General features: G+C 41.0%; 3 protein-coding genes across 11 annotated transcripts; all 3 read left to right on the plus strand.

Annotated features, from left to right (window-relative positions):
* Window positions 1-946: 946 nt before the first annotated feature.
* LOC133740419 (disease resistance protein RPV1-like) lies at window positions 947-10,219 on the plus strand. Its single transcript, XM_062168373.1, has 11 exons — window positions 947-1,609; window positions 1,912-3,016; window positions 3,119-3,409; window positions 3,500-4,384; window positions 4,465-5,071; window positions 5,267-5,929; window positions 6,082-6,636; window positions 7,348-7,507; window positions 8,657-8,827; window positions 8,918-9,058; window positions 9,416-10,219. Exons 1-6 carry the CDS (start codon window positions 1,113-1,115, stop codon window positions 5,464-5,466), a joined length of 3,585 nt encoding a protein of 1,194 aa, XP_062024357.1. The 5' UTR covers window positions 947-1,112; the 3' UTR covers window positions 5,467-5,929; window positions 6,082-6,636; window positions 7,348-7,507; window positions 8,657-8,827; window positions 8,918-9,058; window positions 9,416-10,219.
* A 1,410-nt stretch (window positions 10,220-11,629) lies between these two features.
* LOC133740418 (disease resistance protein RPV1-like) lies at window positions 11,630-18,118 on the plus strand. 5 transcript variants are annotated; one of them, XM_062168371.1, is made up of 12 exons: window positions 11,631-12,264; window positions 12,567-13,671; window positions 13,774-14,064; window positions 14,155-15,039; window positions 15,120-15,741; window positions 15,936-16,192; window positions 16,335-16,512; window positions 16,603-16,705; window positions 17,065-17,140; window positions 17,224-17,277; window positions 17,393-17,525; window positions 17,906-18,118. In XM_062168371.1, the coding sequence occupies exons 1-6, from the start codon at window positions 11,768-11,770 to the stop codon at window positions 16,133-16,135; spliced, it is 3,600 nt and encodes a 1,199-aa protein (XP_062024355.1). In that variant the 5' UTR covers window positions 11,631-11,767; the 3' UTR covers window positions 16,136-16,192; window positions 16,335-16,512; window positions 16,603-16,705; window positions 17,065-17,140; window positions 17,224-17,277; window positions 17,393-17,525; window positions 17,906-18,118. The 5 variants fall into 5 exon arrangements, with proteins under 5 accessions (XP_062024356.1, XP_062024355.1, XP_062024352.1 ...); XM_062168372.1 differs by lacking the exon at window positions 17,224-17,277 and having other exon boundaries at window positions 11,630-12,264; window positions 14,155-14,991; XM_062168368.1 differs by lacking the exon at window positions 17,224-17,277.
* A 9,361-nt stretch (window positions 18,119-27,479) lies between these two features.
* On the plus strand, window positions 27,480-33,863 carry LOC133740416 (disease resistance protein RUN1-like). Of its 5 annotated transcripts, none has more exons than XM_062168366.1 (11): window positions 27,480-28,080; window positions 28,339-29,437; window positions 29,533-29,838; window positions 29,963-30,844; window positions 30,919-31,543; window positions 31,695-32,284; window positions 32,375-32,517; window positions 32,876-32,951; window positions 33,035-33,088; window positions 33,204-33,336; window positions 33,717-33,863. In XM_062168366.1, exons 1-6 carry the CDS (start codon window positions 27,563-27,565, stop codon window positions 31,892-31,894), a joined length of 3,630 nt encoding a protein of 1,209 aa, XP_062024350.1. In that variant the 5' UTR covers window positions 27,480-27,562; the 3' UTR covers window positions 31,895-32,284; window positions 32,375-32,517; window positions 32,876-32,951; window positions 33,035-33,088; window positions 33,204-33,336; window positions 33,717-33,863. The 5 variants fall into 5 exon arrangements, with proteins under 5 accessions (XP_062024350.1, XP_062024351.1, XP_062024347.1 ...); XM_062168367.1 differs by lacking the exon at window positions 33,035-33,088 and having other exon boundaries at window positions 29,963-30,634; window positions 30,704-30,844; XM_062168363.1 differs by lacking the exon at window positions 33,035-33,088 and having other exon boundaries at window positions 31,695-32,309.
* The last annotated feature ends 24,270 nt before the right edge of the window (window positions 33,864-58,133 follow it).

A 58,133-nucleotide genomic window follows, 5' to 3' on the forward strand; every position in this document is an offset into this window, starting at 1 on the left:
GATTATGCAATTTGTCCTTGATGGTAGTGGTGGTCTCTACGGTGGTAGTGGTGATCTCTATGGGGGTGGCAGTTTCTATAGAGACGGCGGCGGTTTCCAAGAGGATGACGGCGACGGTGAAGTTGTTGGGGAGGCTAGGGATTCTCCTGAAGTGGCTTGCTGGGCTCTAGGGTTTACCCAAATTGGGCCTTGGATGTGGTTAATTTCGACAGGGTTATGGGTCCATTTTGGGTCGTCTCCTGATGCAAAGGATAATGTGGAAGGTGGTCTGACACCTTCTACGGCTCTTTTAATTTAATTTCTTTTTGGGTCGCAAAAATCAGTGCCTTAGTTGTTACCTTTTATGCCTGGAGGATGGTATGTCATCCTCTGCTTCAAGGTTTCTGGTTTTTGTTAGAATAATGGTGCGTGGACTTCCTAAAAGGTGGGTGTACTAGGGATTATATGGGGTGCTATTTGTTTAGAATAGGGTTTCTTATGGTTCTAAGGGACGATTGCTTTCTGTCGACCCCATAGGGGTGTTTCGTTCTTGTACTGCTTGCTGAATTTAATGAAATGGCTGACCTATTTTCGTCGTCAAAAAAAAAAAAAAGACTTGTTTTTCTCGATTATTTCATGACAGAAGATAACCAAGCAAGCGATACACCAAATATGAATTCATGAGAGATTATTCACCAGAAATGTTAAAATTTAACCATTGCAAACTCGAGTCCAGTCGTCAATTCAAGAATATCATTTTTCTGAATGGAAACTACATCGCATACTCTCCTTAACTGTTCGAGTCACTAACCAACCCCATATTGGGATCCAAGTGATCGATCACAGACACAATGGACGGAGCTGATCCTAATAGTCTTCGGTGTGAACGTAGACTTGACTTATATTTAGTCGTCGCATAAAAGAAAGCAACACTCCAAGTCTCCAACCCCACTGGCACGCCCATTAGTACTTGCTCTCATCTGCACAACCAACTTTTCTTTTGGATTTTGTTGGAACCAAGCAGTCAATTTCTTCCAAGAAATTGTTCTTAGCATTCTATTAATTTAAGAGCTGCTTGTGATTACTTGTATATATGCACAATCTTCTTTCCATTGAAGTTTGTCAGATCTAGGATGGCTCTTGCACTTGCAACAACTATCTCTCCGAATACTTGTCCAACTAGTTATCATGTGTTCTTGAGTTTCAGGGGTGATACTCGCAAGACTTTTACTGACCACCTCTACACAGCCTTTGTCAATTCAGGCTTTCGTACGTTTCGAGATGATGACGAACTTCCAAGGGGACATGATATCAAACCAGAACTGCGGAAAGCCATCGAGCAGTCACGAAGTTCTGTTATTGTGTTTTCAAAAGACTATGCGTCTTCCGGATGGTGCCTTGATGAGCTTGTGATGATCATGGAACGCAAGAAGACCCGTGATCACATAGTTTTACCTGTCTTCTACGACGTCGATCCATCCCAAGTAAGGAAGCAAACAGGAAGTCTTGCAAAAGCATTTGCTAGACACGAAAGAAATCATTCCTTGAAGGACAAGGTGAAGCGATGGAGGGCGGCACTCACAGAAGTTGCAGATCTAGCAGGAATGGTCTTGCAAAATGAAGCCGACGGGTATGTGTTTTCATTCAACCTAGCTACTCCATCCCAAAGTTTGATTCGATATCGTCTGATAGTCAACAACATTTTTTGAAAATGGATATTAGATCTTATCTTTCAGTTTAATACATTCCACATCCACAAACTAATTGTAGACTAATTAATAATTTTGTTATGATATTTTGCTTTCAACGTACATGCATCACATTGCTTGATGATTAATTAATTAACAACTTGGTTATGATATTTTCATGAGCGGTATTTGATGATCATAATACCTCTGACTTCTTTTTATTTATTTGCTATATATATTTTAGGCACGAGTCTAAGTTCATCAAGAAAATTGTAAGGGTAATGGAAGATAAACTAAGGCGCAATCCCCTAAGTGTTGAACCCCACCTAATTGGAATAGATTCTCAAACGGAAGACATCAATTTATGGTTACAAGATGGATCAGCTGATGTTGGCATACTTTTAATTCATGGGATGCGTGGGATAGGAAAATCAACCATAGCGAAATTTGTTTATAAATCAAACTTTCAAAAATTTGAGAGATGCAGTTTCCTTGAAAATGTCAGAGAAGTTTCAGAACAATCAAATGGCTTGCTTCGGCTACAAAAACAACTTCTTAATGATATTTTGGGTGCAAGTAAAGTGACAATTCACAATATTAGTGAAGGGATGGCTAAGATTGAAGACGCTATTAGCTGTGAAAGAGTTTTTCTTGTTCTCGATGACGTGGATCATGTGGACCAATTAGCCGCATTACTGAGGATGCAAAATAGGTTTCATCCAGGAAGCAAGATCATCATAACAAGTAGCTGTGCGGGATTGTTGGGAGCTCACTGCCAATTTGCTAAGGTGCATGAGGTTAGAATTCTGGGTGAGGATGATTCATTAGCGCTCTTTAGTTGGCATGCTTTTGGACAGGACCATCCCATTGTAAGTTATACTGATTACTCGAAAAGGGTAATAGATCATTGTGGAGGACTTCCACTAGCTCTTAAAGTTTTAGGTTCTTCTTTATCAGGAAAGAATCTAGTTGTCTGGGAAAGTGCATTGAACAAACTAGAAGCTATTCCAAATGGTGAAATAATGAAGAAACTCAAAATAAGCTACGACTCCTTACAAGATGATCATGACAGAAACTTATTCCTTCATATTGCATTCTTTTTCATCGGAATGGAGAAAGGTATCATTGTTACAATCTTAGATGACTGTGACTTCTTCACAGAGGTTGGCACTCAGAATCTCATTGATAGATGTTTGGTAACCACTGACAAAGATAATAAGCTGGTGCAAATGCATGACATGATTCGTGACATGGGAAGAGAAATTGTTCGTCTAGAATCCAAGGAGCCAGAACGACGTAGTCGAGTATGGCATCATAAGGATTCTTTCAAAATATTGTCCGAAAGTATTGTAAGAAACATGCTTATTTGATGTATTTTCTTTGCGTGTGTATTCATTATTCATTGACTTATCTGAAGTCCTTTTATTTTATTTTTTCACTTGTTTTATTAGGGCACCCAAACAATTGAAGGACTTGTTCTCAACATGCAAATGTACCCTTCGAGAAATTCAAGTAAGGTGGTATTGGAAACCAATGCATTTACAAGGATGCACAAACTAAGACTCCTCCAGCTCAGTCATGTGCAGCTCAGTGGACGCTACGAAGAATTTCCTGCAGGACTGAGATGGCTTTGTTGGATTAAATTTCCTTTAGCTTCCTTACCCACTGATTTTCCGTTGGAGAGCCTTGTTGCTCTTGAAATGTGTTATAGTAGTTTGAGACGACTTTGGAGGGGAACAAAGGTAATGCAAATCCATGCAAACTCTTTTCCTGTTTGGTAATTAATTATACATTTTGGACTTCTCATATCCTTCACCTTTATCTCTGTGCAGTATCTCCCATCACTAAAAATCTTAAATCTCAGCCACTCTCATGACTTTACAGAAATCTCTGATTTCTCATGTATCCCTAATCTAGAGAGACTCATTCTTGAAGATTGTGCGAGATTGGTAAGTGTTCATGAATCCATTGGAGTCCTGGAGAGAAGGCTTATTTATTTGAGTGTGAAAGATTGCAAAAATCTTAGGATGCTTCCGGAGAACATTTCTATCCTAACCTTCCTTGAAACACTTGTTATCTCTGGTTGTTCAAATCTTAGAGAGTTTCCGACAGAAATGAGGAAGCTACAATCGTTGAAAGTGTTTCAAGCAGATGGAGTTCCAATACATCGGTTACTAGTCACTACCACCAGGGAGGTCGAACTGTGCTCAAGTCCGATTCAAGAACTTTCTTGGGCTTCTTATCTTCCGCGGAATTTAGTAAACTTGAGTCTAAGAAACTGCAATCTTTTGGATGATGATTTTCCTAGTGATGTTGCTAATCTATTGTCGTTGCAAAAATTGGATCTCAGCGGGAACCCAATTTCTAGGCTACCGGATTGCATAAGAGGTGTTACTGGCCTCCAAGAACTCTCTTTCAACGATTGTACAAAGCTCAAATCACTTCTAGGGCCAGGAGAATCAGTTAGTTTCCATGTGGTCGGGTGCACATCATTGGAAAAAGTAACATTTCAACCTTTTTCTCGAAGAGGTTGTGGTCATTGGGGGTCCAACCATAACCTTGTTGAGTTACAGGGTGAGTTCAAGATGGAACCCATTGAAAGAGTTGATAAAGAAATGCTAAAACTTTTGAGTCTAGGCAACCTGGAAACCTTGGAAAACATTTTGATGGTCAGTAGTGGATTTCATTCTGCATGGGAGGGAACACATCCCGTCCAGGTCTCTCTCTCTCTCTCTCTCTCTCTCTCTCTCTAGGTGCCTCTCTCTCTCTCGACTAATATCTGATTTCCATGATATAGGGACTGTACGAAGATGGTATATTCAGCACATTCCTTCCTGGAGACGAAGTTCCAGGCCAGTTCAGCCATAGGAACAGAGGGTCCTCTGTATCTTTTACTGTGCCTTTACTTCCCAATCTCAATATACGAGGGCTGAATGTCCTCTCGGTCATAGCACAATCCAACAACAATGATTCTGATCCTTTGACCAATATTGTCAATATTGACGGTTCACGTTATCCGACAATTACCGTTGTGATTAATAAGAGCAAGGGGCTGAAGTGGATCCATGGTCCAAACTTCTCTGGCGTTCCGGGTGAAGGAAAAGATGTGATATGGTTAAGTCACTGGAAGTTTGGGAATCGACTTACATGTGGTGATGAGGTGACTATTTTAATATATACGAAATCTGATTTCAAGGTAAAGGAGTGTGGCATCCAGCTTGTTTACTACGATGAGAAAGATCATGTGGCTTCGACCACGGACGATCCTTGTTTTCTCCGAGCTGGAGTTCGGTCAACAATACCCTGTTATCGGGAGGAAGGAATAACCTTCCTATGCATACACGGAAAAGGATGTTTTATTGATGAAAATATTGGCCTCATTAGGGATATCAATGAAAAATCAGGTAGGCATGCCCTTAACTATCCTAATTTTTTAAATTACAGTGCTCAAAAGAAAAAAAGAAAAGAGAAAAAATAAATAAATGCACAAAAACGAATTAGCGTATCATAGGCAACTCCATGAAAGACTTCCCATTGGATCCAAATTCAGTTTATGTGGGAATTGATTTGCTAGTACTATTTTCATGTTTATTTTGCAGAGAAAGAAGAAGGGCAAGAGGGTGACCTCGTCCTCACTCTTGCAGCACAAAGTGGCAGCAATAGCAATAAACGAGGTTTGTTCAGCAGAGGTTGGAAGGGGATCATGATGGCCACCATCCTCATTCTTTCTCTTCCTCTGGTTACTCGCTCTCCTCTCTTCCAGCAGCGAAAGAAACAACAGTCCACAAGCCCTCCATGAATTTGTTGTATTAATTGGGCACAAGTCATATCGTAACTTCCTTCTCTTATTATTTCAAAAAGTATAATTTTGAATCACTGGATTTATACCTTCGGTTGGTTTTGTTGTCCATGTGATTCAAAATTAGTGTATAGAGGTTTTCTGCTTGATGGGTGGAACATTATACTATAATCTAAAGCCGAACGACCTTCACTGTTCATCCCTGTTTATTTAACTGTTCATAAGGGTACGAAATGACGGTACCCTCGGTTTTGTCTGAATTACCATGCTGCCATTTCCCCTCAATATATAAACAAAATCCCTAATTCTTTGTGTCTTCGGGAAGACCCTATCAAGATCGACATTCACTTTTTGCAGCATCAAACGCAGCCATCAACATCAACAACAGAATCGATATTTCTTTCTTTGTGTTTTGGATCTCTTGAAGAAACGCATGCCTAATTCTCAAAGCTCTCTATCAAGAGTAAATCCATGGCCCGGCGAGTGATGTTCAGCATTTTTTTTTTTCTTTTGTCTGTTTTTTTTTTTTATAGTGGATTCTTTAATTTATGAATCTCAGGATAATAATCTATTATTTAAGAGTTGGATTTTAAATGGGTATTTTTGCATTTACAGTATTGTGAAGGTTATCGATCTTCAAGAAGTTATTGATGAGGAGGAGGTGATTGTGCCTGAGATTTGCTGCTGCTACTTCTTACTGTATGCCTTTGTTCTTCACTTCTTCATGTTGATATCAGCTCATGTAACACAACTGTTGTACGAGATAGAAAGAGTCATGATCCTGAGAAACGCTAATAGTACTGCTAGACTTTGTATATTATCAAAAGCTAGATGAATGGTGAGTGGTTGAATTTCATTTCCATCTCAAACTCTGTTTTTGGTATTAGTCTCATTCAAAAGGTGCAGCACGTTCATTGTGTAGCAGAATGGGCCTGCTGCTTGCTTTCTTGAGGTACTTTCTTCTTCCTCAATATTTACTAATTCCAATACTAGGTTTTTCTTATAGATCAATTCTTCTTCTCAGAGAGGCGAAGGGGCTGGTGATGGTTTTTCTTTGAGAAATTGAGCAATTTTGAACAAATAGGAATATCCGATTGAGGTGGCACCCATTTGATCAAATTGGGGGGATTTGATTGAACAATCAGATATCTTTGAAGGATTGAGCTCCGGGTAAGCTACTTATGGTATTGGTTTTAAAATCAGATATCTTTGAAGGATTGAGCTCCGGGTAAGTTACTTATGGTATATATTGGTTTTAAATTTTGGTACATGCAGTTTTGGGTGGCTTTAATGAATATGGGGTGTTCAATTTTGTTTAGATGGTAAAACTCTATAATCCAAGAATACTATCAGCTTGCATAATATGATAACCATATTTCAAATGGCATTATTAAGTGAAAACCATCATCCTGTCCAGCTAAGTAGAGCTCTAACATAAGCTAAGGTCGGAACTTGATCGCGTTAACACAAATGTTTCAATTGGAATCATTCAGATCATTAAAACAAAAAGAATGTATTTGACTATTTTTGTGTTTCACTGTTATATTTGAACAACGAAATGAACGAATGGCATGACTTACACATTTCTTTCCATTTCACTTTAGACCTAACTAGAATATGTTGTGCATTCCTATTAACAATGAACAAAAGCGTGGCCTTCATAAAAAAACCTGTTGTGCATTCCAATTTCAATTGATAGTGCCATTCAGAGGTGATGAATGACAATAGCATGACTCTTTTTCTATGCTGGAATTGATTGTACTGACAAAAAAAAACTCAGACCAATCTTTGTTGAAAAGGTCAATCAAAATATTTCAATTGATTTAAATGTATTTGCAGATATTTAGCTTTAATGGTGCTCTTAATTCTTCATTGTTGCAGGTCAATGCCAGCAGATCAAATCGACAAGTTAAATTTTGTTTGGAGCCTCAGGACTATCACGGTGGTTACAGCGAAGGTTCAGTGTTTGGTCATGATTGTTTGTTGGGCTTGCACAGGGAGAGAGAGGGGGGTGGGCTGCTTTCTCCATGAAATTGTGAAGGTAAATTTTTTTCCCAAACTATTATTGAGGTAGGCTGTTGAGAAACGTTTCCAATTTCAATTTCAAGCTAATGGAGACTTGGGTATAGTTTATGTGCTTTATATAATAAGTTATCTTAATCAGTTCTCTTCACTAACCTCTATACTACAGAAATAGCTGTTTTGTGCATTAACTGCATCAACAAAAAAAATCAAAATCAGGTTGATTTTGGTGCTTAACTTTTCCCTTGAGTATGCATATAGAAAAGAAACAACTTAAGTGCAAGAATCAATCTGTTATGCATTTTATTCTAACTCCATCGATAATATTACTCAAATATTTGCCTAAACATGCAACAACTTGGCTGAAAAATTAAACATCTTCATTAGTTATCTCTAAAAGTAAAATACACTTGCTTACTTCATTCCAGCAAGTTTTGCCAATCTCAGATTTTGTTTGAACTTATTTTCAATTGAAAAATCATGACATTGATAAATCTTTATGGGCAAGGGTAATATCTACAACACTTATCCTCTTTTTCCAGCTATTTACTTTGATTCTCTTTTCTTTAATTTCAGTCGAGAATTTGGTGTGTTCACCCACATATAATCTGTATGGTACATAAAGGTATTAGTCTCTCCAAATGTCATGCAAGAAGTAGGGCAACTTATCAACTTGAGAAGTAAACTGCATGAAAAAGACTTGGTGTGGTCTATTGCTTATAGATTTCTGAGCAATGTTTAGATTTGGTTTTTTTTTTTCTTTTCTTAGTTGTGTGCATATGTCTGGGTTAATGTAGCTTTTGCAGATTATACCTCAGGCTGTTGAGAAGGCTTCACAGACTGATAAGCTGTTTGCGCTTCTCCAAACAACATTCATAATTTCCAAAAGTAGAACACTTAACTGTCATTTAAGATTCATAGCTTAACTGTCAGTAAGATTTAATTTCGACAATGCTTTGAACCAAGTCTGCATTTTATATTAGTAACCTTCTGTGCTTTTTTGAGAATAGCCAATTGTCTTTTTTTATTTCTCACTTTCATCAAGAATGAAGTCAATTTCAATTATGTTTTTCATGGTTGTTTGTTAGCAACAACAAATTCCGCGGCAAAGCGCGGGCGCCTTTGCTAGTTTACTATATACTAAAACCTAACAGTTCTGTTCATACAGCAGTGGAATGACGGTTTTGTCCCTGAGGTTTAGAAAAGGGTCGGTGGTGTTGTGTGTTCATCGATTCGATTGTAGTTGTCAAGCTCTGACATACAAGCATACCCATTTAAGCTGTCCGATACAACGGAGACGGAAGCATCGACCGGATCGATCAGGCTCTGACGTACAAAGGTTGGCCTGAAAACAAGTAGGACCGATTTGGTTTTGTAGGCTTATTTGCCAAATTTGAGATTTTCAGTTTTTGATTTGATGTCATCGTAGGTTGCTGGGGTGGGAAAGAGGAGAAGGGATTCAAGATTCAAGATTGTGGTGGGCTTCGGGTGAAGGGTTTGGGTTTGTTTTCGGAGTGGTGGATTCAAAAATTTTGATCGAGTTTGGGGGATAATTTTCTGCAGGAAAAAGGTAAGTGTTTGGTTTGGGTTTGTATGGGTCGTCTTGAAATTGTGTTTTGATTATGAAATCTATTTGTATTTGTTGTTTGCTTTACAATCTCACTATTTGTTTCTGCGATCAATTCATATTAGAGATCGATTTTTGTTTGAAACATGGGTTGAAAGTTAAAGGGATTCAAGCTAGGCTTTTCAATTTCATTGCGATGGTTGTACAGTTTGACTGTGCAGTTATCATGTGGGTGGGCTGGTTTGCCCTTTGATAATATATTAAGATAAGACTTTGAACCAAAGAAGACTGGTATAGTTTGCCTTTAGTCTGATTTATATTTGTTACCATTTACTAAAGTATGATTCTTTCCTATTGCAGGTTCTGTTGTGTGTCTTGGACTATTTGGTTTGGGTGTTTCTATTTGAACCCAGCAAATTTCTAAATAGACTCAGCAGATAAAAAATTGTGCCTAATTTTCCAATTTTGCCCTCATTATAATACACCCTACACAAACCCACAAGTGTAGCGGTTGCTATTGTTTACCGACGACAAGCCGGAACAAAAGAAACAACTGAGATCGAGGCGGTTCCTATTGCCCTCAAACTGAAAATGGCTTCCACCGAGATAAAGAAGACATAGAATTTTGCTACAAGCTCATCATATTGTTCTGCTGCATTGTTGGCACAGAACTCTGCAAGTTCAGGGATCGCAATTGTGGGTTCATCTGATTTTCATGAGATTGTACTTTGAGGAATCTGGGATTGTGATTGCTGCATGGACTGCATATACGGTGGGGGAGCTGCCCTTGCTGCAGAGAAGAAACAGGCTTCCTGTGTCTATTTGTATTAATAAAATTTATTATCTGCTTCTCGTATAAACCCAACTTCTCCTTCAAACCAGGTGATATATATTAGAACCACAGATTCTTTGCATATCTCTTCCTCAACTCAAGCCACAAACAAATCTCTTCCATTAATTGATTTGTCTCCAGCCTGATATTGCTACTGTCAAGGATATGCATGTTATGGCTAGAGTTTAGCATCTGTTACAAGGCTAGGATTGAGCAGTTTGATATTGTTGTAATTCCAATTGAATGCTGTCTGTAAATATAATCACGTATACTGCTATATATTGTATAGAGTGCAATTGCACAAATCAATGAAAATCAATTTCTTCATGGTATCAGCCTAGGTTTCTGGTTCTAACCTGTGTTATCTCGTCTTCTCTTCTTTCCTCTTCCTCAATGGCTACTTCCACCTCCTCCGACACCCCTGCCCCCACCCAAAACACTACTCAATTCATCAAACTTCATGAAACCAATTACTTCTCAATTCATCAAACTTCATGAAACCAATTACTTAGTGTGGCTACGACAGATCAAACCCTACCTCCGTGGTGCTAATCTCTGGGGGTATGTTGATGGGACCATTCCAGAGCCAGCGGTCACCATCACCACTCCTGCAACCACTGACACTCCTGCCAAAACTGTTTCAAATCCGGAGCATGACAAATGGGTTACAGTAGATCAACAAATTGTGAGCATCCTCAATACCTCCCTCACTGAAAATATCGCTCGCCTTACCATTGGGTTTGACACTTCTAAAAGCATCTGGGATTGCTTGTCGCGTCATTTTGCCCAAAAGTCTGCAGCCAGTGCTACCGCTCTCAAGCTGCAGCTCTTTGACCTCCAAAAGGGCACTCAATCTGTTGATGCGTATCTCCAACAAGCCAAATCCATCGCTGACTCTCTGGCCTCCATTAATCAACCAGTTTCTGATGCTGATCGTCGCAAACCTAACCCGCCTCCGCTGGTCTGAGAGTTGCCACCGTTTGTATGTCCGGCGGAGATCGGAGGATTGTGAAATCGGGATTTGATTTTGGGGAGAGAGAGAGAGAGAGAGGTGAGCGAAATCGGCTCCGGCTTCTCATCCTTTGCAGAGACAGTATACAGAGACAGAGAGAGATCGAAGGGAAAAGAAAGTGGCATAAAGTAGCTGTTTAATTAGATGGAGGACATAATTGTCATTTTATTTTAAATTGAGTTAGTGCGAATAAATATCTGTTGGTGGGGTAAGTGAGATAATTTTTGTTCATTTTGGTGCTTTGGGTCAAGAACCCTTTTTTTTTTTTTAAGTAAACTTAATTAGTAAAATGACCAATTTTATTAATCTGAATAGAGTAATATTCTTTTGAAAATTTTGAAAAGTACAAAGACTTGTTTTTCTCGATTATTTCATGACAGAAGATAACCAAGCAAGCGATACACCAAATATGAATTCATGAGAGATTATTCACCAGAAATGTTAAAATTTAACCACTGCAAACTCGAGTCCAGCCGTCAATTCAAGAATATCATTTTTCTGAATGGAAACTACATCGCATATTCTCCTTAATTGTTCGAGTCACTAACCAACCCCATAGTGGGATCCAAGTGATCGATCACAGACACAATGACGGAGCTGATCCTAGTAGTCTTCGGTGTGAACGTAGACTTGACTTATATTTAGTCGTCGCATAAAAGAAAGCAACACTCCAAGTCTCCAACCCCACTACCACGCCCATTAGTACTTGCTCTCATCTGCACAACCAACTTTCTTTTGGATTTTGTTGGAACCAAACAGTCAATTTCTTCCAAGAAATTGTTCTTAACATTCTATTAATTTACGAGCTGCTTGTGATTACTTGTATATATGCACAATCTTCTTTCCATTGAAGTTTGTCAGATCTAGGATGGCTCTTGCACTTGCAACAACTATCTCTCCGAATACTTGCCCAACTAGTTATCATGTGTTCTTGAGTTTCAGGGGTGATACTCGCAAGACTTTTACTGACCACCTCTACACAGCCTTTGTCAATTCAGGCTTTCGTACGTTTCGAGATGACGACGAACTTCCAAGGGGACATGATATCAAACCAGAACTGCGGAAAGCCATCGAGCAGTCACGAAGTTCTGTTATTGTGTTTTCAAAAGACTATGCGTCTTCCGGATGGTGCCTTGATGAGCTTGTGATGATCATGGAACGCAAGAGGACCCGCGATCACATAGTTTTACCTGTCTTCTACGATGTCGATCCATCCCAAGTAAGGAAGCAAACAGGAAGTCTTGCAAAAGCATTTGCTAGACACGAAAGAAATCATTCCTTGAAGGACAAGGTGAAGCGATGGAGGGCGGCACTCACAGAAGTTGCAGATCTAGCAGGAATGGTCTTGCAAAATGAAGCCGACGGGTATGTGTTTTCATTCAACCTAGCTACTCCATCCCAAAGTTTGATTCGATCTCTTCTGATAGTCAACAACATTTTTTGAAAATGGATATTAGATCTTATCTTTCAGTTTAATACATTCCACATCCACAAACTAATTGTAGACTAATTAATAATTTTGTTATGATATTTTGCTTTCAACGTACATGCATCACATTGCTTGATGATTAATTAATTAACAACTTGGTTATGATATTTTCATGAGCGGTATTTGATGATCATAATACCTCTGACTTCTTTTTATTTATTTGCTATATATATTTTAGGCACGAGTCTAAGTTCATCAAGAAAATTGTAAGGGTAATGGAAGATAAACTAAGGCGCAATCCCCTAAGTGTTGAACCCCACCTAATTGGAATAGATTCTCAAACGGAAGACATCAATTTATGGTTACAAGATGGATCAGCTGATGTTGGCATACTTTTAATTCATGGGATGCGTGGGATAGGAAAATCAACCATAGCGAAATTTGTTTATAAATCAAACTTTCAAAAATTTGAGAGATGCAGTTTCCTTGAAAATGTCAGAGAAGTTTCAGAACAATCAAATGGCTTGCTTCGGCTACAAAAACAACTTCTTAATGATATTTTGGGTGCAAGTAAAGTGACAATTCACAATATTAGTGAAGGGATGGCTAAGATTGAAGACGCTATTAGCTGTGAAAGAGTTTTTCTTGTTCTCGATGACGTGGATCATGTGGACCAATTAGCCGCATTACTGAGGATGCAAAATAGGTTTCATCCAGGAAGCAAGATCATCATAACAAGTAGCTGTGCGGGATTGTTGGGAGCTCACTGCCAATTTGCTAAGGTGCATGAGGTTAGAATTCTGGGTGAGGATGATTCATTAGCGCTCTTTAGTTGGCATGCTTTTGGACAGGACCATCCCATTGTAAGTTATACTGATTACTCGAAAAGGGTAATAGATCATTGTGGAGGACTTCCACTAGCTCTTAAAGTTTTAGGTTCTTCTTTATCAGGAAAGAATCTAGTTGTCTGGGAAAGTGCATTGAACAAACTAGAAGCTATTCCAAATGGTGAAATAATGAAGAAACTCAAAATAAGCTACGACTCCTTACAAGATGATCATGACAGAAACTTATTCCTTCATATTGCATTCTTTTTCATCGGAATGGAGAAAGGTATCATTGTTACAATCTTAGATGACTGTGACTTCTTCACAGAGGTTGGCACTCAGAATCTCATTGATAGATGTTTGGTAACCACTGACAAAGATAATAAGCTGGTGCAAATGCATGACATGATTCGTGACATGGGAAGAGAAATTGTTCGTCTAGAATCCAAGGAGCCAGAACGACGTAGTCGAGTATGGCATCATAAGGATTCTTTCAAAATATTGTCCGAAAGTATTGTAAGAAACATGCTTATTTGATGTATTTTCTTTGCGTGTGTATTCATTATTCATTGACTTATCTGAAGTCCTTTTATTTTATTTTTTCACTTGTTTTATTAGGGCACCCAAACAATTGAAGGACTTGTTCTCAACATGCAAATGTACCCTTCGAGAAATTCAAGTAAGGTGGTATTGGAAACCAATGCATTTACAAGGATGCACAAACTAAGACTCCTCCAGCTCAGTCATGTGCAGCTCAGTGGACGCTACGAAGAATTTCCTGCAGGACTGAGATGGCTTTGTTGGATTAAATTTCCTTTAGCTTCCTTACCCACTGATTTTCCGTTGGAGAGCCTTGTTGCTCTTGAAATGTGTTATAGTAGTTTGAGACGACTTTGGAGGGGAACAAAGGTAATGCAAATCCATGCAAACTCTTTTCCTGTTTGGTAATTAATTATACATTTTGGACTTCTCATATCCTTCACCTTTATCTCTGTGCAGTATCTCCCATCACTAAAAATCTTAAATCTCAGCCACTCTCATGACTTTACAGAAATCTCTGATTTCTCATGTATCCCTAATCTAGAGAGACTCATTCTTGAAGATTGTGCGAGATTGGTAAGTGTTCATGAATCCATTGGAGTCCTGGAGAGAAGGCTTATTTATTTGAGTGTGAAAGATTGCAAAAATCTTAGGATGCTTCCGGAGAACATTTCTATCCTAACCTTCCTTGAAACACTTGTTATCTCTGGTTGTTCAAATCTTAGAGAGTTTCCGACAGAAATGAGGAAGCTACAATCGTTGAAAGTGTTTCAAGCAGATGGAGTTCCAATACATCGGTTACTAGTCACTACCACCAGGGAGGTCGAACTGTGCTCAAGTCCGATTCAAGAACTTTCTTGGGCTTCTTATCTTCCGCGGAATTTAGTAAACTTGAGTCTAAGAAACTGCAATCTTTTGGATGATGATTTTCCTAGTGATGTTGCTAATCTATTGTCGTTGCAAAAATTGGATCTCAGCGGGAACCCAATTTCTAGGCTACCGGATTGCATAAGAGGTGTTACTGGCCTCCAAGAACTCTCTTTCAACGATTGTACAAAGCTCAAATCACTTCTAGGGCCAGGAGAATCAGTTAGTTTCCATGTGGTCGGGTGCACATCATTGGAAAAAGTAACATTTCAACCTTTTTCTCGAAGAGGTTGTGGTCATTGGGGGTCCAACCATAACCTTGTTGAGTTACAGGGTGAGTTCAAGATGGAACCCATTGAAAGAGTTGATAAAGAAATGCTAAAACTTTTGAGTCTAGGCAACCTGGAAACCTTGGAAAACATTTTGATGGTCAGTAGTGGATTTCATTCTGCATGGGAGGGAACACATCCCGTCCAGGTCTCTCTCTCTCTCTCTCTCTCTCTCTCTCTCTAGGTGCCTCTCTCTCTCTCGACTAATATCTGATTTCCATGATATAGGGACTGTACGAAGATGGTATATTCAGCACATTCCTTCCTGGAGACGAAGTTCCAGGCCAGTTCAGCCATAGGAACAGAGGGTCCTCTGTATCTTTTACTGTGCCTTTACTTCCCAATCTCAATATACGAGGGCTGAATGTCCTCTCGGTCATAGCACAATCCAACAACAATGATTCTGATCCTTTGACCAATATTGTCAATATTGACGGTTCACGTTATCCGACAATTACCGTTGTGATTAATAAGAGCAAGGGGCTGAAGTGGATCCATGGTCCAAACTTCTCTGGCGTTCCGGGTGAAGGAAAAGATGTGATATGGTTAAGTCACTGGAAGTTTGGGAATCGACTTACATGTGGTGATGAGGTGACTATTTTAATATATACGAAATCTGATTTCAAGGTAAAGGAGTGTGGCATCCAGCTTGTTTACTACGATGAGAAAGATCATGTGGCTTCGACCACGGACGATCCTTGTTTTCTCCGAGCTGGAGTTGAGTCAACAATACCCTCTCATCCGAGGGAGGGAGGAATAACCTTCTTATGCATGTCCGGAAAAGGAGGAATTAAAAGAAGTTTTATTAATGAAAATATTGACCTCATTAGGGATATCAATGAAAAATCAGGTATGCATGCCCTTAACTATCCTAATTTTTTAAATTACAGTGCTCAAAAGAAAAAAAGAAAAGAGAAAAAATAAATAAATGCACAAAAACGAATTAGTGTATCATAGGCAACTCCATGAAAGACTTCCCATTGGATCCAAATTCAGTTTATGTGGGAATTGATTTGCTGGTACTATTTCATGTTTATTTTGCAGAGAAAGAAGAAGGGCAAGAGGGTGACCTCGTCCTCACTCTTGCAGCACAAAGTGGCAGCAATAGCAATAAACGAGGTTTGATCAGCAGAGGTTGGAAGGGGATCATGATGGCCACCATCCTCATTCTTTCTCTTCCTCTGGTTACTCGCTCTCCTCTCTTCCAGCAGCGAAAGAAACAACAGTCCACAAGCTTTCCATGAATTTGTTGTATTGATTGGACACAGTCATATCGTAACTTCCCTCTCTTATTTCAAAAAGTATAATTTCGAATCACTGGATTTATATCTTCGGTTGGTTTTGTTGTCTATGTGATTCAAAATTAGTGTATAGAGTTTTTCTGCTTGATGGGTAGAACATTTACCCATATGACGGTTCATAAGCACTGTTCTGTTCATACAGCAGTGGAATGACGGTTTTGCCCCTGAGGTTTAGAAAAGGGTCGGTGGTGTTGTGTGTTCGGGAGACTTGCATCGATTGTAGTTATCAAGCTCTGACATACAGGGCATATGGGCTTAAGCTGTCCGATACAACGGAGACGGAAGCATCGACCGGATCGATCAGGCTCTGACGTACAAAGGTTGGCCTGAAAACGAGTAGGACAGGTTTGGTTTTGTAGGCTTATTTGCCAAATTTGAGATTTTCAGTTTTTGATTTGATGTCATCGTAGGTTGCTGGGGTGGGAAAGAGAAGAGAAGGGATTCAAGAATCAAGATTGTGGTGGATTCGAAAATTTTGATCGAGTTTGGGGGATAATTTTCAGCAGGAAAAAGGTGAGTGTTTGGTTTGGGTTTGTATGGGTTGTTTTGAAATTGTGTTTTGATTATGAAATCTATTTGTATTTGTTGTTTGCTTTACAATCTCACTATTTGTTTCTGCGATCAATTCATATTAGAGATCGATTTTTGTTTGAAACATGGGTTGAAATTTAAAGGGATTCAAGCGAGGCTTTTCAATTTCATAGCGATGGTTGTACAGTTTGACTGTGCAGTTATCATGTGGGTGGGCTGGTTTGCCCTTTGATAATATATTATGATAAGACTTTGAACCAAAGAAGACTCTGGTATAGTTTGCCTTTAGTCTGATTTGTATTTGTTACCGTTTACTAAAGTATGATTATTTTCTATTGCAGGTTCTGTTGTGTGTCTTGGACTATTTGGTTTTGGTTAAAGGAGTTTTGTGATAAGCAAATTATAATTTGAAAACAGGTGAGAACATTGTTCTATTTGTCATTTTTGTAGATCAATTCTAATCGTTAAGTAATTTTTTATTTCTTTTGATTGACTGATAGTATTAGGTAGGAACATGGATTTGCAGGGTCTTCAAAGTTTGTTAGCATAAATTGGTATTTAGCTTTTTGTCAGTTTTTGAGTTCAAGTTAGAATTTTTAACAATATGATATAATGGTTTGAGTTTCATAACGAAATTGTTTCATAATTCTTATTTGCCTATTTATGCAGGTCTGCTGTAGGAAATCAAATTGTCAAGAAAAATCGTTTTTGTAGCCTGAAGTATATTGTGGTGGTATTAAGAAGACTGAGGTGAAGATTGCCGATTCTGGATATATTGAATCAAATTCACTGTTCACTGCAGGTGAAATTTTTCAGAAGTTCATTTTTCTACTTATGGGGCTGTGATGGTTGATGGTTGCTACATATTCCTTTACTTCTCGATCTTTTGACTTTGGACTTGATTTGATTTATCTTTCTCTTCAAATCAGAACCATAGTCTTAAGCTTTTAATTGGTATACCATACTCTCGATTCGTTCCACCCATTGTATATGTCGCTATTAGCCTCTCGCATAAGCCAATTACATACAATCTGAAACCTTGCTTTTAAGTGATAATTTGTGATTCATTGGCTTATATGCTGGACCTTTATTTTAATGATCACCTTTATTTTAATTTTTAAAAGTTAAAGGCAGTAACATCTCCTTTTAGTTATCTCTGATTTTATTATGATTTTTATGTAGGTGTTGAAACATGGGAATGATATACTTTGCTCAACTTTGGAACTTGCTTCTATGAGTACTTTGACTTCCAATTTGTAATTTGTACCAGTACGAATTTCAACTTTTGAAAGTTATTTCAGTTTATAAAGAATGAACTTTATTGGTTCTTGGAATTCTGTAGAGATTGATTATCCTCTTGGTTGGAGTAGATCCTACTATGTAGATTAAGTTTGACTTGGGTTTGGACTACTATGCTCAAATGAGTACTTGGGACATTAAGTTTGACTGGGGTTTGGACTACTATGCTGAAATGAGTACATGGTGTTGTAGTAAAAGTATAAATGTCTACATCATGGAGTATGTTTGGTAAGCACTTGTTGTAGTAAATGTATAAATGTCTACATCATGGAGTATGTTCAGTAAGCACTTGAGAAGTGGAGAAGTTTGGTAACAAAATATGATATTGTTTGTAGGGTAATTCACACTACTTTGTATCCCTATATAAACCCTCCATTGTGAGAAGAATAAATCACTCATTCACTCTTCAATCTCTCCATCTACACTCTCTCCTTCTCTCTGTTTAGTTTTCGATTATTCTTAAACACGTTATCAGCACGATTGCTCTAGAATTAGAATCGAAAAAACAAGAATAGAGGAAGTTCATCATCCGATCAAAGTCATTTTTCCAAACCTACAAAAAACCCCCAAAACCTACCACATATCAAAGCCCTTGATCCAAGGAGCCCAGAACCGGTTTCAGAACCGCCAGAACCGGCCGGAAACAGCCTGAACCGGCCACCGAAAAAAATTGAACCGCTGCCGAACCGCTGTCGAAGCCCTGCCGAGCCCTGCCGAGTCCTGCCGAGATCTGCCGAGAAGCTGCCGAGCGAGCCCTGCCGAGTCCTACCGAAAGTTGTCGACAGCACCTGCCGAAAGCTGTCGACAGCACCTGCCGAAAGCTGCCGAGACCTGCCGAGCGCATCTGCCGAGCCCCTGCTGCACAGCTGCCGAACAGCTGCCGAAGCACCTGCCTAGCACCTGCCGAGCTGCTGCCTAGCATCTGCCGACAGATTCCGACAACTTTCCGGCGACTTTCGTAACACTTTTCCGGCGACTTTCGGGACACTTTTCCGACAACTTTCCGGGCACTTTTCCGGTGACTTTCCGACAATACTATTTCAAGGTATTCTTTACTAAAAGTTCCCGCTTTTGAGTTTTTACTCCTTTTTTTTTTTTTTTTCTTTTCTTGAAAACTTACAATTAAAAAGCGGAATTATAGAAATTCACGTTAAACGAACTAAGAGCGTTCGTAATCGATGAACTAAGAGTGTTCATAAGACTTCGGACTAAAGAGCGTCCGTAAGCATCGATTGTTTCGGTCTAATCCAAATATCTTGGAAATTGATTTCTTGGTAGCATAGCTCGGAAATCTTGTTATTTTAGTTTTCGTGGAAGTTTAAACTCCGAAACTAATATATCTTCTCCTTATTTTTCAAGGATGTCGAATGAACCTAGACTCGACTTTCCCATGCTCGACTCAACAGGCTCAGAATACCACAGTTGGGTTACCGATGTTGAGAACCACCTCACTTCACAAGGAATATTGCCTATAATCCAGGTACCTAACCCGGAACTTGTGTTCGCTCGAACACTAACAAAGCATGCTCATGCAGTTATATTGATGCGACGTTATATGGACAAAGCACTCAGGTTAGAGTATATGTCCATCAAGAATGCAAGAGAGCTCTGGGTAGCGCTAGATGAGCGTTTTGGCAATATCCAAGATACCCTCCTCCCTGACTTGAAGGTTCAGTGGAACAATATACGCTTCTCCGACTTCAAGTCTGTTTCTGAATACAATTCAGAAGCTCTTCGCCTCAAAGCCATGTTGAGGTTCTGTAACAAACCTATCACAGAAGAAGAGCTAATTGAGAAGACTCTCTCCACCTTCCTCGTCGATGCAATTGTACTGTCAAAGCAATATCGCACTGACTTCAATGCTGGACGAATTACGAGGTTTAATGAGCTTATAAATATTTTGTCGGTATCTGAGAAGCACGACAACATCCTCATAAAGAATTATAATTCAAGGCCCGTCGGAACCAAGAGCGTTCGTGAGGCGAATTATAGCGCACCCAAAAGAGGACGCAAGGAACGGTACCATAATAACAGGGGATATGAAGGACGAATGGGTCCATATAACCGCTCCAATAAGGAAGGAAACCGCAACTTTAGAGCGGGTACACGTGATGGTAACTCCACACGTGTGAGAAGTGGATATGGCAACACCATGGGCCGTGGAAGTAGCACCATGAGCCGTGGTGGCAACATGGGCCGTGGAGGTCGCATCATGAGACGTGGTAGTAGCAGCCGAAACCCTCCTAGGGAATATCCACAAAATGCACAACGTGCACCTCAATTAAAGGGAGGCAACCACAATGAATTGTGTTATCGATGTGGATCAACTGAGCATTGGTTCAAGCTATGCAAGGCAAGTGACCAACTAGTTGCAAAATACAGGGCATATAGGGACCTGAGAGAGCAAGAAGTTTACCTTGCAGAAGATGAAAATGGTGAAGATGTCAATCTCACCATTGAGGACTTCAAAGCTGTAGGTGAAGAGCACAAAGATGCTGCAGACTTTGATTAGAATAGTCCTTTCTATTTTCCAAGAACGGCAAATATGCCTTAGTCAATAAATGACAATTGTATTAACTTTTTCTCTACTGGCGCACCCAATGAAATATGATGTCTAGGAAAGTGATTGAGATCGGTGTATTTAAGTGAGCCTCGCTCCACCAACATCTCTCTACTTCCCTGGTCATATTTTATTGGAGTTACCAAACAGATTGAGTGACTACAATTTGTCTAGGTTTGATTTTATTTTTAGACTTTGGAAAAACCATGATGTAATCATTGGAAATTTTCCTTACTAATAAAGTATCACATTTTCATCATGTGTTAATATTCCGAACTTTATTATTTTTCAGTATGTTTTCCGGAGAATTGGAATGCCTTCTTGATAGTGGTACCACACATACTATATTGCGACATAGGCAATTATTTTTATGGATGACGCCTAGTCGATCCTCCGTAACAACGATGGCAGGACCATCACAATTGATTCATGGTCGAGGACCAGCTCAATTTCTGTTACCAAATGGCACAAATATTAATGTTGCCGAAGCTCTATATGCTCCAAGGGCCGAAAGAACCCTATTGAGTTTTAAAGATATAAGAGCCAATGATCTTCATGTGAAAACACATTGTGAGAATGGACAAGAGTTCCTTTGCATCACCTCTAATAACTACGGAAATACACGAGTATTAGAGAAACTTGTGTGTCGCTCTAGTGGATTGTATGCAACCACTATTAGAGTCATTGAATCCAACCATATCATGAATGAAAATTTATGGGATTCTGACACATACAGGCTTTAGCACGACCGTTTGGGACATCCAGGTCGTGATATGATGCTCCGTATATTAAAAACTTCACACGAACATCCATTCTTCAAAACGAAAAGAAGTACGAACCAAAGATTGGTCCAAAGAGTTACTTCTGAAACATATAATTTGTTTTGCAAAGCTTGCTCTTTAGCAAAGGTAGGATCGAGACCATCCTATGCAAAGAACACTAAAGACAATATACCATTCTTGCAAAGAATACAAGGTGATATTTGTGGACCTATCCAACCAACTTGCGGACCATTTAGATATTTTATGGTGTTGGTTGACGCATCGACACGTTGGTCACATGTCATGCTATTATCCACAAGAAATGCTGCATTTGCTAAACTCCTAGCACAAATCATTAAGTTAAGGGCTCACCACCCTGATCATCCTATTAAGTCAATTCGTCTTGACAATGCTGGAGAGTTTACATCAAAGACTTTTGATGATTATTGCATGTCCATTGGGATCGAGGTTGAACACACTGTCCCTCATGTACACACCCAAAATGGTCTCGCAGAAGCTGCCATTAAAAGACTTCAAATGGTTACTAGAGCATTGGTCATGCGCACCAATCTCCCTATCTCTGCTTGGGGTTATGCAATATTGCACGCAGCTATGCTTATTCGTCTGAGGCCCACTGTCACCCAACCCTTTTCTGCGTCTCAGATGGTGACTGGGTATGAGCCTGATGTCTCACACTTACGCATATTTGGGGGTGCAGTCTATGTGCCAATTGCGCCGCCACAGCGCACCAAAATGGGCCCTCAAAGACGATTAGGCCTTTATGTTGGATATGACTCTCCAACCATTATCCGCTACATAGAACCCTTGACAGGCGATCTATTTACCGCAAGATTTGCGGATTGTCACTTTGATGAGACGGTCTTCCCGTCGTTAGGGGGAGATATGAACACTAATGTTCAACAGAAATGACAGGATTTGTCGTGGTCTGTCCCCACTTTGTCTCATCTTGACCCCAAAACCGCACAGTCCGAAATTGAAGTGCGGAGAATTCTCGATCTTCAGAACGTGGCAGAATCAATGCCTGATGCGTTTTCTGATATCGCTAAAGTGACAAGATCACACATACCTGCTGCAAATGTGCCTGCAAGGATTGATATCCCTAAAACTAGAGGACATGACGCAATCTCAAAAATACATTATGAGAATAGCGCTAACATCCCCTATATGGGTGACGCAGTGGCTAGGACCACGACTCCTGCCAGGAAGCGTGGGAGGCCCAAAGGTTCGATGGATTCTCGCCCAAGAAAGAAAGCGAGTTTGGCACAAAATAATCCATTAATCATCGATACAAATAATCCATCTCATGAGAATATTCCGGATTATGGTTATGTCCAAGAGACATCATTGGAGGACGCTCCAATAACAGAACCAATTCCAGAGAATAGAGAGATCTCCATGAATTACAACAGTATACATGTGATGATGGATAGAAATTCTATGACTATTGATGATGCATTTGCATATCATATTGCAAAAGGAATTATAGAAAACGATGATATCGAACCGCGCTTCGTTGAAGAATGTCAACGAAGAGCAGATTGGCCTAAATGGAAAGATGCGATCCAGACTGAATTGAATTCACTAACAAAGAGACAAGTATTTGGGCCTATAACGCTGACACCCCCAAATATAAAGCCTGTTGGCCATAAATGGGTCTTTGTTAGAAAGCGTAATGAGAAAGATGAGGTTGTTAGATACAAAGCCCGCCTTGTGGCGCAAGGTTTCTCACAGCGCCCTGGAATCGATTACGAGGAGACATATTCTCCCGTAATGGACATTATAACGTTCCGCTACCTTGTCAGTTTGGTAGTTTCCGAAAAACTAGACATGCAGCTTATGGATGTGGTTACAGCATATCTCTATGGGGATCTAGATTTAGAGATATATATGAAGGTTCCAGATGGACTTCAATTACCCAAATCAAGTGGCTCTAAACCACGGAGCGCGTTTTCAATAAAATTAAGACGCTCACTATACAGATTGAAACAATCCGGACGGATGTGGTATAACCGTCTAAGTGACTACTTGATTGGAAAGGGATATGTTAACAATGAAATATGCCCATGCGTGTTCATTAAAAGAACAAGTTCCGGATTTGCAATTGTAGCAGTTTATGTCGATGACATGAACCTAATTGGAACTCTAGAAGAGTTAAAAGAAACTACTAAATATTTGAAATCCGAATTTGAGATGAAAGATCTTGGGAAAACACGGTTTTGTCTCGGAATAGAACTCGAGCACCGTAGAGATGGGATTATGATCCATCAGTCAGCGTATACTCAAAAATTACTAAGGCGCTTTAATGAAGATAAAGCAAAGCCTGTGAGTACTCCCATGATCGGCCGTAGTCTTGAGTCCAGAAAAGATCCATTTCGTCCAAAGGATGAGGACGAGGATTTATTAGAGGCTGAAATATCCTATCTAAGTGCAATAGGCGCATTATTCTATTTAGCTCAATGCACAAGACCGGATATCTCATTCGCAGTGAACTTGTTAGCTCGACATAGTTCTGCGCCAACACGCCGCCATTGGGTTGGTATAAAAACAATCTTTCGATACTTAAGAGGTACGATTGATATAGGCTTGTTTTATCCCTACAGAGAGAAAAGAAAAGACGGAAGCATGGGATCGGACCCCACAAGGCAAAAGGCCACCTTCCAAAATAAAGGCGCTGGCGACACCGTCCATGGTAGCCAACGTTCTTCTCCTCCCTTTCATCAAAATAATAATGATGTTTTGATGGGCTTTGCTGATGCAGGGTATCTCTCTGACCCTCACAAAGGTCGCTCCCAAACAGGTTATGTCTTTACCATGGGAAGCACCGCGATATCTTGGAGGTCTACAAAACAGACCCTTGTTGCTACTTCCTCAAATCATGCAGAGATTATCGCTCTACATGAAGCTGTGCGTGAATGCATATGGCTAAGGTCTATAATTAGACATATTCGAGGAAGTTGTGGCTTGAAGTCTGCCACGGATGAACCTACATGCATTTATGAAGATAATGCAGCTTGTATTGAACAAATGAAGTTAGGTTTCATTAAAGGCGACAACACCAAGCATATATCGCTAAGTTCTTTTATAATCAACAACAACAATCACTTCTAAATATTGAAGTAAATCAAATCCGATCAGAGGATAATATAGCAGACTTATTTACTAAGTCGTTACCAAAATCCACTTTCGAGAAACATGTGAAGAGCATCGGATTGAGAAAGTTATCTGAACTCCCATAATTGTAATTATCAGGGGGAGTTGAAATTTGGAGGAATATCCAGACCATCGTGTACTCTTTTGTCCTTCGTCCAAGGTTATTTTTCCCACTGGGTTTTTACTTGGCAAGGTTTTAATGAGGCACATCTTTAGTATGGTCGCCCCACTTATACTGCATCCCTCTCATAGACATATTACCTACTTATGATGCTGATAAAAAGACTCCACTTATCTCCGAAGATACTTTATTGCTACTCCACACTCATGCGCGTTGTGCTCTTTTTCTCCTTCGACCATGGTTGTTTTTTCCCACAGGGTTTTATTACTTGGCAAGGTTTTTAACGAGGCAACTTAGAAGCGCACCACCAAGACATTACTCTTAACATGAAATATCCAAGGGGGAGTGTTGTAGTAAAAGTATAAATGTCTACATCATGGAGTATGTTTGGTAAGCACTTGTTGTAGTAAATGTATAAATGTCTACATCATGGAGTATGTTCAGTAAGCACTTGAGAAGTGGAGAAGTTTGGTAACAAAATATGATATTGTTTGTAGGGTAATTCACACTACTTTGTATCCCTATATAAACCCTCCATTGTGAGAAGAATAAATCACTCATTCACTCTTCAATCTCTCCATCTACACTCTCTCCTTCTCTCTGTTTAGTTTTCGATTATTCTTAAACACATGGGACATTAAGTTTGGCTTTGAGTGCATATGTTAATAATAGTTTTTTATGATATTCCATGTTTTTACTGTGTTTTAAATAGATTATTGCCTATTTCTATAGACATACCAATGTCAGCGAGAAAAGTTAAAGCATCAAAGTTGTTAAATACACATCCCTAAATGTTCTGTGGTAGAGACCTATGTTTCAATTATTGAACTACATATTTCAAATTCAATTTAATTATACATTTGGACTGCTGCTTGACAGCTAAATTCTGTGAAATTCTAGGATAAGATCAGTTCTAGGTTCTTCTATGTGATGAGTACATGTAGAAGTTTGGTTCCTGCCTTTTGGTTCTCAGTTACATTTTTTCCAGAAAATTTTGTGGCTCATTAGGAGGGAAACATTGTAATACTCTTTGAATTAATCTTCAAGTTGTCCTAAGCTGTTCTCTTTTTATGAAAATTTAATTTTTATGAAAGAAGCGTTGCATTTTCTTTCAGACTTTTGTTTGATCATGTTAAGCATACCATAGTATACATTACATGAAAGGAAAAGGAAAAAAAAAAATGAAGGCTGTCTACTGTTGGCTGAAAGACTCTGGCTTTATTTATAATTGAACCAAGTTAATAACACCTCTAAAAGCCAGAAACTATGATTTCCATTTCGATCTATTTGTGCAGAGTGGACAGAGTTCTTGCAAAAACTTCTATTTTCTGAAAGAAACTCTGAAACTGATTGCCTATTGGCTATTGTTCACCAAAGTTTAGTTTGGCTACACATAGTTTTGGTGATTTGGGTGGTACACGGTGAATGAACACAATGCAAAGTATATTTTCAACACTTAGAGAACACAGTATTTAGGGAACCTATAACAAAGGTCTTTTCGCTGAAATGCTGAGTATTTAGGGATGTGTTAATTGTTCATGGCTTACTCGAGTGTGCTTATTCAGCTTTGCTTATCTTTGTTCTGCATTATTATGAGACCTAAAGAGCCCCTTGACTTGAATCCTTGAAGTTTGATTTGTTTTTGACCTGGGATTGCATCTTTTGCCGGTGAGACATCCTCATCATAAACTGAATATTTACTATTTTCAAGAAAGAATTAGATTCAAAACTAATTTAATTACTAAAATGCGTATTATTTTATGAAAGAGTCGTTTTGGTTTGAAAGTTGAGCAACCGAGAGCATCTCAACATTTCAACAATTGACGACTGATTTTGATGAAGACTACCGAGTGAGTGCACTGCTGCTTGGACAAGGTTAGAAATTTTCACTCTTTATTAGCCCCTCTGCAGTTTTTGTGTTTGTGATTTTCTAAACCGCAATGTATCCCCCAAGACACCGCCTATGAAGGTGTGTGTTTTTTGGTAGTCACTAACCCCAAATTGTTATTCATCTAATCCCATCACAGGCACTATGGGAAGAGCCCTTCTTAATTACTACTTAATAGCTGTTGTTCTTGGCTTTTTTACACTAATTGATCACAAAGAAGACAGTCATTAACCAAAGTTCTCATTTGGCTTACAAATCACAATCAGGCCCCTAGGCCAATTCAGCCTAAGCAGACTACACATTTGAATCAGGATCATTTCTAGCAAATACTGTGACATCCATCAGATTAGCCCCACACTAGTCGATTCCCAACGACTTTTCATCACATTCTGAGTATCTCAGTATCTGATCATTTAACACATTCAGTGACAAACATAGTTTTAACACAGAATCAGCAGAGAATTTAGGTCCTAGCTTTCATTGTACATACGTGCCTTCCCTATTAAATTTAGTTAGAGACGTGTAAACGCCTGTTAACCAAGTATGAATGTAGGCAATTTATTGACTGCACTGAGTGATAATGGAGGTAAATCTCTGTTTCTTTTATTTCCTCTAGCAAAAGACAATTGCAATATTTTACTTTCACCTGCTTGACTAAAAGGAACATTAAAAGCGCTTTCAACGAAAACTATTATTATTATTTTTTATTTAACTCACCCCACCCTTACATATGTCAATGAGAATTAAACCCAGAACCTTTAAAATATTAGAATTATAATCTACAATGTTAAACATGTGACCTTTAAAATGTACATTATTCTACTAAATTTTCAAGAAAATAACACCTTTGTCCTTTTCTTTTTAACTTCCAAGAGGGTAAACCAGTCAATGACGTTTTTGAAGAACATTACATTTCTGAAAAGAAGAGAAAAGGGGACCATGCTCCTTTTTTTAATTTCAACCATCGGTTGCCTTTAAGTTTATAGCCAATTCTCCTTTTGACTTTTGAGCCTCAGTTTATTTGTTCTGGAGATTGGATATGGCTCTTGTAAGATCAGCTCATCCAGAACCCTCCTCTTTCCCAAATGCTTCTCCTTCAATATCTAGTCATGATGTGTTCTTGAGTTTCCGAGGTGAAGACACTCGGAAGACTTTCACTGACCACCTCTATACAGCCTTAATGAATGCAGGCTTTCGTACGTTTCGAGATGACAATGATCTTCAAAGAGGAAAAAATATTAAGCCGGAACTGGAGAAAGCCATCGAGCAGTCCCGAAGTTCTGTGATTGTGTTCTCCAAAGACTATGCATCTTCTGGTTGGTGCCTTGACGAGCTTTTGATGATCATGAAACGGAGGAGGACAGCTGATCACATAGTTTTACCCGTCTTCTATGATGTCGATCCATCCCATGTGAGGAAGCAAACAGGAAGTCTTGCGAAAGCATTTGCTAGACACGAAAAAAATCAATCCTTGAAGGGCAAGGTGAAGCGATGGAGGGAAGCACTTACAGAAGCTGCAGATCTATCAGGAATGGTCTTGCAAAATGAAGCTGACGGGTATGTACTTTCATTCAAAGTAGCTAGTCCATATTTTGATGTTCACTTAGATTAGATCTCATTCAGAGTCAACATAAATGCTTAAAAGCTCTGTTTCACTCTTAACTACTCTTCTGACATGCATCTGATTGCTTGAAGATCGACTAATATCTTTGTCATGTTGTTTCCATGGGACATCAGACACCTCATATCTTACAATTTTACTATCTGAAGTCATGATTCTGACTTATTTACCTTAATTTTCACTGCTATTTATAGGCATGAGTCAAAGTTCATAAAGAAAGTTGTCAAAGTAATTGAAGATAGACTGAGGCGCACACCCTTGAGCGTTGACAGACACTTGGTTGGAATCAAGTCTCAAGTTGAAGAGATCAACTTGTGGTTAGAAGATGGATCAACTGATAATTTCATACTTCTAGTCTATGGAATGCGAGGAATTGGAAAGTCGACCATAGCAAAATATGTTTATAATCTGAACTATCACAGATTTGAGAGATGCAGTTTCCTTGAAGATATCAGAGAATTTTCCAAACAATCTAATGGCTTGGTTGATTTGCAGAAGCGACTTCTTTATGATATTCTGAGTGGAAAGAAAGTCAAAATACAGGGTATTAGTGAGGGGATAGCTAAGATTGAAGATGCTGTGAGCTCTAGAAGGGTTTTTCTTGTTCTCGATGATGTGGATCATGTGGACCACTTAGATGCATTACTTAGAATGCAAAACCGGTTCTATCCAGGAAGTAAAATTATCATAACAACTAGCTGTGCAGGACTGGTAGAAGCTCATCGACAATTTGTTAAGGTGCATGAAGTTAATACTTTGGAGTTCGATGAATCTTTGGAACTCTTTAGTTGGCATGCTTTTGGACAGAGCCATCCCATTGAAAGTTACATGGATCTTTCCCGAAGGATAGTTGATCACTGTGGACAACTTCCACTGGCTCTTAAAGTTTTAGGTTCTTCTTTATCAGGGAAGAGATTAGGTTTTTGGAAAAGTTATGTAAATAAATTGGAAGTAATTCCACATGGTGATATCTTGAAGACACTCAAAATAAGCTATGAATCCTTACAAGATGATCATGACAGAAACTTATTCCTTCATATTGCATGCTTTTTCATCGGAATGGAGAAAGATGTCATTGTTACAATTTTAGATGACTCCGATATCTTCCCGGAAGTTGGCATTCAAAATCTCATTGATAGATGTTTGGTAACAATTGAATACAACAAGGTGCAAATGCATAACTTGATTCGCGACATGGGAAGAGAAATTGCTCGTCTAGAATCAAAGGAGCCAAGAAAACGCAGAAGATTATGGCATCATAAGGATTCTATCAAAGTTCTGACAGAAAATAATGTACAAAACATTCTCCTTTGTTGTACATGTTTATGTTTCTTTTTGTGGATATGTGTGTATCTTAACCAACTGTTTTTCTTTCTTATTTTCCTTAGGGTACCGAAGAAATTGAAGGTATTGTTGTCAATATGCTACTGCACCCTACATATACTTCCCCTTCAAGAAATGCAAGTAAGGTAGTCTTGGAAACCAATGCATTTACAAGGATGCACAATCTAAGATTCCTCCAGCTTAGTCATGTACAACTCAATGGAAGCTATGAAGAATTTCCAGCAGGATTAAGATGGCTGTGCTGGACTAAATATCCTTTAGCTTCTTTACCCAATGAATTCCCATTAGAGAGCGTTGTTGCTCTTGAAATGTGTTACAGTAATTTGAGACAAGTTTGGAGGAGAACAAAGGTATGCCGCTCTACACATTATCCTTTCCTTTCTATTACTTTGGGTGTTTTTTTTTATCATTAATTATACCTTTAGGAGAATAAACTCTCTAATTATATGTTTTCCTTTTGTACTTATGCAACAGTATATGTATATCCCTTCGCTAAAGGTCCTAAATCTCAGCCACTCTCATGACTTAACTGAAACCCCTGACTTTTCGTCTATTCCCAATCTTGAGAGACTGAATCTTAGAGACTGCGTAAGCTTGATTGATGTCCATGAGTCTATTGGAAGCCTAGAGAGACTTGTTTATTGGAATGTAGAAGATTGCACAAGTATTAGGAGGCTTCCCAAGAACATTTCTTTTCTAGTTTCACTGGAAGTACTTATCATTTCTGGTTGTTCAAGTCTTGGTGAGTTTCCAGTGGACATGAGGAAGATGGAATCTCTCAAAGAATTTCAGGCAGATGGAGTTCCAATACATCGGTTACTAGTCACTACCACCAGGGAGGTCGAACTGTGCTCAAGTCCGATTCAAGAACTTTCTTGGGCTTCTTATCTTCCAAGGAATTTAGTAAACTTGAGTCTAAGAAACTGCAATCTTTTGGATGATGATTTTCCTAGTGATGTTGCTAATCTATTGTCATTGCAAAACTTGGATCTCAGCGGGAACCCAATTTCTAGGCTACCGGATTGTATAAGAGGTGTTACTGGCCTCCAAGAACTCTCTTTCCAAGATTGTACAAAGCTCAAATCACTTCTAAGGCTACCAGATTCACTTATTTTCATTATGGGCGGGTGCACATCATTGGAAAAAGTAACATTTCAATCTCTTTCTCGAACTGATTGTGATTGGTGGTCCAACCATAACCTTGTTGAGTTACAGGGTGACTTCAAGATGGAACCCATTGAAAGAGTTGATAAAGAAATGCTAAAACTTTTGAGTCTAGGCAACCTGGAAACCTTGGAAAACATTTTGATGGACAGTACATCCTTTTCTCGATGGAAGGGAACACATCCCGTCCAGGTCTCTCTCTCTCTCTCTCTCTCTCTCTCTCTCTCTCTCTCTCTCTCGACTAATATCTGATTTCCATGATATAGGGACTGTACGAAAATGGTATATTCAGCACATTCCTTCCTGGAGACGAAGTTCCAGGCCAGTTCAGCCATAGAAGCAGAGGGTCCTCTGTATCCTTTACTGTGCCTTTACTTCCCAATCTCAATATACGAGGGCTGAATGTCTTCTCGGTCATAGCACAATCCAACAACAATGATTCTGATCCTCTGACCAATAGTGTCAATATTGACGGTTTTTATCCGGCAATTACCGTCGCGATTAATAAGAGCAAGGGGCTGAAGTGGATCTATGGTCCACAATTCTATGGCGTTCCAGGTGAAGGAAAAGATGTGATATGGTTAAGTCACTGGAAGTTTGGGAATCGACTTACATGTGGTGATAAGGTGACTATTTTAATATATACAAAATCTGATTTCAAGGTGAAGGAGTGTGGCATCCAGCTTGTTTACTACGATGAGAAAGATCAAGAGAAGATAAGTGGTACCCAACTTGGGGCTTCCACCGTGGACGATCTTTGTTTCCTCCGAGCTGGAGTTCGGTCAACAATACCCTGTCATCCGCGCATTGGAATAACCTTCATGGGCCGCTTACTCTTCTACGAAGGAATAGAAGATAATGACCTCATTAGGGATATCAATGAAAAATCAGGTAATGCGTCCTTAACTATCCTAATTTTTTAATAGATACACAAAAACGAAATAGTATATCATAGGCAACTCCGTGAAAGACTTCCCAGTGGATCCAAATTCAGTTTATGTGGGAATTGATTTGCTAGTACTATTTCATGTTTATTTTGCAGAGAAAGAAGAAGGGCAAGAGGGTGACCTCGTCCTCACTTTTGCAGCACAAAGTGGCAGCAATAGCAATAAACGAGGTTTGATCAGCAGAGGTTGGAAGGGGATCATGATGGCCACCATCCTCATTCTTTCTCTTCCTCTGGTTACTCGCTCTTCTCTCTTCCAGCAGCGAAAGAAACAACAGTCCACAAGCCCTCCATGAATTTGTTGTATTGATTGGACACAAGTCATATCGTACTTCCTTCTCTTATTATTTCAAAAAGTATAATTTTGAATCACTGGATTTATACCTTCGGTTGGTTTTGTTGTCTATGTGATTCAAAATTAGTGTATGGTTTTCTGCTTGATGGGTAGAACATTTACTATATACGAAAACCTCCTATACTGTTCATAAGCACTGTTCTGTTCATACAGCAGTGGAATGATGGTTTTGCCCCTGAGGTTTAGAAAAGGGTCGGTGGTGTTGTGTGTTCGGGAGACTTCCATCGATTGTAGTCATCAAGCTCTGACATACAGGGCATATGGGCTTAAGCTGTCCGATACAACGGAGACGGAAGCATCGACCGGATCGATCAGGCTCTGACGTACAAAGGTTGGCCTGAAAACGAGTAGGACAGGTTTGGTTTTGTAGGCTTATTTGCCAAATTTGAGATTTTCAGTTATTGATTTGATGTCATCGTAGGTTGCTGGGGTGGGAAGGAGAAGAGAAGGGATTCAAGAATCAAGATTGTGGTGGGCTTCGGGGGAAGGGTTTGGGTTTGTTTTCGGAGTGGTGGATTCGAAAATTTTGATCGAGTTTGGGGGATAATTTTCAGCAGGAAAAAGGTAAGTGTTTGGTTTGGGTTTGTATGGGTTGTTTTGAAATTGTGTTTTGATTATGAAATCTATTTGTATTTGTTGTTTGCTTTACAATCTCACTATTTGTTTCTGCGATCAATTCATATTAGAGATCGATTTTTGTTTGAAACATGGGTTGAAATTTAAAGGGATTCAAGCTAGGCTTTTCAATTTCATTGCGATGGTTGTACAGTTTGACTGTGCAGTTATCATGTGGGTGGGCTGGTTTGCCCTTTGATAATATATTAAGATAAGACTTTGAACCAAAAAAGACTCTGGTATAGTTTGCCTTTAGTTGATTTATATTTGTTACCGTTTACTAAAGTATGATTCTTTTCTATTGCAGGTTCTGTTGTGTGTCTTGGACTATTTGGTTTTGGTTAAAGGAGTTTTGTGATAAGCAAATTATAATTTGAAAACAGGTGAGAACATTGTTCTATTTGTCATTTTTATAGATCAATTCTAATCGTTAAGTAATTTTTTATTTCTTTTGATTGACTGATAGTACTAGGTAGGAACATGGATTTGCAGGGTCTTCAAAGTTTGTTAGCATAAATTGGTATTTAGCTTTTTGTCAGTTTTTGAGTTCAAGTTAGAATTTTTAACAATATGATATAATGGTTTGAGTTTCATAACGAAATTGTTTCATAATTCTTATTTGCCTATTTATGCAGGTCTGCTGTAGGAAATCAAATTGTCAAGAAAAATCGTTTTTGTAGCCTGAAGTATATTGTGGTGGTATTAAGAAGACTGAGGTGAAGATTGCCGATTCTAGATAAATTGAATCAAATTCACTGTTCACTGCAGGTGAAATTTTTCAGAAGTTCATTTTTCTACTTATGGGGCTGTGATGGTTGATGGTTGCTACATATTCCTTTACTTCTCGATCTTTTGACTTTGGACTTGATTTGATTTATCTTTCTCTTCAAATCAGAACCATAGTCTTATGCTTTTAATTGGTATACCATACTCTCGATTCGTTCCACCCATTGTATATGTAGCTAGTAGCCTCTCGCATAAGCCAATTACATACAATCTGAAACCTTGCTTTTAATAATTTGTGATTCATTGGCATATATGCTGGACCTTTATTTTAATGATCACCTTAATTTATTTTAATTTTTAAAAGTTAAAGGCAGTAACATCTCCTTTTAGTTATCTCTGATTTTATTATGATTTTTATGTAGGTGTTGAAACATGGGAATGATATACATTGCTCAACTTTGGAACTTGCTTCTATGAGTACTTTGACTTCCAATTTGTAATTTGTACCAGTACAAAATTTAACTTTTGAAAGTTATTTCAGTTTATAAAGAATGAACTTTATTGGTTCTTGGGATTCTGTAGTGATTGATTATCCTCTTCGTTGGAGCAGATCCTACTATGTATATTAAGTTTGACTTGGGTTTGGACTACTGTTAACGTTAGTGACCGAGGGGTCTCTAGTTAGCTTTAGAGAGAGAGAGAGAGAGAGAACGACACAAGAAGTATAGTGGTTCATTTCTCGCCTTAGCGGGAAACTACGTGCACTTGAATGTTTAACTAGTGTGTTCGGGCCTTGCGGCCCAAAGGGATTACATGAGATGTAATGGGATGTTGAGTAAGTGGGAAGGAGTCTCCTTCTATAGGGGAAGGAGGCTCCCTCTTTTATATTTTCTTAGATGTGGGACTCAAAGTTACTATTCTAGTCTAGAAAAGCATATTGTGGAGGCAACTTGGCAAGGCCGGAAAGGTGGCTTCCCGGCGACGGATTTGCGTCTTCCGGATACCGTAGCGTAGCTTGAACATAGGACTACAAGATGCAAGTAGCGGTTGGGCCTCACCATGGCTTGTGGGTGTCCCAAAGAGGGTGTTAATTATGCTTGGTGAGATAGCAAACTAGTCATGCTAGTAGGTATCTACAACTACTATGCTGAAATGAGTACTTGGGACATTAAGTTTGGTTTTGAGTGCATATGTTAATAATAGGTTTTTTATGATATTCCAAGTTTTTACTGTGTTTTAAATAGATTAGTGCCTATTTCTATAGACATACCTGTTTGGCTCCAATTTTGCTGCAGCTGGTCAACAGTCTCTGGTGTGCGCGGGCGTGCCAGCACCGTTCGGGTGCGGTCGTCGGGGGTGTCCCTTGACCTGACTTCTATCAAGCGATTGTAGACGAGGAGAGCACCAACCTCGTCGTGGGATTCTTTCTGCCTCGTGGTGAGGACTTTGCTGAAGTTTCTTCTTGTTAACACAATCGATACTCAATGTTGTAGATCGAGCAGAGCGACATCACCGGGAAATGTTGAGATCTTGCTAAAGTGTGACTTTAGCTTGGCTGGGTTGCTAGGGCGTTACCCTTGCTTGGCTGGTTCTGTAACCGTTGTGGTCGCGGCACTACCGTCGGCTCCCGAGGAGACTAGGACCGAAGCACGTTGACAGAGGGTTTGGTGGCACTGAAAGTCGGCTTCTGAGAAGACTAGGACTAGGAGTGTGATCACCGCTAAGAGAAAGAGAAAGAGAGGGAGAGGAGTTGCTTTTAGAGAGGTTTGCTCTAGAGAGAACTTAGATCATCTTAGAGATGTTGTTGTTGAATGTGAATGTGTCAATTGTGTTTCAATGTAACCTCTATTTATAGGCTACCATGCCAACTACTTTGGCATTAAACAAATGAAAGTGGAGCACTAATTGGAGATAAGGGAGGTGGAGGTGTAGGTGGAGCACTAATAGGAATGATGAATTTGGGAGATAAGGGAGGTGGAGATGGAGGTGGAGCACTAATAGGAATGATGAATTTGGGAGATAAGGAAGCACTTTCGGCTCCTTTATTCCTTCATGTATATCTCCATCAGAAATTCAGATTCTGGCCATGATGTCTTCATAAAAAATGTTCCACTATGAATCTAGATCATGCTGACCAAATTTCAGAGCTTTCTTCCATGTGGTTGGGCCGAAAATGCTGCTGGACCTCTTACAGGTCCAGTTTTCCAGTTTTGCTTCTGTAGAAAATTGGGCTGATTGTTTGAAGGTCTTCCACTCAAAAAAAGCTCTTGCACTCTTCATAAGAAATGATCCTTGGGCTGTCTAGAATGGATCTGGAAAGTTTCAGCACATTTCAATTTCATTTGGTTAGTCTGCCACCCCTCCTTCCTTGTCTAGCTCGGTTTTTTCTAGCCGAAGTAGGAAAATATGCTAAAGTTGACTTGTCATACTTCCATAGTAGGCTTTATTTAGCCTCTAAATATATATTTCGAGCTTGTCGACAATATATAGCTTGAGCCACTGACATTGGCTCAATTTCTCCAACACATGCCTTGTCAGGCCAAAATGTTCATTTTGGGTCCAAACATTGCCCCCCAGACCTCGAAGTCAAAGGTCCTCGTCTTGACTAAAGAGGTCTTGAATCAGCACTCCTCTTATAATGTCGTTGCTCCAAAGCCACTTGTATTGGCTTGACTAAAATTACTTGAACAGTAGCCTCTCTCCCTCTTAATTATACATAGTGAGCATACATATATTAATCGCCAGTCTTCCTTCGTGAACCATCCTTTGCGAGGCCATGTAATTAAAACCACTTCGCTGCCAACAATTCGCAACCCAGCTTTCGCCACAATTATTGGCAAAAATATTGATTTGACCTCCTCCACTGCTAATACCATACTAGGCATATTAAATGCCTCTTGTATATGTGCCCAGACCAATACCAATGGCCTCATAAGTATATTAGCAAGTTCCAGCCACTATTAGGCAAGAACACAATTTTTTGCATCCTCCGCGACGCACAAATTTGAAACTCTTTTTGTATTTTTGTATTTTTTTTTTTTTTTTTAAATTTTAATAAGACATTGTGAATCAAGGTTAGACATGCGGCCCAAGTATAGTCGTCTAGACACAAATTTTCTTTCAAATCCTTTGGGCAACCTTACTGAAATGGCCAGGTGGGGGAGGGCGAACAAGAGAGGCAGAATCCATTTTGGCATGAGCTACTCCCACATAGTGGTTTAGGCCCATTTGCACGCACTTCTGGATTCAAGAACCTGTCATGAACGTTGTCCCCTTTCTAGACACCATTTCACATAGGCTATACTTACTAATATGAGAAAGGTCATAAGTGTGAAGACAGTTCAACAAGTGTTAATAAAAGCCGCCCTTAACCTTAAGGGACCTGAACTAGGCACCAATAAGGAGTTTAGGCCAATATTAACAAAAGAGACTTCACCTATTCCATTATGATTCACAAATGACGAAAATAAAAATGAAAACTGAAAATTGACAGGAAATTTAAAAACAAAGAAAGAAGTTAGCAGCACTATATTTGGCTAACCTCCAGAAGGCCATAGGGGAGGCCATCTATGCTTCACTCCAAGCTCCGATGTATCAAAATTTGTAGGGTAAAAATCCCTCCTATGAGAGCTTGTAGAAAAAGAACAAAGATACTTCTCGTTGAAGAATTTGGAGGAATTTGGCTCGTGAGAGGGGTATTCTTGCCCCCCAAGTATCTTTGTTGGTTGACGAGACATGATCTCCAATTGTAATTTGGAAGATGACGGTGTCCCAAGATCGGCTTTGTCGCCAACTGTCGCCAACTTCTCTTGATCAAAGGGATGATCATGGGTCATATCTTGCCCCCCATGCATCTGATCAGTAGCCACATATTTGGCTTGATTAGTGGAGACATCAGATATTTGTTCAGAGACAATTTTCTTGTCTGAAGAACAATCTTGTTGATGACGTTCTCCATAAGTAGCCTCTATGTAAGGCTGTGATTCACCAGTGAGGCCATTAGGTTGATTGCCACCTATAGGCAAATCAGCCTCATAAATGACCTCTTCTCGAGCGTTCTGCTCAATTTCTAGGTCCCAATCGCGAAACCTCTGCTTTGTTTTTGCGATCAAAATGGCCATGTCCCTGGCTTGCTTTTCTTTATTCCTCTCGATGTTGGCCATGATGATCGCGAGCTGTTCATCAATGCTTGCCCCCTCTGGGATGGAAATAGGCATAAACTCATCATTAATGGCGGTATCGCCAATGGTGGCAACATTGTCCATCAATTCACTTTAGGAATTTCTTTTGGTAAAGATTTTCCCCTGGCATCTCAATGATGACGAAAAAAGACTCTAGTATAGTCCCACTGGGCGTGCCAAAATGTTTGTTTTGAAGCCCGATGGTTGAATGTGCTTCAAGGGAAAAATTTCTGATGTGATCCCACCGGGCGTGCCAAAATGTTTGTTTTGAAGCCCGGTGGTTGAATGTGCTTCAAAAAAAAAACTTCTGACGTAGTCCCACTGGGCGTGCCAAAATGTTTGGCTCCAGTTTAACTGCAGCTGGTCAACAGTCTCTTTTCTTGCGCGGGCGTGCCAGCACCTTTCGGGTGCGGTCGTCGGGGGTGTCCATTGACCTGACTTCTTTCAAGCGATTGTAGACGAGGAGAGCACCAACCTCGTCGTGGGATTCTTTGTGCCTCGTGGTGAGGACTTTGCTGAAGTTTCTTCTTGTTAACACAATCGATACTCAATGTTGTAGATCGAGCAGAGCGACATCACCGGGAAATGTTGAGATCTTGCTAAAGCGTGACTTTAGCTTGGCTGGGTTGCTAGGGCGTTACCCTTGCTTGGCTGGTTCTGTAACCGTTGTGGTCGCGGCACTACCGTCGGCTCCCGAGGAGACTAGGACCGAAGCACGTTGACAGAGGGTTTGGTGGCACTGAAAGTCGGCTTCTGAGAAGACTAGGACTAGGAGTGTGATCACCGCTAAGAGAAAGAGAAAGAGAGGGAGAGGAGTTGCTTTTAGAGAGGTTTGCTCTAGAGAGAACTTAGATCATCTTAGAGATGTTGTTGTTGAATGTGAATGTGTCAATTGTGTTTCAATGTAACCTCTATTTATAGGCTACCATGCCAACTACTTTGGCATTAAACAAATGAAAGTGGAGCACTAATTGGAGATAAGGGAGGTGGAGGTGTAGGTGGAGCACTAATAGGAATGATGAATTTGGGAGATAAGGGAGGTGGAGATGGAGGTGGAGCACTAATAGGAATGATGAATTTGGGAGATAAGGAAGCACTTTCGGCTCCTTTATTTCTTCATGTATATCTCCATCAGAAATTCAGATTCTGGCCATGATGTCTTCATAAAAAATGTTCCACTATGAATCTAGATCATTCTGACCAAATTTCAGAGCTTTCTTCCATGTGGTTGGGCCGAAAATGCTGCTGGACCTCTTACAGGTCCAGTTTTCCAGTTTTGCTTCTGTAGAAAATTGGGCTGATTGTTTGAAGGTCTTCCACTCAAAAAAAGCTCTTGCACTCTTCATAAGAAATGATCCTTGGGCTGTCTAGAATGGATCTGGAAAGTTTCAGCACATTTCGATTTCATTTGGTTAGTCTGCCACCCCTCCTTCCTTGTCTAGCTCGGTTTTTTCTAGCCGAAGTAGGAAAATATGCTAAGTTGACTTGTCATACTTCCATAGTAGGCTTTATTTAGTCTCTAAATATATATTTCGAGCTTGTCGACAATATATAGCTTGAGCCACTGACATTGGCTCAATTTCTCCAACACATGCCTTGTCAGGCCAAAATGTTCATTTTGGGTCCAAACAATACCGATGTCAGCGAGAAAAATTAAAGCATCAAAGTTGTTAAATACACATCCCTAAATGTTCAGTGGTAGAGACCTATGTTTCAATTATTGAACTATATATTTCAAATTCAATTTAATTATACATTTGGACTGCTGCTTGACAGCTAAATTATGTGAAATTCTAGGATAAGATCAGTTCTAGGTTCTTCTATGTGATGAGTACGTGTAGAAGTTTGGTTCCTGCCTTTTGAATGTTAGATTTGAGCTGGACATTGAAGGTTTTGAAACTGGTTTGAGTTTTTGATCTACTTGTTGTTCATTGTGTGTTGCATAGTCTTCACAAACTGTTTTTTGGAAAAACTCTCTTTGATAGTTAATAACTTTGCTTGCTCATTACATTCATCTCATACATCATACTTGAGATCAGTGAGTTCCTGATACAAGCAACTGAGGGGTAGATCGATCGTATAAGGTCTATATTTATTCATCTAAGTGTGTAGTGTAGGTCTTTCAATTGTAAACAAGTTGGCATGAAGCTAGTAAAGTGATTGTGCTCAATATCACTACTTGTAATTGTATTCTCTTCCAAAATAGTGGATTTGATCTTCGTGTAGGCTACGTTACAAGCCTCGCAGTGAAGTTTCCTCAGTGGAGAGGTTTACACTACGTTAACAGTTCTTGTGTTGTTTGTTTCAATTATCTACCTAGTTCCATCAAGTGTTTTCAATTGGCATCAGAGCGGGTTCTAGAACTTTCTAGTAGGTCGCTGTGACGATGGAACACTCGCGTGATAGAGCTGCTGGTGGATCTGTCAACAGCCCCCCGTGGTTTGATTGAGGGTGTGAAAAGTGTTTGGACCCAAAATGAGCATTTTGGTTTGACAAAGCGTGTCTTGGAGAAATTGAGCCAATATCAGTGGCTCACATATATATTTTCGATAAGTTCAAAAATATATTATTAAGAGGCTAAATAAGGCCTACCAAACATGGAAATGAAAAATCAACTTTAGCACATTTTCCTACTTCGGCTAGGAGAAAGCGAGCTAGACAAGAAATGAAGGATGGCGGACTAACCATCCGAACTCCAAATGAGTTGAAACTTTCCAGATTAATTCTAGACATCCCATTGATCATTTCTTATGAAGAGTGCCAAAGCTCGTTCGGAGTGGAAAACCTTCAAACAAACAGTCCAATTTTCTGCAGAAGCAAAACTTGGAAACTGGACCTGTAAGAGGTCCAGCAGTGTTTTCGGCCCAACCACTATATGAAAAGCTCTGAAGATTTATCAGGGTGATCTAAACTCATAGTGGAACATTTCTTATGAAGACGTCATGATGAAAAACGGAGTGCTTGATGGAGATAAAATTGAAGGAATTTCCTTGTCTAGAAAGGCTTGGAAACTGGACCTGTAAGAGGTCCAGCAGCATTTTCGGCCCAACCACTATATGAAAAGCTCTGAAAATTTATCAGGGTGATCTACACTCATAGTGGAACATTTCCTATGAAGAAGTCATGGTCAAAATCTGAATGCTTGGTGGAGATATAGCTGCAGCAAAATTGGTGCAGTAAGTGCTTAAACCTAACATTCCATTAGTGTTTAAGTGCTTGAACCTAACAATTCCATAAACTCATAAGTGCTCCATAAACTCATAAGTGCTCCATCATGATCCCATTAAGTTCTCCATTATGATTTGTTTAAATGCCAAATAGTGTTGCTTGGAAGCCTATAAATAGAGGCTACAACATAGAACAATTCACTGATTCATACATCAAAACATCTCTAAGATGATCTAAGTTCTCTCTAGAGCAAACCTCTCTAAGAGCAACTCCTCTCCTTCTCTTTCTCTTATCGGTGATCACACTCCTAGTCCTAGTCTTCTCGGAAGCCGACTTTCAGTGCCACCAAACCCTCTGTCAACGTACTTCGGTCCTAGTATCCTCGGGAGCCGACGGTAGTGCCGCGACCACAACGGTTACAGAACCAGCCAAGCAAGGGTAACGCCCTAGCAACCCAGCCAAGCTAAAGTCACGCTTTAGCAAGTTCTCAATACTTCCCGGTGATGTCGCTCTGCTCAATCTACAATATTGAGTATCGATTGTGTTAACAAGAAGAAACTTCAGCAAAGTCCTCACCACGAGGCATAAAGAATCCCACGACGAGGTTGGTGCTCTCCTCGTCTACAATCGCTTGATAGAAGTCAGGTCAAGGGACACCCCCGACGACCGCACCCGAACGGTGCTGGCACGCCCACGCAAGAAAAGAGACTGTTGACCAGCTCAAGAAAAACTGGAGCCAAACATTTTGGCACGCCCAGTGGGACAATCTGGATAACACTAGAGTCTTTTTGTGTTCGCCATCATTGGGATGTCAGGGGAAAATCTTTACCAAAAGAAATTCCTAAAGTGACAAGATGGCCAATGTTGCCACCATTGGAAATATTGACATTGATGACGAGTTCGAACCACTCATCATTCCACCAGATGCTAGCCTGGATGAGAGGCTTCGCATCCTTACACTGCATAGTGAAAATTATGGGAAGCATCTGGCAGCTTCGATCGCGAAAAGGGAACAACGAATTCTCGAGTTGGAGCAGCGAATGAATCAGAATGCTCAGAAAGCTAAAGAGCAGTCACAAAAGCTTTTCTCGAGCAGAGACAAACAGACTGCCCAACCTGCCGCAAACATAACATCTGAGTTCACAACCTTGCGCAAGGAGGGTTCCATCTTGGCTACCCAAGTCGGTTCACAGCAAGGAGAATTGAAAAGTCAAGAATCTGCTCGCGAAGAGGTGGTTTCTGAGGTTGAATTGCTTACAGGTGGCGATAAACCTAAATGCTTTTCTGTTGAATCACAGCCTTACACAGAGGCTGTGCATGGAGAAGATGGTCAACAAAATTGTTCTTCTGACAATAAAATTGTCTCTGAACAAATACCTGATTTCTCCACTGACCCAGCCATATACGTGGCTACTGATCAGATACATGGGGGGCAAGATATTGCCCAGGTTCACCCCCTTGATAACCAAAAGCAGGTGCATAATCAATCTAATTATGATCTTGCTACTGGACGTCATGGCCATGCAAAGGGTCAAGAGCATGATCCACTTAATTATCAATCAAGGCATGGCCCACCTTACAATCATCAATTTTGCCTTGGCCATGCTGCTGGACGTCATGATGAAGGTGGCCACAATCATGGCCAACTTAATTATCAATTAAGTTTTGGTCTAGAGAAGCCAATCTGTGGCTTTATTCATCAATTCAACTTGAATTTCTTCATCAGTGTTTCAAGGCCAAGCAGTGGCTTTGATATACATGGAGGATACATCTGCAACCCACCTTGCAAGAATGGCCAGAATAATTATTCTAGTGGCCAATTTTTACTTCACGACTGCAAGTTTGAGTATCACCAGTACAAGTTAACTCTTGTTTACAATTATCAAGCTCCAAATTTCTTGCAAAAAGAATTTGTTTATGATACTATACAGCCCATAGAGGCGTCTCAATACGATGCCTGGAAAGTGGACAGAGGCAAACAAATACTTGATATGCCTATTTTTGAAGAAGAGATCAATTCACCACTCTTTGGTGACTCTAAGTATGATCTCAACATGGAGCCAATCTATGATGAATATGATGATAATTACAATTTGATTATTGGTTCCAAGAATCATATGCAGGAGTACAAGTTCTTTGAGGCTCTTGATCATGAGAATTTTTACCAACAAGTGGTTAAATATAATGGCCAATCTGTGGCTTATTCTGAAAACATCATGTCCTATGACATGGTAGTTGGCGACAAAGCTGATCTTGGGACATCCTTATCTCCAAAATTGCAATTGAAGATCATGCTTCGCCAACCAACAAGGATACTTGGGGGGCAAGATTACCCCTCTCACGAGCCAAATTCCTCCAAATTCTTCAACGCTAAGTATCTTTGTTCTTTTCCTACAAGCTCTCACAGGAGGGATTTTTACCCTACAAATTTTGATACATCGGAGCTTGGAGTGAAGCATAGATGGCCTCCCCCGTGATCTTGTAGAGGCGGCAAATGGTGGAAACACACCACTATTAAGAAGTTGAGGTTGGTAAGGGGTTGTGAATCATAACGGAATAGGTGAAGTCTCTTTTGTTAATATTGGCCTAAACTCCTTATTGGTGCCTAGTTCAGGTCCCTTAAGGTTAAGGGCGGCTTTTATTAACACTTGTTGAACTGTCTTCACACTTATGACCTTTCTCATCTTAGTAAGTATAGCCTATGTGAAATGGTGTCTAGAAAGGGGACAACGTTCATGACAGGTTTCTTGAATCCAGAAGTGCGTGCAAATGGGCCTAAACCACTAAGAGGGAGTAGCTCATGCCAAAATGGATTCTGCCTCTCTTGTTCGCCCTCCCCCACCTGGCCATTTCAGTAAGGTTGCCCAAAGGATTTGAAAGAAAATTTGTGTCTAGGCGACTATACTTGGGCCGCATGTCTAAACCTTGATTCACATTGTCTTATTGAATTCAGCTACTTATTTTTTTTTTTTTTTTTTAAAATAAAAAAAAATAAAAAATAAAAAATAAAAATAAAAAATAAAAAATAAAAAAAAATTAAAAAAAAAAAAATATATATATATATATAATTAGTGTGATCCAAAAAATTACGGAGGAGTCGTAGACAGTTTTCTTCGCATAAGACATGGGGGACAATTCTAGTGTTCCTACACTCGCAAAGCCCATTCATGAAGGCTTGTTTTTGAGGCCCATAATCATTTCTTCGCTACGCCTAGCAACACTAGGGGGGCAACACTACACTATACTAAGCCGAGTCAGCGGCTCCAGAAAATTTTTACAATACTAAGCCGAGTCAGCGGCTCCGGAAACTTTTTCCAGCTTTGCCCTCGCAGGAAAGGCTGAGCTCAAGGGAAGTGTGAGAGCCACCACCGTGACCGCCGCCTCCATCGGAAGTAGTCTTCATATTGCCAAAGTTGTCCTCACCATGCACAGGAAACAGTGAAAGGGTTTCAATTTCCTGGTGATCTTCTCCTCTTTGTTCCATGAAAGTTTGTTCTACATTCATGTCAAAGAAAGTAGAACTAGTTCCCCCTCCAGCTGAGATTGAACAATCCCTAGCACTCTTCTCCATGTTCAAGGATCCATAACCGCCATAGTTCCCCATCTGCCCGTTAAAAGCAATCATCACACCAGCAGAAGAAGCAGAAGCAGAAGCAGGTGCAGATGAATTGGTAACATTGTCATCACCAACAAGCCCTGAACTTTGCATGGGCACATGAACATCCGAAGTGGACCTCTTCTTCCGCTTCTCCCGAGCCCTTTGGTTCACGAACCAAAAATAGACGTTCTTGAACTCGAGATTGCCGTACCATTTCAGCTGGAGACAGATCCTCTGAATCTGCTCTATAGTTGGGGACCTAACTCCCTTATTGTAGAAAAGCTCCTTGAGGATTCTTATCTGATCTGTAGTGGGATTCCACCTGTTCCGCCCCCGCAGCATGTTAGCGCTACTCCCGGCTGCTTTGTTGCTTCCTCCATCCTCGGTTGGTTGCTGGGTTTGTGGTTCCATTGGTGATGGGTTGAGAGAATGCAAGAATTGAAGAGTGATGATGATGAGTAATTAAGAAAGATTGCTGTTAGAAATATTCGAGTTGATGAAATGATTTCGGGATTGGAAATTTGGGTTTATAATGTGGAGGAAGATATAGGCATGCAAATATCCACCCTTGGATGGACGGTCAAAGAGGAGTCAAATCGATGTCAGTAAATCGAGATTAGTGATTCCAAATCTCGGGAAAAAAGGGACTAGCTGTTTGGCTCCAATTTTGCTGCAGCTGGTCAACAGTCTCTTTTCTTGCGCGGGCGTGCCAGCACCGTTCGGGTGCGGTCGTCGGGGATGTCCCTTGACCTGACTTCTTTCAAGCAATTGTGGACGAGGAGAGCACCAACCTCGTCGTGGGATTCTTTGTGCCTCGTGGTGAGGACTTTTGCTGAGCTTCTTGAAAATCACCAAATCGATACTCGATGTTGTAGATCGAGCAGAGCGAGAACCACCGGGAAGTAAGGAGAACTTGCTAAAGCGTGACTTTAGCTTGGCTGGGTTGCTAGGGCGTTACCCTTGCTTGGCTGGTTCCGTAACCGTTGTGGTCGCGGCACTACCGTCGGCTCCCGAGGAGACTAGGACCGAAGTACGTTGACAGAGGGTTTGGTGGCACTGAAAGTCGGCTTCTGAGAAGACTAGGACTAGGAGTGTGATCACCGCTAAGAGAAAGAAAAGGAGAGGAGTTGCTCTTAGAGAGGTTTGCTCTAGAGAGAACTTAGATCATCTTAGAGATGTTGTTGTGTTGTGAATGTGTTAATTGTTCTATGTTGTAGCCTCTATTTATAGGCTTCCAAGCAACACTATTTGGCATTTAAACAAATCATAATGGAGCACTTAATGGGATCATGATGGAGCACTTATGAGTTTATGGAGCACTTATGAGTTTATGGAATTGTTAGGTTCAAGCACTTAAACACTAATGGAATGTTAGGTTTAAGCACTTACTGCACCAATTTTGCTGCAGCTATATCTCCACCAAGCATTCAGATTTTGACCATGACTTCTTCATACGAAATGTTCCACTATGAGTGTAGATCATCCTGTTAAAATTTCAGGGCTTTTGGTATAATGGTTGGGCCAGAAACGCTGCTGGACCTCTTACAGGTCCAGCTTTCCAGTTTTGCTCTTGCAGAAAATTGGACTGATTATTTGAAGGCCTTCCACTCAAAGCTAGCTCTGGCACTCTTCATAAGAAATGATTCTTGGGCTGTCTAGAATGGATCTGCAGAGTTTCAGCTCATTTCGAGTTCATTTGGTCAGTCTGCCACCCCTCCTTCCTTGTTTAGCTCGGTTTCTCCTAACCGAAGTAGGAAAATGTGCTATAGTTGACTTTTCATGCTTCCATAGTAGGCTTTATTTAGCCTCTAAATATATATTTCGAGCTTGTCGACAATATATAGCTTGAGCCACTGACATTGGCTCAATTTCTCCAAGACGTGCCTTGTCAGGCCAAAATGCTCATTTTGGGTCCAAACATTGCCCCCCAGACCTCGAAGTCAAAGGTCTTCGTCTTGACTGAAGAGGTCTTGAATCAGCACTGCTCTTATAATGTTGTTGCTCCAAATCCACTTTTATTGGCTTGATTGAAATTACTTGACTGATTCCATATTAGGCATATTAAATGCCTCTTGTATATGTGCCCAGGCCAAAACCAATGCCCTCTAAGTATATCAGAAAGTTCAAGCCACTGTTTAGGCAAGAACACAATTTTTGCATCCTCCGCGACACACAAATTTGAAACTCTTTTTGTATTTTTCTTTTTCTATTTTTTTTTTTTTTTTTTTTTTGATAAATGACGAAAATAAAAGTAAAAAACTGAAAATTGACAGGAAATTAAAAAAAAAAAAAAGGAGCTAGCAACGACACGCTTGGCTAACCTCTAAAAGGTCACGGGGGAGGCCATCTATGCTTCACTCCAAGCTCCGATGTATCAAAATTTCTAGCATGAAAACTTCTCTTCTGAGAGCTTGTAGAAAAAGAACAAAGATACTTCGCATCAAAAACTTGGAAGAAATTTGGCTCGTAGGAGGAGTAATCTTGCCCCCCAAGTATCTTTGTTGGTTGGCGAAGCATGATCTTCAATTGCACTTTTGGAGAAGAAAATGTCCCAAGATCAGCTTTGTCGCCAACAACCATGTCATAGACCATGGTCTTTGTAGAATTAGCCACAGATTGGCTATTATAGATGACCACTTGTTGGCCTAAATTCTCATGATCAAGAGCCTCAAAGAACTTAAACTCCTGCATATGATTTTTTGAACCAATAATTAAATTATAATTATCGTCATACTCATCGTATATTGGCTCCGCATTGAGATTGAATTTGGGGTCACCAAATCCTTCCTCACAAGTCTCAAAGCCACTTGCTGGCCTTAAAGCATATATGAAGATCTTCAAGTTGAATTGATTCATAAAGCCACAGATTGGCTTCTCTAGACCACAACTTAATTGATAATTAAGTTGGCCATGATTGTGACCACTTTCACCATGATGTCCCACTGGGCGTGCCAAAATGTTTGTTTTGAAGCCCGGTGGTTGAATGTGCTTTAAGAGAAAAGACTCTGGTGTAGTCCCACTGGGCGTGCCAAAATGTTTGGCTCCAATTTTGTTGCAGCTGGTCAACAGTCTCTTTTCTGCGCGGGCGTGCCAGCACCGTTCGGGTGCGGTCGTTGGGGGTGTCCCTTGACCTGACTTCTTTTGAGCGACTGTAGACGAGGAGAGCACCAACCTCGTCGCGGGATTCTTCTTTGCCTCGTGGCGAGGACTTTTGCTGAGCTTCTTGAAAATCACAATCGATACTCGATGTTGTAGATCGAGCAGAGCGAGAACCACTGGGAAGTAGAGAGAACTTGCCAAAGCGTGACTTTAGCTTGGCTGGGTTGCTAGGGCGTTACCCTTGCTTGGCTGGTTCTGTAACCGTTGTGGTCGCGGTACTACAGTCGGCTCCCGAAGAGACTAGGACCGAAGCACTTTGACAGAGGGTTTGGTGGCACTGAAAGTCGGCTTCTGAGAAGACTAGGACTAGGAGTGTGATCACCGGTAAGAGAAAGAAAAGGAGAGGAGTTGCTCTTAGAGAGGTTTGCTCTAGAGAGAACTTAGATCATCTTAGAGATGTTGTTGTGTTGTGAATGTGTTAATTGTTCTATGTTGTAGCCTCTATTTATAGGCTTCCAAGCAACACTATTTGGCATTTAAACAAATCATAATGGAGCACTTAATGGGATCATGATGGAGCACTTATGAGTTTATGGAGCACTTATGAGTTTATGGAATTGTTAGGTTCAAGCACTTAAACACTAATAGAATGTTAGGTTTAAGCACTTACTGCACCAATTTTGCTGCAGCTATATCTCCACCAAGCATTCAGATTTTGACCATGACTTCTTCATACGAAATGTTCCACTATGAGTGTAGATCATCCTGTTAAAATTTCAGGGCTTTTGGTATAATGGTTGGGCCAGAAACGCTGCTGGACCTCTTACAGGTCCAGCTTTCCAGTTTTGCTCTTGCAGAAAATTGGACTGATTATTTGAAGGCCTTCCACTCAAAGCTAGCTCTGGCACTCTTCATAAGAAATGATTCTTGGGCTGTCTAGAATGGATCTGCAGAGTTTCAGCTCATTTCGAGTTCATTTGGTCAGTCTGCCACCCCTCCTTCCTTGTTTAGCTCGGTTTCTCCTAACCGAAGTAGGAAAATGTGCTATAGTTGACTTTTCATGCTTCCATAGTAGGCTTTATTTAGCCTCTAAATATATATTTCGAGCTTGTCGACAATATATAGCTTGAGCCACTGACATTGGCTCAATTTCTCCAAGACGTGCCTTGTCAGGCCAAAATGCTCATTTTGGGTCCAAACACTAGCAGCATGTGAGGAGCGGTTTTTGAGGAGTTAGCTATTATTAAAGGATTAATAGCATGTGGGGAAACCGAACGGTTTTCGAGGAGGTAACTGTTCTTTTCACGAGATTATTTTTCACGACTGTTGTTTTTCAACGAGTGATTAGTGCCTTAAATCTCGGAAAAGAAGGAATTATTGGCGCTAAGAGTTTTGAGTTGGGAGCCAGCAAGTGGATCCAAAAGATACATATTTTCTCAAAATCCTCACCGCGAGTCTCTTTTTGACGCGGAGCATATTTTTTTAAAAAAAAAGTTCATATTATTTTCAATATACAACTATAGGGGCCTATATTTGGGGCCTTGCGAGACACAATTATTGGCTTCTCACGAATATTTGGATATCAGGATAAGAAAATATTATTGTATTCATAAAGTGGCTTTGCGGCCAAAAGCAGTACATTCATTACAAAGCCAAAAGTGGCTAGAATACAAAACAGGAATCTTCGGATTATCTTCTGAATCTTTTCTCAAGTGGAAGCAGCTATGGAATCCAACGTCGGGTTGAGCCGCGCCCCTTTACATGGAAGCGGCAAAGGAATACAACATAGGCTTGGCCAACGCCATTATCCATGAGAAGGGGAGACTCCAGTGAAAGAAAATGGAGCCTCCAAGCCCCCTCAATTGGAAGCAGCTATGGAATCCAACGCCGGGTTGAGCCGCGCCATTATCTCCTGGAGGGGCAGAGAGTGAAGGAACCGAATATCAGCTTGAGTCTCTGCACCCCCTCTAGCCTTGGTAACCACCATTAGTTGGACGTGAAGTATAGGAACAGCCATTCTGTGGCTTGAACCCATTCCTTTAAAGAGTCCAGCCCTTCTCATCCCTCCAAGATTCTATCAAGAAGAGAAAGGGGGAGAAGGAGGTGAGAACCAAAGCCCCTTCCATCTGGAGGGCACAACACGGGCCGGGTCCAGAAGGAAGGAAACAGAGGAGGAAAGACGAACCTCAGAGTGGCCGTCCTCCCTTTCTCCGTTTTGCTCCGTGTGTAGGATTATGACAAAGATGATCTCGCATGATCGTGGATCCCACACTCGGAGCCCCCTCGCGTTTCTAAACCAATCTGAAGCCTGGCATTGTTGTTACAGACTCCAGAAAGGACGAAACAAGGGGTTGCCTAAGATTACGCCATGAGGCCTAACTCAGGCTTAAGATTACGCCATAAAGCCTAAAATTTAGAGGCTAAAGGTCATTTCATGAGGGGAAGATTTGTGAAGAAGGAGAAAAAGAAGCAAGGATTGAAAGGCCATTTCTCGAATATTTCAGAAAAGTTGTTGTGAGTATTCCCTTCCTGAAATACAACTATTTATAGGGACTTCAGGCAAATCCCCACCCTTGGATGAAGCTCAATTTCAAAACCGATGTCAGTAAATCGAGCTTAGTAATTCCAAATCTCGAAAAAAGGGACTAGCAGCATGTGAGGAGCGGTTTTTGAGGAGTTAGCTATTATTAAAGGATTAATAGCATGTGGGGAAACCGAACGGTTTTCGAGGAGGTAACTGTTCTTTTCACGAGATTACCTCCTCACGACCGTTGTTTTTCAACGAGTGATTAATGCCTTAAATCTCGGAAAAGAAGGGATTAACAGCATGTGAGGAGACCGAACGGTTTTCGAGGGGGCCTACAGAGATTGGCCCGCAAAGCTCAATTTCAAGCAAAGTTCCTCCACGCGGAGTTTCGCCGCAATAGCACTTGCTTCGGCTTGAGTGGCCCGTTCTCTGAGATGGGCCAGGTTGCGGCCCATTTCTTCAGAAGCAGCCAGAGGTTCATCGAGTTGGGCTTCTTCTGTAGCAATCGCATTTTCAACAAAGGCTAAACCGGTATGGAGGTCCTCGATCCGAAGTTTGAAGTCGGACCTTTGGATTTGTAATTCCCGCAGGCGGATGGTTCGCTCATTTAAAATACCGCGAGAGATGTCCATTTCTCGAGAGAGGCTATTCAAAGCCTCTCGAGTGTCGTGAGCCTGGGCGTTCGCGGCCGGTTGACGTCGGCGGGCCTCATCAAGTTCATTCAGCAGATAGTCAATGGCACTAAATTGCTGTAGGGTCAATGCCTTCTCCTGGCAAAGATACCTTAGGGCTTCCAAGACTCGCGGGAGGATGTCTGTCTCCAATACCTGAGGACCCAGATGTTCGTGAAGCACCATCTTAGCCTCATCCACAGCAGAAGGAGGAGTTATCTCCAACACCCTCATCAGTCTCTCGAATCTGGTGGGAGGAGGAGGAGGCAGCAGAGGCGCCACAGGATCACGAACCACCAATGCAAAAGGGTGGACAGCTTGCTCAGTTTCTTCATCTTCAATAGGTTGGTCTATCCCTTCAGCCGCGGGAGAATCTGGAAACTCAACTCGCGGTTCACCATGGGCAAGTGGAGCAGATTCAAGCACAGAGCCCTCAGCTTCGACGGTTGTCTCATTTGTTCGCGAGACTTGGGGGACACCACCGCCGTCAGTATCATTTTCCATCTCTGGGGCGACTGTCCGGCCGATAGGACCCTCAGCGTTTGTAGCCACCTCCTTGGTACAAACAGAATCCTGGTTAGATTCAGAAATGTCAGAGAGCGGGGTTGGATCTAAAGGGAAATGGAAAGTATTGGCCAAACAGTGGCTTACCTCTCGAGCTGTCGGGTCAATATCTGGTACGTGGTCACCAAGAGGAAGAATCCCCGCCTCATTCACCTCTTGAACCTCTAGTGCCGCGAGAATCTCTGTCGTCATCATTTCCTCATAAGCGGCAGAAGTCTCAGAGTGGCTTTCCACACTTTCATCCTCCGAGGAGTCGTCATCGGAGATCGTTATTAGAATGGTAGGACCTTGCAGATGCTCTGTAGATGTGGGAGACGGAAGAGGCGCCACGGGGTTAGTTGATGCTTGAACTAGCGAGAGAGTTGGTTCTTCTGCAGTGGCTGAGGGTCCAGCCTCGCTTAGGCGAGAGGGATTAGTGGTCCTTTGACGAACCTGTCAAAAGATACATAGTGAAGATCCTGCCCAGATTCTAAAATTTAAATAGGATAAGACGGGGTCAGAGTTTACCAATCGCATTCCCAGAGGTTCGTCATCTTCAAAACTCTCTTCGACGAATTGAGCTCGATCGCGTTTGCAAGCAAAGACAGCAGTGGCCTGTACGAGAAAACAGTCATAACTCAAAAAGGGGGGAAGCACCAAATATACAAGTTTGGGATCATTCTTAACTAAATTACCTCAGCGGGATCTTCATCATGCAAAGACTCTCCCTCAGAAGTCTCCTCTGCTATTGCCTTTTGTTTCCCGGCCTGAACAGAGGCTATCCTGCTCTGGGTAGTTTGCTGCAAAACACACTCAGGAATAAGAGCGGGAAAATCAACACAAGGAAAAGGAATGGTGAAGAAAGACAAAAACTTACTGTTGCCCTAGGCTCGTGGATTTGTATCCCTGGACGCGATGAGCGAGAAGGTAGAATAGGTCGCGGGGGTTGTGCTGCAGGGTTGGAGAAGCGCTCAAGAATCTTGCGGTCCTCCGGACCAGGAATACTCATGCCACGAAAGATCAGGACGAAGAGTTCGTCATGTGGCAGGTCCCAACAGTTCACGGACACTTCTTTCCACCAATCAGCATAATCTTCGTCGACATCAATGAGGGGGTACAGCGCTCTGACCCAAGGGGGAATCACTATCAAAGTAAACTGACTCTGAAAGGGGGCAGACCCAGGTGGGGCTAATCTCCGCCAAGAGGTGTAGTAATTGGCAGAATCAACCAGAGGCCAGGGTACCAACTGGGCCAACCCAAATTGGCGAGCAAAGTGGTTAGGGGCATAGAGCTCATAACTTACGCGGTCGGTGGCAAGACGAATATCCAAGCAGGAGATGGCGCGACGAAAGGCCAGGAGGGCTCTTTCGCTATGATCCCGTCCACTGGGCAAAAAGCCATCGTCAAGGGGAGGAGGGAAACTCCTAGAAAGGACTATTTTTGGGTCCGGCATCTCTCCCAGCAAGTACAAGTAAATAAAACACTCGGAGTAGGGAGGAGCTCGATACCTTACGTTGCGGCAAAGCCAGTTCCCCAAAAGGGAATCAACTGGAGGTTCCTTTGGAATATCACAGCGACGGAAGAGAGGGAAATAAATCTGCAGCCAAAAGGCAAGGATCCAGAAGGGACCACTAATTTCGGTATCGAAGGGGCGCATTACGGCTCTATAAAGGGAGCGATATAACGCACCTAATACAGGTTGCCCAAGGCCAACGCAAATACCATTGTAGAGAGCAGTGGCCAGAGAATTCCAGGGCCCAGTAGGTTTGTTGGAAGAAGTGCAAAAGATAAATTTGCAAAGCTAGAATTCCAGGAATGCGATACCTCCTGTATGGTCACGCTGGGTACAGTAATAGTCGCGCCAGAATGGGTAGGATCTGCTGTGATGCCCTCGACCAGCCATATCCATTCTCAAAGAAAATTGAATGCCATCAAACTGACCATGCACATAGGGGTCAAAGTCAATGGGCAACCCCGTGATGGTAAGAACATCCAGCAGAGTTATGCTCATCTGCCCAAACTGGAAGTCGAATGTATTGCTGGAGGTGTTCCAGAAGCAAAGAGCGGCGGCTAGCGGTGCAGGGCTAGTATTATGGGGAAGACAGAAGCATAGATCGATGGTTTGGGTGATACCCACCGCATCCCATCGGGCCAAATCTCTCGCTCGGACCTCCTGATACCAAACCTTTTCCTCGGGAGCGACGGTAGGCCAGAAGCCCACTTTCCTCCTTGGTCCCCAACTGCTAAAATCACCAGGCACCTGCCGAAGAGCCGCTATGGGACGGCGGATGGGAAGCGCATAATAGGCCATAGCATCATCTGGCAAACGATCGCGAGGTGTGGGACCCAGACTCACTTGACTATCGCCGCCACCAAAGCCCATCAGTCGACTTCTCTCCTCTCCGGTCTGACTTCTACATCGAACACTCATGTTAGTCCGCCAGGTGAATGCGGCTTTCTCAGTAATTTCATCTGCCTGATCGATAACGAATGGTTTCTTGGATGCCATTTCTGGGTTGTGAGGAACACTTCTCCATTACACCTCGATTTATAGCTCAGATATTACTGGAGATTAATTTATTAGCTGGGCCAGTGAGTGGCCCTAGTTGATAATTAATGAGTCATTATTCCATCTTGAGAATCGCATCTAAGGCGACAGCGGAGATACTTCTCCATTACACTTCGATTTATAGCTCAGATATTACTGGAGATTAATTTATTAGCTGGGCCAGTGAGTGGCCCTAGTTAAAAATTAATGAGTCATTATTCCATCTTGAAAATCGCATCTAAGGCGACAGTGAAGATATTCCACCTTTTCCTACCACCACGGGGCCAGCATAGTGGCCTGATAAAACATGATTAAAACCGATGCGGTTTTAGATACTAAAGTTGTAGCAGATACGGTGGTTTCACCTGGTCACACGTCATGATGTCGATAGCCATGATCTAATCATCCTCTTCGACATAAGACTCGCGAAGGATTAAATGACAGCAAACAGTTTGCTATTTTGCATCTTATTTCGCCAAGTACTATAGGCCTTGATCTAGCCAGGAAAGCGGTTTCAACACCTACATTTGAGAAAATCAACAGAGAGCCCGCGAACAAGGCAGATACATGTTGCTATACACATGGCGAAGCTACCACCAAGGAAGAGAAGGATCCTCATTCGCGATCAAAAGTAGTCTCCTTCGCATGGGGGGCACGCTAAAGTTCTGATCTCCTACAACCTGCCCAAGTTTGGCCAGATCCATGGGGGGCAATAAAGTTGGCAAAGGAAGCGTCAGTTCATGACAAAGGCAATCCAGATTGTGGCATTCAAACTTTATGGCCTATTTAGAGGCCTATATGGAATCAGTCAAGTATTATCAGTCAAGCCAATACAAGTGGCTTTGGAGCAACAACATTATAAGAGTAGTGCTGATTCAAGACCTCTTCAGTCAAGACGAAGATCTTTGACTTCAAGGTCTGGGGGGCAATGTTTGGACCCAAAATGAGCATTTTGGCCTGACAAGGCACGTCTTGGAGAAATTGAGCCAATGTCAGTGGCTCAAGCTATATATTGTCGACAAGTTCGAAAAATATATATATTTAGAGGCTAAATAAAGCCTACTATGGAATCATGAAAAGTCAACTATAGCACATTTTCCTACTTCGGTTAGGAGAAACCGAGCTAAACAAGGAAGGAGGGGTGGCAGACTGACCAAATGAATTCGAAATGAGCTGAAACTCTGTAGATCCATTCTAGACAGCCCAAGAATCATTTCTTATGAAGAGTGCCAGAGCTAGCTTTGAGTGGAAGGCCTTCAAATAATCAGTCCAATTTTCTGCAGAAGCAAAACTGGAAAACTGGACCTGTAAGAGGTCCAGCAGCATTTCCGGCCCAACCACATGGAAATAAATTCTGAAATTTTACCACAACAATCTACATTCATGGTGGATCATTTCATATGAAGAAGTCATGGTCAAAATCGGAATGCTTGGTGGAGATATAGCTGCAGCAAAATTGGTGCAGTAAGTGCTTAAACCTAACATTCCATTAGTGTTTAAGTGCTTGAACCTAACAATTCCATAAACTCATAAGTGCTCCATAAACTCATAAGTGCTTCATCATGATCCCATTAAGTGCTCCATTATGATTTGTTTAAATGCCAAATAGTGTTGCTTGGTAGCCTATAAATAGAGGCTACAACATAGAACAATTCACACATTCACAACATCAAAACATCTCTAAGATGATCTAAGTTCTCTCTAGAGCAACCTCTCTAAGAGCAACTCCTCTCCTTCTCTTTCTCTTATCGGTGATCACACTCTAAGTCCTAGTCTCCTCAAGAGCTGACTATCAGTGCCACCAAACCCTCTGTCAACGTACTTCGGTCCTAGTCTCCTCAGGAGCCGATTGTAGTATCGCGACCACAACGGTTACGGAACTAGCCAAGCAAGGGTAACGCCCTCGCAACCCAGCGAAGCTAAAGTCACGCTTTAGCAAGTTCTCCCCACTTCCCGGTGATTTTCGCTCTGCTCGATCTACGACGTCGAGTATCGATTTGGTGACGCAGAAGATTAGCAAAAGTCCTCACCACGAGGCATAAAGAATCCCACGACGAGGTTGGTGCTCTCCTCGTCCACAGTCGTTTGAAAGAAGTCAGGTCAAGGGACACCCCCGACGACAGCACCCGACGGTGCTGGCACGCCCGCGCAGAAAAGAGACTGTTGACCAGCTGCAACAAAATTGGAGCCAAACAAAAAGTATACTCAATGGAAAATATACATGAAGTCGTATCTCTATGCACAAGATGAGCATGTGTGGAACATTGTTGAAAATGGCTGGAAGGTGCCTGTTGTTCCAACCAAAGGTGAAAGTTCCTCTACTATCACTCCTAAACCTAGAAAGGATTGGACTGATGAGGAAGTTTGTGATCTGCAAGCAGACTTCAAAGCTAAGAATAGCATCTTAACAGCTCTCTCTGAACGAGAAAAACTGAGGATTAGTCATTGTGACACTGCCAAGCAGGCATGGGATCTACTACAAACTACGTACGAAGGAAATAAAAAGGTACGTGCACAAAAACTGCAAGCATTGATCTTTGAGTTTGAAACTATGACCATGGGGGATGATGAAACGGCGGATGACTTTCATGGTAGAATTCTCAAAATCACTGGCCAGTGTCGTAGTCTGGGAGCACCCTTTGATGAAGATAAGATAGTCAAGAAGATACTTAGGGCCTTGCCTGAAAAATTTCATTCCAAAGTCACAAGTATATAGGATTCATTTGATATTGATGATTATCCACTTGATGAGCTTATCAAGAATCTCAAAACCTATGAGATGAGGTTGAAACCTGAGAAGAAAACTAAGGGTGTAGCTTTCAAGGCTGTGAAAGGAGTAGAAGAGGAAGAAGAAACACTAGATCTTGCTCTTTTAACAAAGGAGTTTAAAAAGTTTCTCAAAAGCAAGAACTCCTCTAGGAATCCTAATGCTCCTAGAAAAACCTTCATAGTCGTAGTAGTAGCAGTAGTGACTGCAATGGTAAGAGTGGGAAAAGAAGCTTCAAAGGAACTCATTCAGGGAAAACTAAGTGCTATGAATGTGGTGGCTATGATCATATCTCTACTGATTGTGGCAACAACAAGTCTATGCTCTCAACATGGAGTGATGATGAAACTCAGGAAGAGGAGAATGTAGCTTTTGAATCATCTCTTTTGGCTGATTCAGAGAGTGATGAGGCCTTCTCAGATGATGAAACTGCTATCCGCTGCAAGCAACTCTACAAGGCATCAAAAGCTACATTGATCAAAAACATGGAATTGGAGAGAGAAGTTGAGACATTGAATGCTGAAAAAGAAGAGATGAAGCACTTGTTGAAAGAATCTCAAACAACTTGGGAACAAGAAAGGAATAGGTTCACTGATGAGTTAACTAGTGTGCCAAATGACAAGGAACTGCTAACATGGAAGAATGAGCGTATTGAACTCAATAACAAAATCAAAGTGCTGGAGCTTGAGGTAAAAGGGCAACATGCTTTGAATTTAAATTTGCTAACAGAAATTGATTCCTTGCAGGATGAGTTAAAGATCACTCAAGAAAAGTTTACTAAGTTCGATATCAGCTCAGGAGCTGTATCAAGGCTGTTTGGATCAGGAAAAGCTCCTCATGACACTTTCGGACTTGGCTATTCAGGTGAGAGTTCCAAGAGTACCAAGTTTGTCAAAGAATCACGACCTGTTGTTGATAATGGTGAATCTTGTACTGATGTTGTCAAAAAGGTCAAGGACCAGGGGAATGAACAACTGAAATATGCTCAACAGGTAAAGTCTCCTGCTATGCAGTCTTGTCTTTCAGTGAGATCAACAGAAGAGACATTTGAACTATGGCATAAGAGACTGGGACATGTGAATTATCAAGATCTGCTAAAGTTATCCTCCAAGCAATGTGTCAGAGGCTTGCCAGCTCTAGAAGGCAAGACTGATAAGATGTGTGGAAGCTACAGAATTGGGAAGCAAACCAAAGCACCTCACAAGGTGGTGAACTCTGCTACAACCACAAAAGTTCTGGAGTTGCTTCATATGGATCTCATGGGACCAGCTCAATCTGAAAGTATTGGAGGTAAAAGCTATATGTTGGTAGTGGTAGATGATTTTTCCAGATTTACTTGGGTAAATTTTCTTAAAGACAAAGCTGAAACTTTTGAATCCTTTAAAAGCTTAAGTCAGAAAATGCTGATAGAAAAACAGTTATCTAATCTTAGCATGGTCAGAGTCAGGTCTGACAATGGAACTGAGTTTAAAAATGCTGCTTTCACTAACTATTTCAATGAGCTTGGTGTTTCCTATGAGTTTTTAGCTCCAATTACTCCTCAGCAGAATGGAATTGTTGAAAGAAAGTGTTTGGCTCCAATTTTGTTGCAGCTGGTCAACAGTCTCTTTTCTGCCCGGGCGTGCCAGCACCGTTCGGGTGCGGTCGTCGGGGGTGTCCCTTGACCTGACTTCTTTCAAGCGATTGTAGACGAGGAGAGCACCAACCTCGTCGTGGGATTCTTTATGCCTCGTGGTG

The sequence above is a fragment of the Rosa rugosa genome, chromosome 3 (assembly GCF_958449725.1).
Source record: "Rosa rugosa chromosome 3, drRosRugo1.1, whole genome shotgun sequence".
Classification (NCBI taxonomy): domain Eukaryota; kingdom Viridiplantae; phylum Streptophyta; class Magnoliopsida; order Rosales; family Rosaceae; genus Rosa; species Rosa rugosa.

Bases quoted from the DNA above. Each gene is read 5' to 3' on its own strand.
- LOC133740419 (XM_062168373.1), top strand. From the start codon at position 1,113: ATGGCTCTTGCACTTGCAACAACTATCTCTCCGAATACTTGTCCAACT. The intron at 3,017-3,118 runs GTAAGAAACATG...TTGTTTTATTAG, and splicing joins AAATATTGTCCGAAAGTATT to GGCACCCAAACAATTGAAGG. The intron at 3,410-3,499 runs GTAATGCAAATC...ATCTCTGTGCAG, and splicing joins GACTTTGGAGGGGAACAAAG to TATCTCCCATCACTAAAAAT.
- LOC133740418 (XM_062168371.1), top strand. From the start codon at position 11,768: ATGGCTCTTGCACTTGCAACAACTATCTCTCCGAATACTTGCCCAACT. The intron at 13,672-13,773 runs GTAAGAAACATG...TTGTTTTATTAG, and splicing joins AAATATTGTCCGAAAGTATT to GGCACCCAAACAATTGAAGG. The intron at 15,040-15,119 runs GTCTCTCTCTCT...TCCATGATATAG, and splicing joins AGGGAACACATCCCGTCCAG to GGACTGTACGAAGATGGTAT.
- LOC133740416 (XM_062168363.1), top strand. From the start codon at position 27,563: ATGGCTCTTGTAAGATCAGCTCATCCAGAACCCTCCTCTTTCCCAAAT. The intron at 29,438-29,532 runs GTACAAAACATT...TATTTTCCTTAG, and splicing joins AAGTTCTGACAGAAAATAAT to GGTACCGAAGAAATTGAAGG. The intron at 30,845-30,918 runs GTCTCTCTCTCT...TCCATGATATAG, and splicing joins AGGGAACACATCCCGTCCAG to GGACTGTACGAAAATGGTAT.